The 64,097-nt window shown below is 47.6% G+C and overlaps 1 protein-coding gene across 5 annotated transcripts; it reads right to left on the minus strand.

The window, feature by feature from the left end:
- Positions 1-205: 205 nt before the first annotated feature.
- On the minus strand, positions 206-35,041 carry LOC120404372 (alpha-2-macroglobulin-like protein 1). Of its 5 annotated transcripts, none has more exons than XM_039536776.1 (36): positions 34,847-35,041; positions 33,191-33,374; positions 28,842-29,004; positions 27,249-27,301; positions 25,160-25,180; positions 23,910-24,069; positions 23,556-23,640; positions 22,796-22,919; positions 22,308-22,422; positions 21,655-21,764; positions 21,168-21,335; positions 19,663-19,893; positions 18,677-18,740; positions 18,331-18,476; positions 17,910-18,059; positions 17,530-17,715; positions 16,315-16,411; positions 15,970-16,114; positions 15,304-15,532; positions 14,754-14,880; positions 14,180-14,301; positions 12,893-12,944; positions 12,273-12,356; positions 11,555-11,731; positions 11,235-11,316; positions 10,898-11,054; positions 9,014-9,088; positions 8,623-8,785; positions 7,252-7,466; positions 6,618-6,833; positions 6,187-6,314; positions 5,960-6,050; positions 5,467-5,535; positions 2,986-3,088; positions 1,728-1,769; positions 206-1,066 (listed from the first exon to the last, which is right to left on the minus strand). In XM_039536776.1, the coding sequence occupies exons 1-35, from the start codon at positions 34,909-34,911 to the stop codon at positions 1,729-1,731; spliced, it is 4,398 nt and encodes a 1,465-aa protein (XP_039392710.1). In that variant the 5' UTR covers positions 34,912-35,041; the 3' UTR covers positions 206-1,066; position 1,728. The 5 variants fall into 5 exon arrangements, with proteins under 5 accessions (XP_039392710.1, XP_039392717.1, XP_039392728.1 ...); XM_039536783.1 differs by having other exon boundaries at positions 206-1,054; positions 34,847-34,911; XM_039536794.1 differs by lacking the exon at positions 34,847-35,041 and adding an exon at positions 34,349-34,377.
- Positions 35,042-64,097: the final 29,056 nt, after the last annotated feature.

A 64,097-nucleotide genomic window follows, 5' to 3' on the forward strand; every position in this document is an offset into this window, starting at 1 on the left:
TGAGGAAGAGTCTGACCTCTTGGTATCACTGGCCCAACTGAGAACACCAGAAAAATCGCACCTTGTTCTCAGCAGACTCCAGAGAAGCACCATTATCCCCCCAGGGATTCCACAGCTACAAATGAACCAGCCCAGTCATGTCCTGCAGGAGATCCCACTCCACATCCCCGAACAGGACTGTGGAACAACCTTAGAAGAGGTTTCCCTAGGCCATTGTAGGCTTTATGCAGAGGGCAGTGCAGGCTGGACCAGGATCTGGTCAGTCCTGTGCATACCCACACTGCAGACATGATCCACAACGCTCACAGCCATATACTTCATTGAGTCTCAGTGCCTTCATTTAAGGAGGCAACAAGGTTGCCGCCAATTCTGGGGAGACTGCAGGCAAGGAGGTAAACGAGTGAGCACAGACATATCCTATCACTGGCTGCCCTTACAGGAACAGGATTAGAGTAAGCAATAGACAGACGCCAAAAAGACACCCAAAACTGCAATTTATTATTATTAACTCTCAATATGTAAATCTATTATATGAACATAGCCCCATGCTGAGAGATTGACCCCCTCCTAGCAAACTAACCCTGCACCCATCACAGTGTAATTCTCAGTAGGTATTTCCTAGCCCTCCTACTAGCTCCATCAACCCAGCACCAAAACATTAACTGCCCTGCATTCTCCCTTTGGGTGCATCCCCTAGATTCCTCTTTGTAGCCTCCCACTCCTCTCTCTAGGAGAATGTTAAGGGGGTGGGAGGGTCACCTGGCTCTGAACTGCCCAGGGCTCCTGTGTATTCCCTTGAGATTGCCTTCTGTGTGGCTCTCAGCCCTTCTCCTTTCCTTTCTATACAGAGAGGAATGTAGGTTTCTTCTGTTCACCCTATATTATAACCTCTTCCTCCTCCACCCCTTTACTGGATAGATGAGAGGTTTAATTGATGCATTCTGGTGCTGCATGTGAGCAGTGTAGATAACTTCTGAGCCAAGGGGGAAGAGAGTCTCTAAGTGCAATGGAAGAACCAGGAATTCCTGTGAGTTACACCAGGGACAAGGTGTCTCTGTCTCGTCCCCTGAAAAAGAGGGGGGGAAAGTAAGTTTATACACATTTCCCTAGCGCCTTTCATTCTGAAGGGTCTTAAAGCACTTTACACTCAGGAGCTGAATGCAGCCACTTCTGGGGTGGAATGTGGCAGCTGTTTAGTAACACGGCGAAACAGTTTAGAAGATGAAAGAAGTTGCCTGTTCTTGTAAGTAGTATCATGGGATCTTTTGTTGGCCACAGCCAGTCAGTGTTTCATTTCGTCTCACAGACAGCACTTCCACCAGCACAGCAGCCCTTGGCATCATGCTGGGGCACCAGGGTAGGTACTGACTCGGGAGGAGAGCACCTTCTACTACATCTCCCACACCACTCCCTGTGGCACAGTGCCCTTAGCATCACATTGGGGCATTGGGCTAGGTTCTATCTCAGAGGGGAGAGCACCCCTCCTGAGCTACCCACAGCACCCCCTGCAGCACTGCACCCCCGATCACACACTGGGGTCAGTTGTGACTCAGATAGGAGAGGACCTCCCTACTGAGACATCCATACCACTGCCTGCAGCACAGAGCCCCCCTGGAATTGGGATCAGCACTGACTCAGAGGGAAGTATCTCATTTCTTCACCTCATGCCTATGCTTGTATTAGTTGCACAATAATGGTGCATACTACTCCATGAAAGCCATGCTCACCTCACTGGCATGGATCTGTGTATTCCACTGTTGCCTGCTCATCTGTAACAGAAGAAAACAGACAATTACTTTCAGCACCAGACACAAGCTGAGGGGGAGGGAGGAGAAATTAAGAGAAGCCCAACCCCCAGATGAACTACAACCCTCCCCCAGGTCTCAGAAGGTACAACCATGCTCTGGTTGGCTGAACTTTCCAACGTCTTCAGACTGTACCATTGGTTGAGCAAAGGAAGGAACAGGGGGAGGAGACTTAATAATAGTTTAAAATTAATATAAGCAAATAAATGTTAGTGTGGTGGGGAAATTTTATTGGCATGAATTTGGGATGTTGTCTCAAAAGACTGTTGATTAAATCTTTATCCTGAATGTCACCATGAGGTATCGTCTATGTGCCAGACGTCAGAAAAATCTACTTTAGAAATGGTCAGAGAATTTTTGAAAGTATGACTGGCTCTATTTTTTGTATTCTTCTGCCTGTAAATCAAAGTGTCTTAGTTACCTTGAGTCACATTGTGCAGGGGTGGGGGGAAGAGAAAAAGAAAATACTAAAAACCAAACATGACCTAAAAGAGCTTTTCTCTAGGAGATCTCAGGACCTCCTAGAGCCAAGAATGTACTTGGTTCCATTGAGAAGCTGTGAATCTCCCTTTCCAATAGGGTGTAATGCTTCATTTTTAGTGCTGCTCAGCTGTGATATACTGGACTTTAAAGTGATGACATTTTTGTAGCCGAGAATCAAGTTTTCTGCATTTACTTTTATTTGTAAATTGGAGGGGAATTCCACATGTTGCAGGAGGAGGAAGAACCATTTTGCTGGCAAGGTGATTTTATTTTAGAGGGGGCATTTCAGTGCATATGGAACAAATAAGTAATAATCCTTACAGGTGAATTAAATATTCCTAGTAGAGGTGAAACTACTTCATGTGAGAGACTTTTTGCATTTTGTCACCCATTCAAAACTGGACCCATTCTGCTGAGAAATACACTGATTTTTTGAATACTTTTGCCCTGAAACGGGTCTTTCACAATGGAAAAGAGCTCCTTTCAAGCAAAAGGGTATTTACATTTTCTGTTTTTTGTCGTCCCCCCCTCATTTGCAGGGGGGGGAAAATAGCTGTGTTTTATTGAATTTCTCACACACAAAAATCTGAAAATCAAAAGGGTGTGAAATTACCTGAAATGAAATGGCCAAAATCTGCAAGCAATGTTTCATCGGCAAAACTGCCAGTAATTTGACACAAATCATATCCTAACCCACCTGGCTGGTAGTAATCATAGACTTTGACCACTGCTGGCTTCAGATCCTTCACTGGAATGTCTTGGCTCATGGTGAAGGAGTATGTCTGAGTCTCCTTATTCAGCTGGGAGAGAGAAAGAAAACAAGGTCTGGTTTGGGCATGCACTATGGAAGCTCTCCCACACCCCAACTCTGCCAATGCCCCTCAGTCCTCCCCTGCAGTCCCCCTGCTATTCCAGTCCTGGGCTCCCCACACAGCTCTGCCATTGCCCCTCAGTCCTGCCCTGCCCTGCCCTGCAGCCCTGCCCGCACTGTTCAAATCCTGGGGTCCACACACAGCTTTTGCAGATGAACTTCCTATCGATGCACCTGGAGGGCCCCCTGCTGTTACATTACCAGCAAGACATGAGCAGAGACACGTGTGCTGAATATCAGGGATGTTTTGGTTTTTTTAACTATAGACAGAACTGGCTATTGAGGCAGTGGTAAGATTTTAACCTCAGGATTTCAAGAATGTTTATCTATCTATGAATGTTTGTTAGATACCATGGTATTTATCTGAGCCCTGAGTATGGACTGTAGAAAGAGTGGGATTTGTCCTGAAGTGACAGGCACATTCTCTGCCCTGCTCTTTTATCTAATCATTGCTACTGTGTTGGAGCCCATTGCTCTTATTAGCTCTGGTTCTTTTAAGGATGTTTTCCAGGAAAAGTGAGTCTTCTAGCATGATCTGAAAGCAGAGCTTTTCTGATCCCTGGGGGGGGGGGGGTGTTCCAAAGCCTGGAGGTTATTCTTGAAAAGGCTCTTTCTGGCTCTTGATTGGTCATGGTAAAGGAGGAGCGTAGCTGCCATGGTCATTCCCTGAAGAATGGAAGGATCTTGGCGTAACAAAGCTCTTAAGGGGACAAGACCAAGTCCAGGCAGGATTAGAACCTTGAAATGGATCCTGTAGCAAACAGACCCCCAGCATAATAGACTCTTCAGTTCATCCTGCTCAGAGACAGGCTTGCTCTGTTTCGCACCAGCTCTGGCTTCCTTGAGAAACATTTGTCTAGATTCACGCACAGTGAGTGACATTTTGAAGATGGGTTGGATTATTGGATGCTTCTGAGTGATAGGTAAAGTGCCTTCTCTGAAGGAGGCTCAGCCGTGGGCCAAGCATTTCCCCACCGGCTTTGACCAGATGAGAGACAAAGGAGCAAGTCACAGGTGATGGCACAGTTCTCTCTCAGGTGCCTTCTAGTTTCCTAGACAGAGACACTAACTCAGTTCTGACACAGTGAGAAGGATGCTATACTTGCTTGGCACCGCAGGCTGTCAGGGCCTCACTCCATCTTCTCAGCAAAGCAGGAAAAGGGTTCTTCAGAACTAGAGGCACAATCGCCCTGAGGTGCATGGTTTGACGCAGTGGTGAAGAAGACGCAGCCTGTGTTTATGAAGCAGGTCTAAATCAGCACACTTATCTCAGCCAGGATCTGATGACGGTGATGGTCCCAGAGACGATTTTGTTTACTACAGTCACCATTACAAGTGTTTTCATTAGTCTGCAATCAGTACGATTTGCAGCAGGTTCCCCCAACTCCCCACACTGGCACTCCAGCCACCAGCCTTGGTGTCAATTCATCTAAGAACTGTGATGGCCAATGTGGGCAGCGTGGTAGTGGCAAGGAATATTTGGATGCCAGTGGGCCAATTGTCACAAATGGTATGTAGCCATAGTGTTCTGTCAGATCATTGACCCTTGGTGTGTGTCGGGGGGTAGGGGGAAGGGTTGGAAATATACAGAGCACATTGGGTTTAATAATAGTAATAAGATCATCCCTATGGATCTAAGTGAGAAAGAGTTCCTGACATTATGGAGGTAAAGAGAAGTCCAGGATAAGGCTGTGATGGCTAAGTCTCCAAGATCCGCTTCTGAGCAGAAGATTGGATCCAGTATGTGACCAACTGAATATGTGGAACTGGGGAATGCTTGGAGAATGAGGTTCTGAACCAAAATTGAGGGGAAGGAATGAAATCTCAGAGTTTAGGAGACTCCAGCAGCTGGTGTGACACTCAGTCTCTCTCATACAGTAGGCAGCTATCAGGGGTCTGCAGACCATACCGGAGTTGTCCCAGATTAGCATGCTAAGGGAATGCATACGAACTTCTGATTTAGGGGGGGAACCTTGCTTGAGTCTGAGGCTTGATGCAGATAGTACAGTCATTCCTCCTGCTCCTCGTTTGCCAGTCCTGGGAATATAATGAGCTGGGTAGCCAGCTGGGTAAGCTGAGAGAGTAAAGGGTTGGCAGTGTCTCAGACGCACAGGAGGATAGGACTCTTGTCTGAGATCAGGTCATATCCTCCAGTTTAAAACTCCCATATAAATTTTCCGGGACCCTCAAAACTAACTCAGGTCCACTGGGACCCAATTCTCTCACCTGCTGGTACAAGACCTATAATGTAGGTATTAATTAGTTTGTGTAGAAGCTACAAAGCTACTACCTTGTTCCAGCACTGACCTGGTCCAAGTAGATAGTGAGATCCTCAGCCCCAATCTCCACTCTCTTCACAAATGGCTGCTGCTGGAGCTGGAGACAGGGAACTGCAGAGTTAGAGTCTCACCCCAAACACCCAGCTCATTCTCCCAAGAGAGTCTCACCCATGGAAGACACATTCTAGGGATTGGGGGTGTGTGTGAAAAGTGTCCCCCACCTCTTGACCAGAATCTCCTCCAATAGCCCAGCTCATTCCCAGGGAGTCTCACCCACACAGGAGTGAATGGGAAACAAGCCATAGGGTCGAGGGGGGTGAGTGTTTAAAGGTTTATGAGGTCAGGAAGCAGTAGAAAGTACCTCCAGGAACTGACTTTCACCCCACTGACAGAGCCAGTGGTAAGTGCCCACACTGAGACCATTGTCTACACTGCCTGGCTGTTGGTTGAGCTATCTTCCATGTAACACATGTATCTAGTCACCAGGAACAAAAGTCCAATGGTTATGGGAAGTGACTTACAAAGTAGTTGGTACCCCGGACAGGGTAGAATCCAGACAGGATCTTCACCTTGATAATGACCATGTTGGAGGTGCCACGACTCCCCACATAACTGGAGGTGAAAGGCAGGAGGTCATGTAGGGTACATCCACCTTAACTCTGCCCCATCTTGCTGCTTTTCCTTCTGCCCTCCTACACGTCACCCTGCCCCCTCTATTCCCTTCCTCTCTCTAGCTCTTCACTCTCACCTGATACTGATGTTGAGGGACAGGAAGCGAGGGGGTGTTTGCTTCACACACTTGTCCTCTCCTGCTCTCACACTCAAGGTGAAGGTCTCTGCATTCTTTGAGGGAGGCACATTATACCTCAGAACCGTCTGATGGGAGAGACACATAAATGTACCCAACAAATAGCGTCACACAAGCCTGCAAGAGACTGTATCCTTGGCACTGCCCCTAAGAGGATCCTGAGCTAGCCAGTGCTGGCCCACACTCCTCTGACCTGGTGCCCTGAAGGCGAAAGGATCCATTCCCCACAATCCCTCCAACCTGAGGCTCCATTAGAATCAGTGCATTGGAAGTGAAAGGCTGCATATCCCATTCCCTCATAACCCTGAGCCAGGCAGTGCCCCCTCCCATGGCATCCTCCTGGCCTCTCTCACAAGAGAGCCACCACTCACCTGCACATACACACAGCCTGTGCCAGCTGCTTGTATAGTGTAGTTTCCAGGAATGTCAGGGAGAGGCTGCTGCTGCAGCACCAGTCGGTTGGTGGCCTCCACGTGGAAGGACTGCTGGAAGTTCTTTCCCGATTTCACTGTCACAGAGACATTTCCGGATTTGATGAATGTCACTGCTCCATATCTAGCAAGAGCTTGGAGGGCAACTACAGTGTCCTGGGAAAGGAAAAGCAGTAACGTCACTGAGTGCAGATCACTCCTCAGGGCATTAGCACAGAGATTCCCCACCCCCTCCATCAGAGCTCAAGAACAACAGGATCCTTTCCCCGGGACAACAGTGGGATCTGTTCCTCAGGTAGGGTGACCAGACCACAAGTGTGAAAAATCCAGACAAGGGTGGGGTGGAAGGGTAATAGGAGCCCATATAAGAAAGGCTCAAAAATCAGGACTGTCCCTATAAAAATAGGGACATCTTGTCACCTTAACCTCAGGGCACCAGAAGCTGGATTCTCATAGACAGCCTCTGAGCATAGTAAGAATCTAGCACAGAGATTCAGCCCCCAGCGGACATACCAGCCTGTTGCTCTCCCTGACTAGACATGGTGTCTGGCTCTGAGAACAGCTGGTTTGTTACCTGGGTAGAGGCAAAGCCCCCATAGGCATTCTGCTGCCTGGCCAGCCATGCCACAATGCCAGTGGCAGAAGCAATCTCTTCCTTGGACACTTTTTCTGTAGTGAGCAGAGCCAGTAACCCATAGGCTGTCAACTCCACGTCCACCGACTTGGGCTGGGACCAGCTGTACTCAGTGGGAGGCTGGGCTGGTTTCCTGCTCCAGTGTATCTGCCCTCCTGGGGGAGGAGAAACAAGAACCTGAGGCTCAGAACAGGACTTGCTTGGGTCCAGGACTACAATCCAGGTTGAATTTCATGGTTACATCCCTCCTCATGTGGGACATTGAGGAAAGTCCCTACCCTAAATCTGGGTGGGGAAATCCTCCTCACAGGAATGCTGTTGTGTCAGTGTACTGAGTGATTAAGTGGTCTTCATGATAGAGATACCAGATCACATCACTGCCAAGGTCAGAAGAGAGAGATCATCCATGCTTTCCAGCAGCCAGTGTGATGCAAACAGGTGACATCATGATGCAACATCAGTAAAGCCAGTTGATGGATGGGAATGAGCAGAATTTAACACAATGAGACTAAACTGGGACAAATCAATGAGGGGCAATCATCCCAAACACAGATATTTTCTGGGCACAGAACTAGTTGGCAGGGACAATGGACAGCAAATTAGATACAAGTTTGAAAAGTGACAGGCTTAACAAAAACAAAAAAGCCAGTACAGTTTTGGGGAGCACATTCACATCCTGGAGCAGAAAAGTGATATAGTCTCCCTCCATAGGGGGATTGAATCTAGACTATTACTGCTTTGGGAACCACATTATAGGATAAATATATTGACAAACAAGCAACAGAGATTATCAGGAGGCTGGAGGGAGGGATTTATGAGGAAAGAGCTGAGACCTACATTTTCAAGAGCAGCCACTGATTTTGGGAGTCTCAGCATTTTGATGCCTGACTTGAGACACCTGAAACTTAGAGGCCACTTCCGAAAATGTAGGCTTAAGTCTGTATCACTTAGCTAAGAAATGACAAAGGGGATACAGGGACTTGATAACAGTTGCAGTGCACTAAGGAGGAGAGGAATTACTTAGAGTGGTGCAAGGGGATATGACTGAGGAGGATGGAATGAAAATACGGAAAAAGAAACTGTATTGTAATGTAGAAAGGAAAAAGGTGCATCAGTCTCTCAAGGGAAGGGGCAGAAGCCCCATTGACTGGACAAAATGTTAGAACATGTGCTGCAAGCTAATAGGGCTTTTCCACCAATAATTTTCTTGGTTCTTTGGAAAGCATCCTGGCCCTAAGTGTTGGTGAAATTTGTGTTATAGTCATGGGAGTCCTAGTGCTTAGAGTCAGACAGCTTCTTGCCCCATGGTACCTGACTTGATGGCCTGCTGGTCCAGCTTGGTGAGCAGTAATCGCCTTGTCACAGTGTCTCCAGCCAGCGAGTAGACATATGCCAGCAGTGCTTGGGTGTAGATATCAGTGGCGTTGGAGGAAGCATTTCTGAGGCACTGTAAACTGTTCTTAACCATTGGGTCCTGGAACAGGAAGAAACATGGAGTTCACATAACATAGGAGATGGAGCAGAGAAAAATGGAGACGACTCCACAGTGACCAAATCCTGACATAGTCATAAAGATTGGGTATGTTGTGGCCATAACTATCCACTGTGCATGACAGAGGAACAGCTGGGCCCATGGAAGCATTAGAAATAAGACAAGAGGAGAGGAGTGAGCGAGGACGTGCATAGGCAGCACTATACTCACAGCAAGTGGCTTTCCTGCCTCCAGCAGTGCAGCAGTGATGTAAGCAGCCAGAGAGATGTCATCATTTATCCCACCCTGCAGATCACAGTGAGAGAAAGAGGTTGATGGGGAATGAACTTCCCAAATGGTAGCTGCTACATGGCACCTTGTGATAGAAGGTACCCATGGCCACACCCCACATACTATCGTAATAATCTTTGTACAATGTATGCCTTGTGAGATACCATTTGAAAACTCATAATTCCTGCTCATTATTGTCCTGGTAAAATACATATGGCAACATTGTATGTGAAGTTAAGATTTTCCAGTATGACGTTATTAACCCATGTGCCAAACCACAGCCCTACCGAAGCTGAAGGTTGTTTTTTTGTTTTGGTTTGGTTTTTTTGGGGGGAGGGGGGAAAAGAGGAAACAGGTCTGTCCTAAACAAAGGAATGTGTGATCTGCTTAATTTGCATTTAAGCAATAAACAGAGTCATCAAGCAGGAAGGGGAGAGGAAGCTTAAACAGGTGACAAAAAAAGCAGCATGGAATAGCTTCCCCCCATAGACTTTTTTTATCTGCTGGTACCCAGCTGGAAATGTTTTTCAAAAAGCAGATTGAAATTATAAAAAGGATGGCAAACACCCCAAGACACACACTCCCTTCCTGCCCATTGCATTCACGGCACCTGAAGCAGCAAAGCAAGCATTTGTTGGTTTCTGGGAGAAGGGATCCTGACCTCAGAAGTTTGGTCAGAGAGACTGGTGAGAGAACTTTGTTTTGAATTTAACGTAACAAATTATGTTAGGCACCAGTTGTGTTTCATCTTTATTCTTATAACCATTTTGGACTTATGCCTCATTACTTGTAACTCACTTAAAATCTGTCTCTATGTAATTAATAAACTTGATTTATTGTTTTGTCAAATTCAGTGTGTTTAAATTGAAGTGTTTGGGAAACACCATTTGGGGTGGCAAGTTGTATGCTATTAAAGAAATAAACTGACTTTATATAAACCTTGTATTGCCCAGAAGAGGGCTGGGCAGTACAGGACATACACTTCTGGGGGGAAAGATCTAGGACTGGGGGTGAGCTGGGGTCACCCTGAAATAGAACCTAGTTCAGTAAGAGCCAAGGTGACTGACTGACTCTCTCCCTCTCCCTCCTGGAGGCGGTTGGTGAGCAGTCCAGGCTGGAGGCTACAGCAGCAAGCATAGGTGCTGGAACTAGGGCTGCGTAAGCACCCCCTGGCATGAAGTGGTTTCCATCACTTACAGGGATTACAGTTTGGGTCAATGGCACTCAGCACCCCCATTGTACAAATTGTTCCAGCCCCCTTGGCAGCAAGGCACCTTAAAGGGCACCCCAGGTTACAGGGCCGGGGGTCACGCAGTTACTCATTAGTCTGGAATGTCCCCTTGGTATGTCACACAGCTAACGTGACGTTACCAGAGAGTAAAGTGGGACAAAACATTCTCCTCCATCTGTGAGAGTGAGCCTCAAACATGGGAGAGAGCATTAATGTGCTGGGGTAGGGGAGTTTATTGGAGAGCCCTAGATGGAATAGCCCATTCTCCTCGGCAGTGGGGGAGGAGGTGTAGGGGAAGTGGACTTGGAGAAGGTGGGAACAGATGTGGGGACGGGCTGCTGGTTATTTAGGATCACACCCCTAGCACTAAGAGGGGGATGATCTGGACACAACAGCCATATCACTATAACCTAACTGTGAAGAGATAAGAACAAGAGAGGAGTCACGCCAGTAGACCCTACATTAGAGTCAAGGGTAGGACAACTGGCCTTTCATCAGGGTCCGGGTAGTGTCACTGGGCCACTCCCTCAGAGTTAGTGACAGCCCCACTAGGAGGGATTACTGAAGGAGGGCCAGGCCTTGCTGGCTGTTACCTTCATTGCTGTGTGGAAGAGTTTCCCCACATTGGCATAGCAGCCATTGGGCTGCTGGTTCTCTGCTATCCACTTCAGCGCATCCTCAATGTTCTTGTCATCTATAAAGATGTGCCGCTTGGCTTGTATGAAGCATTTGGTCACAAATGCTGTCAGCCTGGGGGAGAAGAGGGGGGGGAGAGAGAGAGAGACACACACACAGTCAGTGGTGTGCATGCGGAGTGGGATACTGACAGAGTGAGGGCTACAGAGGGGGTGCTGGGTGTTGACAAAGATAGTACCAGCACTGGGGGGAGGCAATTCATTACTGTACTATTCAGAAAGGACAGGTATTCACCATGTGTTGCCTTCTCCATCACTCTCTCCAAAGGCGCTGTAGGAACCATCTCTATGTTTGTATTGAAGTTGCTTCTGGTACCCTGAGCAGGAGAGAAAGATGACTGGAGACATGTCCGAGTCAAAAATCACCCAGGCCTGCCCCTGCCACAGAAACTGACCAGCCATGGAACTGGCTCACTCAGAACCAGGGGAGAGCCAGGGAGCTCACAGTAACTCCCTTGCCCCAATCCATCTGCCCACGATTTGGGCACATCTACTGAGCACGGAGTCTGAGATTGATACCATGGATTAGGGAGAGGAGAAAGAAAACTAACGGACCTTTCTGTAGGAAACCCACAGCTCTTGTCTTCAACTCCTCATTCAGCTGCCCCGTCTTCTCCAGATACTGCAGCACGTAGATGATGGGGGCAAACAGCACCATGTTCTGCTCCCCACAGCCACTGGGCATCTGCACCAGCCGGTCCAGGTTCTGCAGCGCTGTCCCCATGATGTCACCTGGATAAACAGACATGGACAAAAGGTGATCCTCATGAACTGTGCATCTATGTCTGATTAAATATAGTTCCCTCCCACCCCCACATCAGACTGCTCCACACATAACACCGCCTGCCTGACATCTCCCCAATCCCACACTTGCAGCCACCCAACTGTTCACAACTCTCCTGTGCCATCCTGTCTGCATCCTCCTACTCCATGCTTCCTTCTGCATCTGTCTGCACCCACTTACCCTGTACATCCCTTTCTACTGCTTACACCCATCCCACCAGCAGCCACTTATGAACACTCCCATTCATACATTCTCCCCTCACCCATCCAAACCCACAAATTGTACATACCTACTCGTATACAAGCCCTCATTCCTCCATACACTCCTGCTGCAGCATTTGCCCTTCATCAGAACTCTAGCCCCTTCTCCCCCACATACACATGCCACCAACCCATGCAGCCACCAAAACACGTCCAGTCTGCTCACACCCTCATACCATGCTCCCCACCCTGCTCTATACTAAAGTCACTCGCCAGACTGATTCCTCACCCAGCACAGACACTTGGGCCCTGGCTGAATCCAGCACCACGTCCTCAGGGAGCTGCAGGGAGACCGAGTCTGAGGCAGAATTCCCTGACAATTATAAACAGAGAAAGGAGTGAGCCAACACAGGAGGCCGAGTATGAGACCGCACAGCTAGAAACACAATTAGCCACTCTCAGCAGTAATGGATCTCCAAGACACCAAGAGCTCCTGGCATATGGACGAATACCTCCTGCAGCAGCAGGGAGAAAGGGAGGAGAGCAAGTCCTGATGGGTCACGTACTGACTTTCAAGTGTCCATTCCAAGAAGAATGAGGACAGAGACAGTTCTGGTTTTTTTCCACCTCCTCTCAGGGTCTTTGCACCGAGAATCCACTGCAGGAGGCACCGAACGCAGAGGGTAGACACACATTCAGGAAGTACAGGTCCTCATGTATATATTCCAATTGGAAAAATCCCACCCTTCTATTCCCTGCTGGAATCACAGGGCTCAGCAAGACAAAGACCTAACCTCCTGGTAAGTGCTGTCCAGCCAGCATATGTCTATGCATAGATGACACTCTCTCCTCAAACCCAAGAGAATGTGGCCACCATGATCCCTTCCCATGGTCCAATGCAACCCCTACCTTCTGGGCAGAGCAGGGAACTGTGAGACTTCTCCATCAGGACGCCCTCTGGCTGGCAGTAGAAACACAGAGAAACTGATTAAAGACACCATTAAAAAACCCCCAACAAACCACATCCATCCAGTCTTCAGATTCATGCAACCTCATGACTTTGGGCTGCATGCTCAGGGGCATCAAATCACAGAGCAAGAAGAGAGTGGGGCGGAGGCCACTCCTGGACTCCTTAAGTTAACTCTGGGTACTTTAATCTCCTAAGAACTGGATGGGACCTTCACTAGCAGGACCAAGTACTGATTTTTGCCCCAGATCCCTAAGTGGCCCCCTTCAAGGATTGAACTCACAACCCTGGGTTTAGCAGGCCAATGCTCAAACCACTGAGCTATCCCTCCCCCACTTTGGGACTGCAGTGGTCACATTTTGGAACAAGGAGGGAACTGTCCCTTAGTATATGGCTTGGACTTGGAATAATGGGTTCAGTCCTTGTCCTAGACACCTCAGAACCAGAAAGAGGCCAATCAACTGAGGGAATTCAGAAGAGGGCAACAAACAATTAAGGGGCTCTAGATAATTTAATCTTCCCTCTTAATCTAACTGGATCTATATAACTCAGCCAAGGATGGATAGCCACTTTGAGTTTATATCTCTCATAACCATTAACAACACAGAAGAAGAGGAACTGGGGATGAGAGGACAACTAAGAATATAGAACAACACTGAGCACAAGATGCACATTTCTGGCTGGATGCTGAGGAAACATTTCCTAACAGGGAGCGATCTAGTGAGATGGGGAAGGGTCTCCCCCAAGGGATGGGGTGGAACATCCCTTGCTCAGGGATGAACTAGACTGGGCAAAACCCTGGAGAACAGACTGTAGGAAGCCATCCTGCACCGGGCCCAGGGGAATGGAAATGGTGACCTAGTAGAGCTTTCTCCAACTCTGAGGCTGTATCTATACTAGACGTACTACAGTGGGGAGCTCTCCCATCAGCTTAATTACTCCACCTTCCATGAGAGGCCGTAGCGGTGATGGAGAGAGCAGCTCTCCCACCGATACAGCGCTGTCTATGCCAGCACTTAGGTCAGTAGAATCTATGTCACTCGGTGGTGTGGATTATTCACACCCTGAGCAACATAGTTACACCAAAGTTCTAATGTAGACAAGGTCTGAATTCTAGGAGTCTATGAAATTCAGGACAGCAGAATGATGGAACTGCTGGCAAGAGCACTGGTGATGAGATATCACCACACTGTTGTTTCCCGCACTGTTCACTGGATCGGTACGCTCACCCGCACAAGGAGAGGCTTGATCAAGGTGTCACTGCGGCCCTTATTTGGCACTGTCACTTTCCTACCGCCACAGAGCTCTCTGCTGGGCAGTGCCACTGTGGTGACGGTGACGTTCACCTCACCTGGCAATGAAAGAAAGAAAACACACAAAAAACAAGCTCTTCAGAGCTTCCATTTCAAACCTGCCCATCCAGGCAAAACCGTTCAGTGCACAGAAAACTGATGACATCTGTAGTTCTGTGCAAGCCAAAACAATGATGTAAGAGGAGCGTGCTGATACACCTAAGGATTCAAAGTGATCTGTATTTCCCCACTCCAGGCACAGCTTTACACAAACAGCCCTGTGCACTATGAGAACAGGGGTATGGGACCATCATATTCTGAAATATCAGGGATAGCAATGGAGTTCTAGAGGTGGGACAGTGGTCTCCTACAGTATGGCAGGAGGATACTGGATTAGTTAGATGCCTGGTCTAGGTACAACAGCAAGGAAGGAATCTGATTATTTGGCGCAATGGTCTGAGCTGGTACAGCAATTCCTGTGTTCTCTCCCCTTTTTCTCTGCTCTCCTTACCCAGTTTGGTGGCTGTCACGTTCCAGTAATAGGTCCTGGCTTCATCAGCACACAGACAGCTGGTGTATTCACAGCCCTTACATGATTTCACTTGGTACTTCTCTGACTTGGCCAGCGTAATCTGGATCTGCACAACAGACCAGGGAAGGGGTGAGCAGTCAGGGACACGAGTGGAAGATTAGGCAGAGAAGTAGCACAGGAGCAAGGGAGAAAAATGGGTGACATACTTGAGCTTACTTAATTTCTTTTATAGGGAATTTTAGCAACAGGTGAAAAATACTGGATCAGCAGAGCAAGCTTCCCACACACAAACGATCCAATCCCATCAATGTACCTAAGCACCATCCTGGCTTCCTGTTAATGGAGGTAAAACTTGCTCTGGATCTCATGGGATTAGCTCCCATTTCCTGGGGAACGTGTAAGGGTAAAAAATCCACGCGGCTCTCTTGATACCGATTCCGGATCTATTGTGGACAGGGGGAAGGATTTACAGGAACGCAGGTAAAGCCTGACCCGGATGAGGCTAACCAGAGTGTAAATGCTTCCTCACCCTTATGCACTGTTTCAGGTAGTTGAAGACAGTGGCAGTCAGTGTAAACGATTCCCCACGGATCACAGAGTAGGGTAAAGTCAGGTCCACGAAGAAAGGTTTGAAGGCCGTCAACCCCACAGTAGGGGAGATCCCGAAGCCACTGCTCTCCGAGGTACAGAACATGCTGGCTTTCCATTCCGTGATGGTGTCAGGGAGAGTAACTGGGACCTGTTTCTTACCTGAACTTCTGCAGAGAAATCAGATCACAATATGGGGAAGGGAGATCCCCAATGGACAGGAAAAATTCTGACAAATAATGATACTATGATTATTTCCAGTATCTCCCATCCCAGGATATTATAGAGCTTTCTAGGCATTAATCCTCCCAACACCCCCTGGGAGGCAGGGTAGGTTGTTATCCCACATTACAAATGCAGAAACTGATGCCGGGGGGGGTGGGGTGTGACTTGCCCAGGGTTACCCAGTGAGTCAGTACCAGAACCCACATATCCCTTCTTCTAACCCCTAGATCCCACAGCCCTTCCTAAAACCCAGGAGATTTGTTCTCTAAACCAGCCCAGTCTCAAAGGCCCGTGAGGTTTGGTTCAGAGAAGCACCCCCAAACACTGCCTGCACAAAGCCTTGCATTTCTCCCCACCCTCCCTGGGATTAAACATCACTTACTCAATGAGATACAGCTCCCAGATCCAGGTCTCAGGGAAAAATTCACGGACTTGGGACTCACTGGATTTCACCACTGATGGAGGCTGAGATTCCACTGCAGGGACACGTCCTGAATCTTCCATAATAGCAGGTGGCACAGGTGCCCCTGGAAGTCAGACAATACCCGATATGTGGCTGCTTACTCACTGAAAAGGCTGGCACTGGGACAATAGAGAATAGGGGGCAGGAGAGGAACTCAGATGGAGATTAACCCTTTATTCCCAAACAGTAATTACATGGATTAAGAGAGCAGAAAGGAAATGTAATAGACCAGGACAATCAAATAAAAAGGTAAGGAACCTTTACCCATTAGAATATTTTGCTTGTAGTACCAGATGGGATAGGGACGACAATCCTGGGGTCTCTTTATTTTGCCATTTGATAAAATTTTCAGTCCCATCTCCTGTGTTAAATCAGAGATGAAAGAAACAAAATATGAAAAAGGAAGTTTAAAGTTTGCTTAGTGTCTCTCTGCCTGTGTGTCAGTATAAACTATTCAACTGCATCACATGGTCCCCTCTGCTTTCTCTGATCCCCCTCTCGGCACTGGTCTACAATAAGCTAGGACACCTTGGCAGGCACATTGATTTCATGAGCTCCTTAGTCATCTCGCTTGTCCTTGCCTGGGTCAACAGCAGCAAAATTTCTATTAACCAGTTTGGCTGATCAAGACACAGTAGTGCCTTACTCTAGCACAGCCATTGTTGTGTGGTGGAACTAGTGAGGCAACAATCCTATTCCACCCAGGTATAAATCTGGTGATTAAACAAGAGCTGTTGAAACCGGACTCTTGAAAATCTCTGAGTTCAGGGAGTGAAAACTTCCATAATCAGCAACAGCATTTCTTCTGCTAAAAATTATTATACATCATCTTTTTTTGCAACTGGATGTCTCAAAACTCTCTGCATATCGATCTCACCTGCTTTTACTCAGAGACTTTTAGATTCAAAACACAACCTTAAGTGTCACTACACTAACTTCAACATAAATTTAAAATAAATAAATTTTAAATTAATGGAGATATCCTATCTCCTAGAACTAGAAGGGGCCTTGAAAAGTCATTGAGTCCAGCCCCCTACCTTCACTAGCAGGACCAAGTACGGATTTTACCCTAAAACCCTAAGCAGCCCCCTCAAGGATCGAACTCACAACCCTAGGTTTAGCAGGCCAATGCTCAAACCATTGAGCTATCCCTCCCTACCAGCAATACACCAGGGATTATTTGCCCTATACACCTAGGACACAAGATGGCCTGCAGCTCTTTATTACTGCTGATGATGCATGAGAAGGAAAGAACCAGCCCGACTCTCCTTTTATTTCTACATAGAGTAAAACTGTTTTGAAGTCACAAAGACGGAATGACAGGGTGAAGTTTTAATACAGACCACATTCAGAGCAGACCTGCACTTCCAGGTACTGTTTTCTATATAAGTTCTATGAGCCCAGTCTCTCAGAATGGAGGCTACGCATCTTCTCCTCACACTAAGGAGAGGCTGGTGAAGAGTATAAAAAGGCACCCACCTTTAGAAAGCTAAAGAAGTCAGCCCCTTGGTCAAACCAAGGTCTCGGTATGATGGAACGTCTGCTGCGGTCCACTGGCAGAGGGTCGATGACAGGCATTGGAAATGGCCTTGATATATAGCAGTCATCATACTCATCAACTTGATAGGGGTAACCTCCATTTGAGAAATCGAGCATCCCATACACCTGCAGAACCACACATGGATCCAAGGAAACAAACAAAGGGCTGATAGCAAGGACAGAGACACCTGCCATTCGTCCCTCACCCTAGCTCCTACCTCCAACCCCTCCCCCCCCCCAGATGCCCCCATTCACCCCAGCTTCCACCATTTCTCCATTATTCTGCCCTATCCCTCAGCCCATCGCAGTGAGCCACTCACACTGCTGTTGGAGAGCTCCCTCTCTGGCCTCAGGAGCAGGACGCTCTGGTCCACAGCTCGGATGGCACACAGCGAGTTGGGAGCTGCCCTCAGCTGGAGATTCACAGTTGCCCCTGGCAGGTCCTGCTGCTGCGAGAACTCCAGGTTGACCTGGACAGATGGATCCCAAGAGGGGGAGAGCCAGAAACATGGGAGTAAAGAGGCAGGAAAAAAGAAGGTCAAGAAAAAGGGATGAATTAGAGAAAAATGATTCCTCTGTTCAAGGGGAAAGATAAGGGTTTAGTCGTGGCTCCCCCAGTGCCTAAGCTGCATTTTCTATTGGTGCACATGTCACACACTGAAATGGTTTAATCTCTGTGCTACCCACCTCCCCTCTTCCTGCACCTGTGCCAACCCCAGCCTCCTCAGGCCAGAACCTCACCTGATTCTTGAAGCACATGGAGACTGTGAACTGGACTTTGTCGGCAATGACTCCCCCATCAGGGAACATGGCATAAACCACCAAGGAGGGGTTGGGAGCAAAGTGGAAGGTGAAGGTGAGAGGGATGGAGAAAGAGCCCGTTAGCCCTGGGAGGAGAGAGGAAGAAGGGAGATTCTGTCAGTATCTTTAATACAGTCTCCTCCTGCCCATCTCAGCCCCTCCTCAGCCACCCCTCCCCCTTTCAGTCCATTCCATGCTGCCTCCCTCTGGGCTCTGAATTGTCACTAGAGCCCAGCATTGGAAGGGTTTTGCTCCCCCATTTTGGGAGAGGAGGCTGTGGACTTACCACCATTCTTCTTGATATCGACACGTTTCTGACCATCCTCGATGAGCTTCTGCTTCCCCACCACCTAGGGGAGGAGAAGGAGAGAGATCTTAGAAGGTGTTCAGGTCAGGTACCTTCTCCCATCTCCTCCCATGTCCCCCCAAATCTCAAACACCACAGATCAAAGATTACCACCAACCATGGGGAGGTGGAAGTCACATGGGGGATACTAGCCCCTAGGAAAGGGGAGGGTTTCAGAGAGAGGAAGGGAGGCAGGTTGTGGCAGCAGGGAAGGGACTTCCATGTCCAGGGACCAGAGAGAAGAGGCCTCCTGTGGGGACTGTACATTTTGTAGGGAGAGGGAGACTGGGGATGGTTTCTAGCAGTAGGGAGGTGAGCTGCACTGGGCGTGCTGGTTCAGGAATGAACAAGAGGGAAAGGCAGATCATGGGGAAGTAAGTGTCCTAGGGGATTGGGAAAGGCGGGGGTCATATGGGAGGGCATGTCAGATACAGGAAAGGGAATCCAGCACTGCAAGCAGCATATTGGGTAGCAACTGCTTATCTGGGGAGATTGGGAGGGCTTCTAGAAGGAAGGAAGGAAGGTGGGTCCATCAGGAGAAGATGTTTGAGAGGGTCAGGGCAAGATTTGGTGGGGGATCAGGCAAAAGAGGAGTAAACCAGCAGGAAAGAACTGGGTTGTGGCACTTGCTGGGGAATTGCAAAGAAGGTAGGAGGCAGGTTCGCTGTCCTGTCACGGTGAGAGGGAGGGATCACCAGCTAGGAAGGGCTGGGCTGTCTGGAGGAGCTGTGATAGGGCAGGGCAAGAGAAGTTGAAGAAGTAGTATGCTCCTCTTCAGTTCTTCAAGGGTTAAGTCACAGCTGATGAGAGCTACAGCCATTGTGCTCTCAGCACCATGGCATCTCTTACCCCTGTTCCCAAAACCCCCACTTGGCACCTCCCACAATATCTCTGTACCCCAGTCCCTGGCCTGCCTGGGCACTCACATAGAAGGAGAAGAGGATTTCTCTAGCTTTGTCTCCCAGGTCCATTCGGTCAATGCTGTAATCCACCTGGACCATCTGCTTCTGGCCACAGGGCAGCACTCCCTGCAGCCTCTGGATTTTGAGGTAGCTCTTGGTGGTGCTGTAGTATGGCTTCAGGTGAAGGAAAGCATTCAGGTAGTACTGATGGATTCTTGTAGGCTTATCCACCAAATCTGGAAGCCTGAACCTTCCCTGGGAGAGAAATAAAAGGTAATAATTATGACTGCATTTCTCTAGAGCACTGTAAATGTTCTGGACAGCATGTGTGTATATACACACTGCCCTCTGCTGAATGGAATCAGTACAGCTCAAATGTGATTCAGAAGCTGTAATACTGGTACAGCTAACAGATTTTCCTCCAGCTTAAGCACTAGAGGCCAGTGCTCTAGAGCAGAAGGGCCTCTGTGGTGAGAAGGGCCTCCATTCTGTTCTTGGGCATTCATGGATCTGTTACAATCCCACAGTGCTTTACAGCAAGTGGACTGGATTCCAGAGACATGATTGTGTTAGACATGAAAATGGACCATAAGCATCTGAAATGGCATGCATCATCAATATATAATTGTTATAGATAACAAGTGTATGTAATTTATAGATACAAAGTGGCTTATAGCCTGAAGCCAATCATTAATTGCCTGAAGTTAGGAAGAAACCTCCCCTATGGACAGTTAGTGTATAGCTGTCCGGTGCTGGATTTCTTGCTTCCACTAAAGTATCTGGTTCTAGCCATGATCACAAACAGGATACTGGAATAGATGGTGGATCACAGCACTAACCTGGTTTGGAAAGTCCCCTGTTCTCCATGAATCCACTTAGGCACTTAACAGACGTGTGAGATATGCCAATAACAAAACATTTAACAGGGAGCAGACTAGCTTACTGGATGTCTAAAAACATGGATGTCTATCAACAGACAACTGGCTTCAACAGGCGCCATTTAGCCACACTGCTGGCATTTGTTTATCTGTAGATGGGGGTATTGGGCTAACAAGGCCAGTTTTCTGTGCACAGAGGTAGCTCTTATTTGATGAAAATTCAGCAGTATCTTTGATTATGATTAGAGCAGGTGCTTGGGCTGGATGTTAGATGACCATATGGGAATCTTTGAAAAACTGGGCTTTTTTTAAACCTTGGCATCTACTCATCCACTGTTGAAATGTAACTACCTGTGGGACAACATGGCCACAGGAGGGGAAGGGAATAAAGTCTCCTCCACTTGAAACAGCAGATTTTAGGATGGCACAATGTACAGAGTTAAGGGACTCACACCTACCTCAGAGAAACTCTATTATAGGGCAACAGCCCTAGTGATGAGAATTACCCTCAGATCAAGGGCCTGAGAGATACAGAGAAGAGACTTTCTAGGGCCTACTCAAAGGGGAATTGTGTAGAGCCTTGCCAGTGCCCGATGTCTTGGTCAGCTCCTGGATGCAGCGCTGGAATGCACTGTACCTAATTTGACTCACCTCCAGAGAGACCTCACTTCTATTCCAGGCAGCTGTGTCCAAAGTGAAAATAGCCACTCCGGTGCTATCGGTGGTGAGATTTTGGTAGGACTGGGTGTTCCCAGCATTAATAACCAAGAAAACGGGCTGCTTCTTCAGTATGGAGCCTTCTCGGTCCAGGGCTTTGATCTGCAGGGAGAGAATAATGCACACATTCAACCAGCAAAACCTACTCTTGAGGAGAGACTGACAGGAATGGGGAATCTCAATGAGAGACACTCAGTGGGGCTGAGAGCACTCAGAGCAAGCTGGCCCTTTCTAAAGAGAAGGGCAGGGCTGAGGAATAGATAGATGTAACCTCTAGGGAAAATTAAAAATGGGAATTTCTATGAGATAATGCTACAGGCTCCTGTGTTTGTGTCGTCACCTGCTAGAGGCACTATGTAAAGCATTGTACTTTGGCTGCCCTGGACAACCACTCAGAAGCTCCATCCCATGTAGATGTTACCTTCCCGCTGTAGGGGTACCCCGGGTGGTAATAATTGTCTGAATCCTCAAAGCTCATTGACCCAGCCTGTTCAGACATAAACGCAACATGGGTAGCATTTGCCTCCACGCCTATGGGAGAAAGACAAGATGCACAGTGAGCCAATGAACACACAGTGGTTTGCCATACTCTACTACACCAGCTTACAGCAGAAAAGTTTTGGGACCACTCCTCCCATCTAGCCATAAAGCAAGGGTGGAAGGCCATGACCTCCCCCCCGACCTCTTTGCAATCCCCATGTTGATAACGCTTGAATGAGTACCATGGCTAAAGACTCCACTCTGATTGGTAGAACAGTCTCCTGCCTGCCAGTGACCAACCCATTTATTACAAAAGACAATTTCAGGGTCCATCAGTGCCCAGTGGACTAGTCCACCATCCCAACAGTGTATACTTAGTGGGAAGTGGCCCAAGCTAGAGTGGACAGTGGGGCAGGCCAAGCATTTGCCACACATACCACAAAAACTCTAGGTGTTGGGGGTCATCGGTCCATTTCGGAGATCACTCTGGGTCAACATTCCCTTTTTCCACCCTCATCCCCTCCCCAAGGCCTTTATTATAAGGAAGAGTGCACCCCCCCACACACACACACCTTTGCAAATGCTAGGGTTTACCTGTTCCAGCTTCCACCAAAGTGGCTACCACATTTATACTGTGGCTGTACCCAGGGCTGACAAGGCTGAAGAATGCCAAGCCCACAGAGGCTGAGAAACAACCGGTCTTATCAGTCTGGAAAAGAGACAATGAGAATTGATGACAAAATACTCAAGGAACAAGAGGAAAAAGAACAGCCACCCTGTGATCTTGTCAGAGCTCAGAAGCGAAGCAGTGGCAGGCTCTGTCAGAGTGTGGAGGGGAGACATGCTGCAGGGAGTGGAGGAGTGTCTGAGTCAGCAGGAGGCACTATTGTCCCCGAGTCAGTAGTACTAAGCCAAATGCTCCAGTGTGGTGCGAGGGGTACTGGAAGGACCCAGCTGCACAGAAGTGCCCACTGCTCCTGGTTAGAATTTCTCCGTCTCTAGCTCATTCTTTTGCCCTGCTGTTCCTCTTTCCCTAGATGCTCCTACATCTCCATTAGGCCATTTCCCAGTTCCCTCCTCACCTGTCCTGTGACATTTTGGCAGATGTCCGTGGGCTCTGACTCCGTCCTGTCTATGTACCAGGTATATGCTGTCTGACACAAAGAGACTTGGACTTTACCCTGGACAGGCTTTCCGTATGTGTACCTGGCAGAGAAGGGAAACGGGGGGGGGGGGGGGGAAACAAAAACATCTGCCACTTGTGTCCTTAGTCCACTTCTGCCTTCTTCCTTTGCACCATGGTGTATGTGCCTGCTATTCCAGTCCTGGGCTCCCACACAGCTCTGCCAATGCCCCACAGTCCCGCTCTGCAGCCCCCCTGCTATTCCAGTCCTGGGCTCCCACACAGCTCTGCCAATGCCCCTCAGTCCTGCCCTGCAGCCCCCCGGCTATTCCAGCCCTGGGCTCCCACACAGCTCTGCCAATGCCCCTCAGTCCTGCTCTGCAGCCCCCCTGCTAGTCCAGCCCTGGGCTCCCCACATAGCTCTGCTGATATACTCCAATTTAACACACACCCCTGCCCCTTCCTACTGCACTTTAATTGGGGAGGACACTCCATGATTTAAATAACCAACTAAATGATGTTTTGGGGAAGCTGCAGAATGGACAGACTTCCACATGGAAGAAGAGTTGAGAGCCACTGTAAATGCATTCACCTTTTCCCTGAAAATCCTTATTACAACTCAGACCCCCTCAGAAACACAAAGCTAATCCCTTCCATCCACTGAGCTAGATGAGCTGATACATTTTGCCCTCCCATCACAAGAGCCCTGTGAAACGTACTTGCCACAAACTTTCAGTGGAAAAGATGTATCCGATGTGAAGATCTGAGTGGGCTCAGTCACAACCACTTTGAATTTGGGCAGCACTGGAAAGGGAGAAATAGAATGCAAGAAGTTAAGAAAGGAACAGGTTGGTTGGCTGTCACCCAGCTCAGGGAGAGAGGTAGGGCTGTGTGTGGCACTCCCAGAGACAGCATTCTCCTGGAGAGAAGGGGTGGGGGTGTCTTCTCTAAGGCAAGCGTTCGCTTGCAGAGTCTGTGTCAGGGTTGGATTGGGAGAGGGCTTCCCCTGGGACTGCCCGAGAGCGGAGTGCTCCTGCTGCCTCCTGGACTGCATGCTGCTCTCCCCTCCATACCGTACTCCTCCACACTGAAGATGCTGTAGGCCTTCCCATTATCCACGTTGATGGTGTATGTTCCCAGGGGCGGTTCGGCTGCCAGCTGGAAGGACAACTGCACGATGCCTCGCGTTGGTTTCACATTAAGCCACTGGCCAATCCGGTTATTCTCAGGGTCCTGATGCCATGGACAGAAACAGGATTAAAATGCAGCCCATCTTCCCTGTTTTACTCCCCATGCAGCCAAGCCCTTGGGTAGACAGGGGCTGGGAGTGCTACAGAGGCTGGGCCCAGCACCCCTTGAAGGTTGGTGGCAGGGCCGGCTCCAGCTTTTTTGCTGCCCCAAAAGACGAAGCAACAAAAAAAAAGATAAAGCCCCGATTGGCGGCACTTTGGCAGCAGCTCAGTCGCGCTGCTTAATTCTTTGGTGGCGGGTCCTTCGCTCCAAGATGGACTGAGGGATCCGCTGCTGAATTCCCGGACATGCCGCCCCTTTCCATTGGCTGCCCCAAGAACCTGCTTCCTTTGCTAGTGCCTGGAGCTGGCCCTGGTTGGTCGTGCAGAGCACCACCATGCAGGAGACCAGGGTTCCAGGCCTGGTCTCTTGCTTTTCAGGGGCCAGTACAGGCTGTGAGCACTGCAGAGGCTGAACTCTGTGCCCCAGGGGTAGTGCCCTGTACTGCTAGGTGGGAGACCTGGCTCCCATTCCCTGACCTGGCCTCACTCTCCTGGAGCTGGCAGGGGCTAGAATTGCTGCTGTCACTGGGCTCTGGGTGCCCTACAGTTTGCACTGTTCTTTACTGTGCGTGACCTGAGGTTGATCCCCTGTTCTGGTCTCAGGTTCTCCACAGGCTGGTAGGAACTGAGGAAGCTGTGGAGGCGGGGCGAGGCGACCCCAGCAGATTGGTGCTCTGCAGGGTGGGAGAGCAAGGCTCCATTTCCCTAGAGATTAGCAATCTCTGCGGCTGTGCGGGAGACCCTGTTTCATGTCTGTCGGTGCTGGTGGGAAGATGGGAATAGTGAAGGCGTCCAGTCTGGCACCCCCTGCAGGTTACTATTGTGTACTGCTGTGCAGGAGACAATAGTTCCAATGCACGCTTCTCACAGCCGAGAGCTGCAGGAAGAGGGCCAGCTACCCTCCAGGTGGAGGTGGTCAGCACTGCCATGCAGGAGACCTGAGTGAGTCACAGTCTTGATCTCTCATGTGTGTGTGAAGGGAAAGGAATGGAGAACAGAGGCATCTCAGTATGCATATGGGAGCCACTGACCTTCAGCTCCACCAGCAGGTACTGAAAGAGAAAACCAGACAGAATTCCCATTAGTGATCTCTGTACTGTTGCAGGGAACAGAACCTGCTGCACGGGCTGGGACCTCCTCCACCCTGAGAGGTGAAGCCAAATCCATCCCTACTCTTAACTCCATGAGATTGTGCTCAGGGCCTGGGCATTCACAGCAGGAGCATCTGAGTTCTAGCCCCACTGTTGCCATGAAGTTCTGAGTGGCCACAGTGTGCAACATGTGGCACATGTTTTGTTACATTAACAGGAACCTTCAAGCATAGGCACCAATGGGAAAAAAACCCCAAACCTCAAACAAAAAGCACAGTGGGTGCCTGCCAGCCCCCTTCCTCCCAATCAGCTCCTCACCACCGAGTGCCTCCCAGAGGCCCCGCCAATCAGCACCTCCCCCAGCCCCCAAAGTGCCTCCCATGCGCCAGTGATCAGCTGTTCAGTGGTATGCAGGAGGTGCGGGGGGAGGGAAGGAGCAAGGGCAGAGCATGTTCAGAGAAAGGGCAGAACAGGACGGTGGTGGGAAGAAGCCTGGAGCAGTGTGGGGTGCTGGCATATTAGAAAGTCAGTGCCTGTGCCTCCCAGCAATGTGAGCTCAGATCAACCTCTCTTGTTCCTTACAAGGCTTGAAAGTATGCAAATAATGATCCCCACCCCCTTTTCAAAACTTCCAAAGTTGCCTCGACACCTCCCACAGACCTCAGGGGAGGAAGAGTCCCGTTTGGCAGTAACGGAGGAGCCTCGTGTGCCTTCCTCAGCTTGGCTGGCTGCTTTTCCCTGTTTTAATTTTAAGCTAATAGCTCTTGAACAATTTCCTAGGCAGCTTCAGAGAAGGTGGTTGTGTCACAGCTCAGAGCAACTTCCCCTGTTCCCCCTCTATGGTTCAGCAAGGGCACCCACTCTAGGCTTCTGGCTCCCTGGCTGTCACCTCTCTTGGGTGAAGACACACTTCTCTCTTGCTCCTGACCAGGTTGTTTCCAGGCTGAACAGTTCCCTACCTAGACTGTGATATCCCCAGCAAAGTCAGACTGCCTAACCAGGCCTGTTTTACCTTCTCTTTAGAGTGTATCTACTACACAGCTTCTTCTAAGCAAGCACATTTTATACTGAAAGCATTACAGAGAAGACAAAAGAACCTCCCTGCATGTTAATAAACTAACCAGAGCTCACCCCCAACTCCAACAAGGACTCTGGCAGGAGACCAGTCCTTCAAAACCCCACTCCAGGGTTTTCCTGTAGCTTCAAGTTCCTAACACCCTTTGCTCAGCAGAAGAACCCAGCCTTATGGGGGCCATGGTAGGCCAAAGTCCTTCCAATCCTTCCCTAAGGATTGGGGGCCCCCTTGGACAGGAGATCCTGTCTGTGTGCTGGAGCAGAAAGGCGGCCCTGAGACAAATAACCTGAGTTTAAACTATCCCCAATCCTTTCATTGTCTGCTAGTCTCTGCATAATCCAGCTTGAACTAGTACATGTGAGCCTATGCAAGTGGTGGCGCTTTTCTGGAGGGGTGACGGCCTCAATGAATTTGCCTAAGCACCCCCTACTGTTCCCAGCTCCTGGAGGGGCTGTATGTATGTCCATGGGAAGGGTAAATACAATCCATGGCTCACAAGGATACATAAACCAGTGATTTAATACAATAGACCCGTGCCCCCAGATATTAAACTTAAATTCAGGAAGGTTTAACTTAATTCCACAAGATTTATCCAGGATATTACAGGACACCACCATATTTGTCACAATTCAATTTTCTGGAGCAACTCCCCATACCTCAGGGGAACGAGGTGGCCGAGCTGCAGTTGGCAGCTCAGTGCTGGCAGCACTCAGAAGCCACCTGATTCTGTTTGGATCTGGGGGCCAGGGCTGGGTTACAACAGGAAGGGAGTTTAACTAAAGGGGAAAATCCCAGATCCCTTCTGAAAATTCAAACTCTTGCAGCTGCTGAGAGATCCCAGATTGGTACTCCTGAGGGATAAAGCCCTCTGCCCCAGGGCAGAAGCAAAGAAAGGCTCTCCCCACACACTACCTTCTACCTCCCTCTCTCCTCTTCCCCTGCCACATTTCTCACCTTGTCATTCAGTGGGATGAAATTGCTGTTCAAAGTGACAATTCGAAACCTCACTGCAAATGGGAAAAAATAAAATGCCTTTAGACTAATCTTCATGTGAGAATCCAAGTCTATCTCCCCAATCCCAGCTGCATACACAGGTTCAAGGCATCATTTCAGCATGTTCCCTGAAGCCTCTTAGTTTGAGGCATTAAGTATTTGAGGGCTTGACGGGCTTTGAAGACAGGGATGGGGGGAAAAATATGTAGCAAGGAGAAAAAGAACTTAGGAAGTATTTTTGGGAAGTGTGGTGCGGAGGTGGGTCTAGTGCACTGGTTCTCAACCAGGGTCTACAACCAGGTTTCAGGGGGTCCACAAGGATCAAGCTTCAGCCTTGGGTGTCAGGGCTTGGGGGTCAAGCTTCAACCTACGCGATGGAGCTCAAGGAGGTAGTGCCACCTCCACCCTCCCCGACTCAACTCAGCGGGCCACTCAGCCTGTCTGAATTGGAGGGGGGAAAGAGGTGCAACCCAAAATTGCAGCATCACTGCAGATGAGAGCTCTCCCCCTGCCATCAGAAGGGGTTGCCTCACAGCCACTGACTCCATGAGCAGGCAGCAGCTAGACAAGGAGACATCACTCCACTGCCCTGCCACCTCAGCACAGCAGGGAGCACATCCAATGGAAGGCAGAAATCAGTGAGGGTGGTGGTGGGTGTAACCTTGTGTGCTCCTTCCCCCCCCCCCCGCCCCAATCACCTCTGGCTGGGGGTCTACAGGTTTGTCTATTTAAGTTTAGGGGTCCCTGGGTTTAAAAATATATAGTCGAGAACCACTGGTCTGGTGTTTCCACTTTATCTGTTTTACAGGGCTCTGAAGAGATGACGCTGAAAGGCAACAAGTGTTTTCGGTGTGAAATGGGATGAGTTTATTTTGGCTGTGTGGGAGGAGCCTGTGAGACCTTTTAAGAAAAATAATCTGTTTGTCAGGGGTTGTGAAAGAGGAGGGGGGGGAGAAACAAAAGAAAAATACCACACACACCCCTCCCTAAACAGACCATAGCTCTGCCGATAGCTGCACAGCTTCTCAGGGAGCTCACTGGAAAGGAAAAATTCTAGACTAGTTGCACACACCAGCAGATACATTGGCATTGGCTTACTCCCACCCAACATCTGTGAACGAACATCTCCAGACACGTGTACACTTGCAAACTCACATGTGCACACTGGTGCAGAAACTCACACAGCCCTTCAGCTACCATGCACTCATAACACTTGCAGACCTCTGCACACGCCAACCTCTAGGCGTGAATAGATCTGCAGACGTGTACTCACCGGAGGATAAACACTGTTTATATACCAGCTTGTAGACAAATACACTTTAGGTGCATATGACGAGTATGTGTACATCTGCAAACACACATGCACCAAAAGCCACTTGCCCATGCCCACGCACCTGCAAACACAAGTGCATACAAACGCAACATTCTCATCTGCAAGTCACGCTCATTTTCACTAACGCAAAGAAAAAACGCTCACAACTGCACACCCAATGGCACATCTGCATGCACACAAACACAGAGAAAGGAAATCCCTCAGGGCAGATCCCTTCTTACCCAATTGTGCTGGCATATAGAGAGGCTTGTCAGTCTGCACAAAAGTGCTGTTGCTGGTCGTCTGAATCAGGACTTGTTTCTTCTCAGTTATCTTGCTCTTGCCCCCACGTACAGAGAGCTGAATGGTAGCGACTTCCTCAGTGCCCCCTGAAGGAGGTGGGACCTGGGGTACACAGGAAACAACATTAGGAGAGATAGGCACAATCCTTGGAGGAGGAAATTAATGATCCCATTGCCCACTAGTGAGTAATCCCCACAGAGGAGATAAGGAACCGACTTCTGCGGCCATCTGAGTGACTTCTCCTTTAGATGAAGAGGTCTATGTTCTTGGAGCTCCTTCAGCTCCAAGGACACACATGAGAGTGTGACTTATATGGTAGTTGTGACTACTAGGTGCTGCATATGGATTTGTTACATACTGTGAAAGTGTCAAGAAGCTGGTGAAAGTGGGCTCCAGCTCTCTCCCCCAGGTTATTGCTGGGTGAAGAGTATTTATCAACTCAAAGATGTGCTGAGTTAGGGCTTCACCAGTGCCATTAGCTGCACAGATCTGGCCTTTGTCATCCTTCAATGGACAGAACAAGACAATAGTTACCAGCTTGTGGCTCCTTCACCAAGCATCAAAATGAACGCACACCTAGAGCAGTACTAAATACTAGGGCATGTGCTGGGAGCTGCCAGACATGAGGTGCGAAGAGGAGGAAGACACAAAGGAATCTGGGCACTAATAATCAACACAATACCTACTTCATTAAATGCCCCAGACAGCCCGTCTCCACCAACATCATGTGCTGCCTTCCTCCCAGAGACCATTACACTTCAGCTACTCTGCATTAATGAGTGGGGGGGAAATAGGGTGACCAGATGTCCTGATTTTGGGGTCTTTTTCTTATATAGGCTCCTATTACCCCCCACCCCCATCCTGATTTTTCACATTTGCTGTCTGGTCACCCTAGGGGATAAGAGACCAAGAGTAACGGCTTGCTCTTCAGTGATTGGCATAGCACAGAGCACAGTCTTGCACTGCAGCAAACCATACCATTTCTCTCTCTCTCCTTGTATTCATCAGGGGGACAAGGGCAGTTAAAATAGAGCTGACTCAATGGGTACGTGACCATGAGCCCACTGCCCAGCTTTCTTATCATTTACAACCACCCAGAGTTTGTTTATAATAAAACACTTAGCAGAACATATGAATTGCAGTGGGAAGTGTCCAAGGGCTATGACATGTGTGTTGACATTGGCACAACATAGCTTGGGGCAGGAAGAGCTTCTTGCTACAGTGCCACAAAAACCTTTCCCTGGGGGCCTTAATATTACTGAACTTGCTCATTAACACATTAGTGAATGTGTGTGCACACCCGGTCAGTGCATTACTCTGTACAACTAGCAAGGATCCTGCTTGCAGTCTTCTAGAACTGAATTTTGGGGCCTGTCTTTGGGCAACAAGGAGAACATACACACACAAGAAAATAAAAGGGTTTCATTCAGCTTCCCCATACATGAAGTGGGTGTATATCAAGCGGGGTCCACTGGGATCAGTCCTGGGTCTGGATCTCTTAAATATCTTCATCAATGATTTAGATAATGGCATAGAGAGTACACTTAGAGTTTGCAGACAATACCAAGCTGGGAGGGGTTGCACGTGCTTTGGAGGACAGGATTAAAATTCAAAGTGATCTGGACACACTGGAGAAATAGTCTGAAGTACTCAATTTCATAAGGAACAATCAGTTGCACACATACAAAATGGGAAATGACTGCCTAGGAAGGAGTACTGCAGAAAGGGATCTGGAGGCCACACTGGATTACAAGCTAAATAAGAATCAACAGTAACACTGTTGCCAAAAAAAAACCACCCACCAAACATAATTCTGGGATATTAGCAGTACTGTTGTAAGCAAGACACGAGAAAGTAATTCTTCCACTCAACTCCACTCTGATTAGGCCTCAGCTGGAGTATTGTGTCTAGTTCTGGGCACCACATTTCAGGAAAGATGTAGACAACTTAGAGAAAGTCCAGAGAAGAGCAACAAAAATGATTAGAGGTCTAGAAAACATGACCTATGAGAGACGATTGAACAAATCCAATATTTTCAGTCTGGAGAAGAGAAGACTTAGGGGGACATAACAGTTTTCAAGTTCATAAAAGGTTGTAACAAGGAGGTGGGAGAAACATTGTTCTTTGTAACCTCTGAGGACAGGACAAGAGACAATGGGCTTAAATTGCAGCAAGGGCAGTTTAGGTTGGACATCAGCAGGGTAGTTAAGCACTGGAACAAATTCCCTAGGCAGATTGTGGAATCTCCCAGGATGGAGATTTTTAAGAGCAGGTGAGACAGACACTTGTCAGGGATGTTGTAGATAATACTTGGCCCTGCCATGAGTGCAGGGGACTAGACTAGATGACCTCTCGAGGTCTCTTTCAGTTCTACGATTCTATGCTTGTTATGTAAATTAAATTAACAAGACATGGTGTTTTCAGGACCCCTTAGCATACAATTATTCAGCCTAACGAACAGCTGCATATTTATGGTGGTCTTTTCAAGTTGCCACAGAGTTGTGTTCCAGAATCTCAGCCTTCCTTAAAAAAAATTAAGCCTCTAGCCCTCATGGTTGTGAAGAACACCTTCCAAACATGAACTGAGTGTTGGTATGGTAGTGATGTTGCCTGAAACAATAGCTTTCTTAAGGCAAACCCATATAGCTGTGGGACAAATACTATCTTGTGCGACAAGGACAGAGATGGCGCCATACAGTCATCATCCCTCAGGCAATCACGTGTGTTGGTATCTGCCCCTACTCCAGGCACTGGGCATCAGATTGTGGAGCTAGCACTGGCTGAAGTGTTGCCAGCACCCTTCCCATTTACCCAGCATCCCACTACTTTTCCTCCCTCTCCTCCCAGCTTCCCCTGTCACTGCAATGGAGTAAGTGATGAGTGACCAGAATTTACCTGCCTGCTCCTTTCTCTCTGGCTCCTATCCCATCACAGCACACTAGACAAAGATCCAAGAGAGATGGCTCAGAGGTATCAGCACAGGTGAAATGAACACAGGTGTGACAGAATGTACCCTGAATTCACACCCTACACACTATTGTAATAATCTTTGTACAAAGTATGCCTTATAAGGTATTGTTTGAAAACTCAAGTTACTGATCAGTATCGTCCTGATAAAAATATGTGTGGCAACATTGTAGGTTAATGCCATAAGTGGAATCTTATAACGTATTAACACATGTTCCAAACTGAGATTGGCAAACAGGTCTGTCTCAGACAAAGGAATGTGTGCTCTGCTTTATTTACTGCTTAAATGCAAATTGAGTCAAGCAGCAAGGGATGCAAAGGAAGCTCTAACAGGTGGGGGGGAAAAAAGCAGCAAGGAACATCCTTCCCCCCCATAGACTTTGTCTCCTGGTAACCGACTGGAAAGGTTTTTCAAGAAAGAGACTGAAAATTACAAAAAGGAGGGAGAAACACCACGAGCCACCCCCCTCTCTTCCCATTGCTTCACTGCACCCAAAGGGATAAAGGACACAGCTGATGGACTAGGGGGAGTGGTCCTAACCTCACAAGTTTGGTCAGTAAGACTGCTGAAAACAAGGGCGGGGAGCCCAAAACAACACACAACAACCACCTCTGCTTTGATTTTAATGTAGTTTGTTAAGTTAGATAAAATGCAACAGGTGCCTTTCTTGTAACCGTTTCTGACTTTTATGCCTCACTACTTGTACTCACTTAAAATATCTATGTAATTAATAAACTTGTTATATTGTTTTATCTACTCCAGAGGGTTTAAATTGAAGTGTTCGAGAAACTCCATTTGGAGTGGCACATTGTGTGCCTATTGTTCCTTTTAAAGGAAATAACAGACCTAATATAGCTTGTATAGTCCAGGAGAGGGCTGGGCAGTACAGGACATAGATTTCCCCCCAGAAATGTAAGACTGGGGGTGTGTTAGGGTCACCCTGCAGCATCACCCCTTCCTGGGGATCTACAAGGCTGGTGAGAGCCAAAGTGTAACCCAAGTGTGATTGGCAGGCTGCAGTTACACAGAGACACTCAGGGTGTGGCTTGTATAAAGGAAGGCTGTTTCTGAGCGACCCAGGTGGGAGCTACTGCTGCAAAGCACCCAACATTGCAGGGCAGGGTAATGCAGCTGCACAGAAGTCTGAATTGTACTCTGGTATGTCACAACAGGTATTTGAATACCAAGGCATGCCCTTCTATACCAGTCACACCAGTAAACATCTTCACACAGGTGCATTAGCCAAGCCAAGCAGTGAGCAAGCTCCACAAGCGCACTCACATCCAACCCACACTATTTGAAAGTCCCGCAGACACTTACTGGGAAGCTGAAGCATTTGAGCTGTCTCCTCTCCCAGACAAACCTATCCAGCAGCTTGTAGGTCTTGATCTTGGTCTCCAGGGTGATAGTGAGCAGCATGGAGCTCTTCACGTTACTCAAGTCCATGCAGACCTTCTCTGTGGAGGGATAGCTCAGCCGCGCTGGCAGCACAACCACATAGTTCCTTGAGCAGGGAGAGAGAAAGAATCAGAGGGAAGGATTTAACCATGTGTGTTGCTTTTAAAACATTCCCAGGGAATCAAGTTCTCTGATTGAGCAATAAACTGTACCAACCTAGCTGGCTGCTTGTTAACTTAGAGTTGCTTTATGCAGAAGCTTCCTTCCCTGGCAGAGAAGACAGGCTGAGTTTCTCTCCCCCACCATGCTCCCTCAGTTTCTCCTTCCTGGGGATCTACAGGAGGTAGTCAGATACACCACAGCAACACTTTCTGGCAGCCTCCACAGGGAGACACACCCACCCCTCACTGGGGGAAGCTTGGAAAATCTCTACTATCTCTCAAGGGGGATTGACACTGCCTTTGTCAGTTTTGGTTTCTGCTTTCCAAAGAAGCAGCCCTTTACCAGATTCTGTCACCTTCTGTGACATCACAATAGTCTCCCTGGCTACTGGTGGTAATGTTGCACTACATGAATGTCTTATAGAGCTGATGTACCTTGGTTAACTTTCTCTGTGCAACCATCTTCCATTATCTCGGTCCTTCTCAGTGAAGAAACACAAGGACTGGACAGAGGGAGAGATATGGGAAACCAAACACAAAGAAAACCATCTCCAGCTGGGACTCAGTCCTACACCCTGCAATTCTTTGCCTAAGAAGTTACCTGCCCTTTGTGACACCCTAACTATCTCCCTAGCAACAGCCAGTGGTGTCACAAAGGATGATATCTCGTGAAGAGACAGATGGGGAGGTTAGAGGGGCTGGTGTCAATATGAAAATTTCACCTCCACTTTGGAGGTGTAAAGAACAAGGGAAGGGAGAGAAATGCCAGGAATCAAGGAACAAGAGACCCCAGACCTGGTCTTATAACTCAACTGATTTAGTCAGCGAGTCTCCACCCAGCACTGACACCAGACTTCCAACAGCTTTCTCTGTCCCCCCACATGCTGAACCATAAAAAAGCTCCAAGTTCTTCTCTCACCTGCCTCCCCCCATCTTACTCCACTTAGGGGGTCTTGGAAAACCTGCTTTTATTTCTCTGCTCCCTACAGACTCCCTCACAGCATTCACAACTGCACCTCCAGTCACTTGTTCCTTCCTCCAACAAACTGTCCCTCCTCCACCTACCCATTCTCCCCCTCCAACCAAGTACCATACCTGATCCCTCATATCTAACCAATTGCCTGCTTCCCTGACTGTGTCAATTGATATTCCCTCTTTCCCATCTGCCAACCATTATCATCATACCCACCCCTACCCATCACCCTCAAAAATTTGTCCCAACCTCCTTACTCCTACTTCTCATCTCCTCCCCAACAATCTGCCCCCTCAATCTACCCTGGGCATTTCTAATGCCTCTAGCCACCAAAGTGCCCTCCACTTCCCACCACAGCAACTTGCTTCTTCCTCCCAACCCCTTGCCCTCTTCCTCTCCACAGTCAAAGAGCTGGAGCCAATCCCTAACCCCACAGTGACTTACGGGACAGGGTCATCCATGACAGCAGATTGGAGGAGTAGGGCCAGGGTGCTGAGAAGAAGCCACATCTCCTGCCACAAGCGACACCCCAAAGTGAGCTACCTGGAAGCCTCTGAGTAGGATTCAAGTTGAGGGTGGGGGAGAGAGAGGAACAGAGTTTAAGCTGCTTTCTCTCTGGCTCTCAGTTTATGTGGTACCGGCCTTATATCCTCATTCTGTCAGAGGTGTGACTCTAAAGAAGACTTCTTGCCTAGTCACATATGGAAGACAATCCACCAATCAAGGGCTGGAGAAGGGAGGGTGGGGAGTTCAGATTTAACCTGTGAAAGGAGCTTATTCTGGACTGGAATGGAGATGAACGAGTTCTGGAAAGCTGGAAAAACCACTTAAACTCAGGCCTTTTCTCTCTGAATTTGCCAGAACTAAAGAGTATATACATTATGTGTATAAGTACAGTATGCACAGTGTGTGTGAGTGAAAAAGAGCTCATATGTACTGTGACAGACCCAGACCAGTGGGGTACAGGAGTCTGGTAGAGTGCAAATATATTGGTCACTGGTTGAGTAGTTTTCTGTTCCCTGAGTGACCAGAGCAGGGGCTGCACTAAAGTAATCAGGAACCTGCTAGAACCAATTAAGGCAGACAGGCTGATTAGAACACCTGCAGCCAATCAAGGCAGGCTAATCTGGGCACCTGGGTTTAAAAAGGAGCTCACTTCAGTTTGTGGTGGGCATGTGAGGAGCTGGGAGTGAGAGACTTAAGGAGCTGAGAGGGAGTGGGAGTGGGAGTGGGAGTGGGAGTACTGCTGGAGGACCAAGAAGTACAAGCTTTATCAGACATCAGGAGGAAGGTTCTCTGGTGAGGCTAAAGAAGGTATTTGGAGCAGGCCATGGGGAAGTAGCCCAGGGAGTTGTAGCTGTCATGCAGCTGTTACAGGAGCACTATAGACAGCTGTGATCCACAGGGTCCTGGGCTGGAACCTGGAGTAGAGGGTGGGCCTGGATTTCCCTCCCAACTCCTGATCAGACACAGGAGGAGTTGACCCAGACTGTGGGTTCCACCAGAGGGGAAGATCACTGAGGTGAGCAAATCTGCCAGTAAGTGCAGGACCCACCAAGGTAGAGGAGGAACTTTGTCACAGTACATAGAGTAACACTGGCTGCAGAGAACTAGTTAAGTTCCCACTCCTAATCAACATATAAAAAAAATACACAAGTTTGTCAATGCAGCAAATACTCCCTGCACTAGAGGATTAAAAATTAAATACATGAGCCACCCAATGTAACATCACTCCCAGATTATAGCTTCCTAAGCAGTGAGGCAAACAACCTTGCCTCAAACCAAACAATGCTGAAGGTATTTAACCAACACCTAAAGCAACAATATATGAATCACCTGAAAGAACAAATTAAGAACAGTTAAAAAGCCAGATTGCTACAGAGCCCTGCAGAGAATTATCATACCAGGGTTGTATTTACACTAGCAAACTTTATAGCCAGAATTCACCTCTTGTGCAGCTCAACCAATAGGAACAACAGCTGCCAACACCTGTAGCATAGGCAGGACTCAGACAGTTTTGCCCCCTGTCGTCTAACACTGTTCTGAGCAGACATACAGTTGAGCTCTGTCTAGATGCCATATATCCACCTTCTGTCTGTAGAATGGAAGCTGTAATGTCATTGCCATTACTGGTGGAGCTGCACTGGTAGAGAGTTATGAGTATGTTTGCTAGTATAGACAAGACTTAGCAGACTGCCTGTAGCTCCTGTATGGCCCATCCAGCTGACAGCTAGGACCCTCTGCTTAGGAAGTACACAGCTGGCAGAAACTAGGCAAAGATACTAGCGCTCCTAAGGGACTGTATTAAAGCACATTTGGAGTTTCTAGGCCAAACCATTTTTGAGATAAGATGGGACATCAACTCTGTTGGAAAATAGCTATACAGTGAGATCATCCCAATATTAGGAGTCTAGTATCTCCCAAACACCTTAACTGATTTCCCTCAGACTTTCAAGGGGAAAAGATCAATCCCAGCCTAAGCTCATAATTGTGGCAAGTGGATCACAATTCTGGTGTGGGTGCACTTATAAGGTTGTAGGGAGAAAGACTAATGGAAATGTTGCCTCTGCTTTACCTCTGTGGTAGCAACTAGCATCTCTTCATAATACGTGTGTACTGTATGGTAAGTGTGAGAAAGTGCTACGTGCCTGCTTTAAAATTAACCTGCATACCTTTATGAGCAAGGAAAGGATAATATAATGGAGGAGGACAGGATTATGTACAAAGTATCTAGTTCTCAAGCAGCTGACAGATGACAAATCTAGCCAAGGGAAAGTACCAAATGGAATGGCTCAGTTCAAATGAGAGAAATTGCAAAAGAATTTGCATAGAGATGACATGTGCAACTGAGAAATCCTTCCATTGTTCTGAGTAACGTGTTTCTGCAACTGATCTACAGAATAGAATATATGGACTTCTTTGCTTATTTAAGTTGAGGAGATAAAAATCAAATGATATTTTTATTGCTGTATTCAGGTTAAATCACCTGCATCCAGTGCATCGGCATGAAAGTTTGCTGCAATAATCTGAGCTGTTTGCATCCCTTAGTTTGTGTACTTTCAATATGTTTTTATATCCGATCACACAGTTTCTTATGTTCTTTGGCCCAGTCACCGGGAAGCTTCTCTTTCAATGCAGTTTGCTCACATCTAATGAACTCAATGAGACATGTGAATGGCTTCCAAAATTAAATCCCTACCCCTAAGCCTTGGGCATCCTATGTCAGCAAAAACTTCTTTTCCTCCTCTCATCATGATGGGGCCCAAGTAAAGGTTTTAGAGGAAGGGGAGGGGTCCTTGTGCGACATTGAGATGTGGCAGCTTGCCAACATTCTCACTGCACATTCCAGCCAAGAGGAAGTCACAGTCCTCAAAGTAAAGCTGAAAATTCATGCACCACACCTGCTGCTGAATAACACTCAATTATAGCTGGGTTCCTGCACTCCAGAGAGGTAAAATATGCAAGGGAGACAAGTGGATCCAGTTCATGGGTTCAGTTGTTACTGTTGTAAAGTACAACTGTTCTGAAAGCCACCAACGCCTCTCATGAGGTCCTGACACACTAGCCCAGTATGTGCAATGATCTCCCCTCCTTCAGTGTCTTGGCTTGTCCGTTCTTCTTCCTTCAGTCTCCCTCTCTGTCCTTTCTTGAGCCAGAAATCAAAGGTTGACTCTCTTGATCCTTACAGCTAAAGTGCTCATCAGAAACTTGGCCTGCCTCAGTGCAACAGCCTCCCTTCTGAACCACTGCCCCAAAATGAAGGGTTTCATTTCCCACGCTCAGAACCGCCTGAGCAATCCGTCCCCTCAACATGGGCCCCGACTCAAACTGCTGTACTAGTGGTGAAAATCATCCCTCTCTATGTACATTGTTTGATTTTCCCTCACAGATTAGTATCTTCTGAAATTCTTAGCACAGTCTGCAAAAATACCAGGAAGGTCTGATTTAAGTGATTTCCTTTGTTTCAATTTGGGTGCATGGATTTGGCATTCAGATTCCTAGAAAATTAGAGTTGCTTATGAAGTCACACATCCTTTCTGTCCCAGGAGTCCTATGAAGGATTGTTTCCCTGTTCACCAGGGCTATGTTCAGTCCTAGTTTTATAATTTAAGCAGTAGTGTTTCCACCATGTCCCTTGCAAAGACTATTCCACAATGTAATATTAAGCTGTGGCAGTTCTACATCAGGCTCTCAGGTCTGGAAAGTGCAGTTCAGGATCAAGGGACACTGGCAGAGCTGTGTGGAGAGCCCAGGACTGGGATATAGGGGGCTACAAGGTAGGACTAAGGGGCATTGGCAGAGCTGTGTGGGGAGCCCAGAACTGGAATAGCAGGGGGGTTGCAGGGCAGGACTGAGGGGCACAGGCAGAGCTGTGGGGGGAGAATCTATAAAGCAATATTATTGCCTCTCAGCTGAGCTATCAGTATCTTACTTTAACAAGAAATGTATGTTATGCAAGAAGGGGAGATAGGGAAATTCTCAAGTATCTGAAAGCTGTTAACTTCGGGGAGGGAGAGGAAATGTTTAGGGTGGAGGACTAGGTGAAACTGAGGAAAGGGGGGAAATTTCAGGGTGGATCTCAGGATATCCTTGCTCACAGGAAGATTGCTTAGCTGTATTAGGCAGTAGCATCCTCCCCCCACAGGAGAAGCTCCATAGTTTGGGACATGTAAAACAAGGACTAGATGAAGCCCTGGAGCAGAGTGTAGGGAACAAACCTGCACTGGCCAGGAGAGAAAGAAGTGGAGGAAGGAGAAGTGGTGACCTAATTCATTTTTACCAGCTCTATAATTACTGAGCATGTCACTTCTACCTCTAGAGAGACAAGGTGGGCGAGGTAATATCTTTTATTAAACTAACTTCCGTTGGTGAAAGAGACCAGCTTTCAAGCCACACAGAGCTCCTCTTCAGTGCACAGCCTTGAGGAGGTTATGGAGAAATGACGGATCATGAGGAGCACTTTGAGGGCCAAATCTAGAAGAGACACCATGGCTGCTTATGGCAGGCCTGACTCTCAAAAAACAGTGATAAGGGAAAATCTGATAGGTGCAAAACCCTTGGCAGCACAAGATTTGCAAACCTGTTATTTTGCATTCTGAAAGACAGAATCTAGACTGAGTTCTTGAACTATTTTTGCTTTAACGCCTCACCTCCTCCCTTCACTTATAAAATATTTTTCTTCCTAAATGGAAGTCTCTGCTCTTCATTAGGGGTATAGAACCCCCCAGGCCTCACAAAAGCTACACTGGTGCAAGTGGATGCCTTTGCCATTATTCTGCCATTAGAATTTATCTCGCCCTGCTCCATTTTTCACCCTCCTTTTTCCAGTAGAATTTCTCTCTCTCTCAGGGCAGGTCTACACTAAGGGCGGGGGTCGAACTAGGGTACGCAAGTTCAGCTACGTGAATAGCGTAGCTGAACGCGAAGTATCCTAGTTCGAACTACTTACCTGTCCAGACGTCGTGGGATCGAAGTCCACGGCTCCAAGGTCGACTCCACCACCGCCGTTTGCAGTGGTGGAGTACCGGAGTCGACCGGAGCGCGCGGGGAGTTTGAACTATCGCGTCTTGATTAGACGCGATAGTTCGAATTCCGAGAAGTCGAACTCACCGCGTCAACCCGGCAGGTATGTGTAGACTAGCCCTAACTCTGCTTCATACTTCAGTCCTGACTTTCCAAACAGTTTCCCTTTCTGCTCCTTTTCTCACAGTTGCTCCTAAGCAGAACATGAGCACAATAAAATAACAATTAAAGACAAATTTTTAAACCCACAGGGTTCAAGCATATGGGGCGACTCTAGGCACCAGCAAACCAAGCACCTGCTTGGGGCAGCCCATTTGCAGGGGCGGCATGGGAGCTGAGAACCATCAGGGGGCTCTGGGAGCTGTAGTTCCTTGGTTAGCTCCCTGCCTATAGAGCCAGCCCTGGAGCAGGGAAAGAACTACACTTCCAAGCATTCCCTTGGTCACTACCAACTGGAAAGGAAGGCGGGGGACCTCATGCGGCAGCGTGCTGAGTGCTGTGAATGGCAGGGAGACCATATTTTAACATTAAAAAAACAGGACACTCCAGGGGGAGGGAAGCCCCAGCCTGCCACCATCCACTCCCTGCCACCCACAGAAACCTGAACCCATCCAACCCCCCCCCCCGCTCCCTGTCCCCTGATCACCCCCTCCCGGGACCCCTGCCCCTAACTGCCCCCCAAGACCTCACTCCCTATCTAAGCGCCACTGCTCCTTGTCCCCTGATTGCTCCCTCCCGAGACCCCTGCCCCTAACTCCCCCCCAGGACCCCATCCCCACCTGTCCCCTGACAAACCCCTGGGACTCCCATGCCTATCCAACCGCTGCCTGTCCCCTGACTGCCCCCTTGAGCTCTGACCCATCTAACCCGCCCTTCTCCCTGTCCCTTGACTGCCCCCTGGAACTCCCTATCCCTTCTCCAACCCCCCAGCCCCCTTACCGAGCCACTCAGACCAGCGTGTCTGGCTCCGCGCAGCTCCAGACACGCTGCTGCATACATGCTGTCGTGCTCCCCCACAGAGCCCACAGCCGCTCCCCCGCCCCCCCACACACACACACACCCAGCACCTGCCTTCCAGATTTAAACACCTCAAAATTCAGGAGTGCTCAAGCTCAGTTTGGGCAGCTGTTACTTCATTTCTCCCAAATCAAATATACTGATCCACTGTAACTTGCTATAGAAAAAGTAGGATAAAATTGAGCAAGAAATGCTTCTCAGTGGTTTTTAGGACTGGAATTGCTATTTTCAACAGCTATTGCCTTTTTGTTTGTTTGTTTGTTTGTTTGTTTGTTTGTTTAAAAGGAAGACAATGATATTGCATTGTCAAATTCCCCATAGAAAGAAAGAGTGGACCAAAAAGCACCTCAATTTTTCCTCATTTATGGAGGACAGTCTTATAATATGCATCCAGATATCCTCCAGTCACACAAGCTGAAAATTGTTCCACTTTACTGCAGCTCTGTAACCATATGGGAACCAATCCTGTCTGTTTTGTGCACATCCAAAATTCCTGCTGAATGACCCTCCCTGGGAGCGAGTTACCAGTGACCCAGGGCTGCAGTGGTAGGAGGGTGCAGGTGGTGCGGGGGAGGGAGGATAGCCCAGGGCTGGGGTGGCAGGAGGTGTGTGTGTGAGAGCACTGGGGGGGGGGACGGGAGGAGCCCAGCGCTGGGGTGGCAGGGGTGGGGAGGACACTGGTGGGGAACGGGGAAGCCTAGCGCTGGGGCGGCAGGGGGTGTGGATGGGGAGGGAGAGCCCAGGGCTGGGGCAACATGAGGGTGTGGGGGGGGAGCCCCGGGCTGGGACGGGGGGGCAGCCACATTTTTTTTTTGCTTGGGGCGGCAAAAAACCTAGAGCCGGCCCTGTCAAGCATGTTAGCCAATGCATATAGGTTATATACACGCACACACAAACCATATTAATAGGCATTATGCAGATGGTACTAATATAATGTGTGTGTGTGTGTGCGCGCGCTGGCTAAACATGATAAATTGCACTATGCTTATTCTTGCTCATTTATGCTAAGACATATACCCCACAACGCCCAGGGACAAGTATAGGTCAGCAGCTTTGCTTAGGCATGGGAATAAGCAAGTGTAGACAAGCCCTTAGGAAAATACAGAAGCTGTCAAAGGCTAGATGGATGAGTGTTATGAAACAAAGGTACAAGGTGGTAAGGAAATAATGTACAGTGTATAAATGCTTTGTATTAAGGAGTATCTTCATGCCTTTTAACATTTCAAATTTAATATTCAAAACAAAAGATGGGAAAGTACAGGGAGGCACCAAAGACAAAACTGGCACAGGCTGGCTAGTTAAACTTTAAGTGACATGAAAATTGCTCTGTTACTTGTAAACTGCCATTAGATAAAAAATGGCTAATTTAATGGGCCATTTGAGAAGCACACCTTCTGTGTAAGGTGAACAAAATACGCTGCATTTCCTGGAAAGGATTGTTGACGTATTAACGCCTTCTTTCCTGTACTGTATTGCTTTATCCTTAGACATTACATTTGGCTGAGCTTGGTTATTTGGTCTCTTGAACATTCTTAACAATGAACTGCAACTATAGTCAATTAGTTGGCTATACCTTTTCATCAATAAGTGGGTTCGCAATTAGGCAAAAACTCGCTCGACATAGATACAGCCAGACTAAAGATACACAAATCAAAGCTGTGCCATTAACCTTGAGGGCTGAGGTGACAGTTATAGGTAGCTTGTTTTCACACCCCAACGATTTCCTTGCTTGGGTGATGCAATGCTACATCTGTTACCTCTCCCTGGGCTGGATTGCATAATAAGGTTATCAGTACCTGGAGGGAGACTTAACCTCTGTGATGAGGGAGCTGGTCAAACTAGAGGAATCAACTGACTAACAGGTTGGTTTGGTTTTCAGAGATGGCAGCTGGAGCATCATCCTAGTTTAACTGGTTTTACTATCTCCAGCAGACAAGAGCTCACACAGCTCAAGATGTTTTGATCCTCCTAGATCTCCCCAGGAAATGCCAGAGGGAAACTGTTTTCTCTTGAGTTACCCAAAGAAATCTGAAAGTTAATCCAAGGATGGCCTAACACAGATGGGACAGAAGGGAGGTTGGTAAATGCTTCCTGTGAGAATAATCCTTCCCCTCAGTACTGCCCTGAAGTGCCACTGTGGAATACCCAGTGGAGATAAGCCAGAGAACAGCTAGACTGGTGGTATTGCTTTAGATTATCTCTGGCAGTCAGCTTCCCTCGAGCTATAAGTCATTAGCCATTTGCTCAAGAAATCACATCCGGATTTCGATTATCTCATCTTCCTATCACTAACTTCTTCTTTTGGAGAAAGTTATTGAAAAGTTGGGGCAAGACATCTTGAGTACTGTCTGAAGGCTTCAGTCAGAATTTCATTGTGGGCATCTGTAAACCAGCAGGCAAACACCAATCTGAAAGGTAGAATAAAGTTCCCAACAACCATCTAATCCAAAGTCCTTTTTCAGGGCTGGCTTTAATTTAAAACAAGAATTCCAAAACCAAAGTAAGTAAATTCCAAACAACCACCCAGGGCTTTCCCAACATCTGCCCACTGGGAGGGTCAGGATACTCACTTCCTGGCTAGTATAGCCACACGCTTCCATGGCCCTATGTCTCTCCTATTTGCTATCTGCCTAAAAGGCAGGAAGCCTATTAACTGGTTTGCTGAAGGTCACATGACTAGAAGCAAGCATTTGACCTGCAACTACAACCCCCTATTTTAAATTGCTCAAGAGACACACTGGGGTGTGCTCACATGCTCTGAGGTCCTGTCCTCTTTTATATGATGGCAGAGAGGTTGCATTGGTCTCTGGCTGCTGAGCTGCAGATTGGCTTTCTTTGCCAATTTGATCTAAGTACCTATCTGGCCTCCATTACTGTATTTATCTAAGTTTCTCACAATCTTTCATGTATTTATCCTTGTGACACCCCTCAGAGACAGGGCAGTGCTATTATTCTATTGCACAGATGGGGAACTGAGGGCCAGTGCCTGATGACCATGGTGCATGCTGGAAGTATGTGTAACCCCCAAGGAGATGACCTAGATTCCTGGAGCTCTGTCTGCTGGCAGCTCAGCGAGGAGGAGCCAAGGCAAACTCAGAGTCTGCCCGGAAACCAATAGGGAGTGAGATGCCCCTCCTAGGGAGTTCAGAAGAGCGGAGAAGCCATTTTGGAGGGGCTGGAGCCAGCCAGGGCCAGGGCAGGACTGGCTGTGTGGGGAGCTGGGGAGTCCCAGGCCTGCAAGCAGGGTTCCCTCTGAGAACTGGCCTTTAGGGACCTGACAGCAGATCCCTCAGCTGGGTTTTCCTTCCCCACGGATGTTTCCCAATTGGTAGCGTTTGCTGAGAAATTTCCCCAGCCAGGCTGGGTTCACCTCCAGCTCCCCTGGTGAGACCAGTCCCCACATGGTCAGCTCTGCTAGTCCAGGGCTGCTGCCTGCGGAGTCAGTGACTGGAGGCTGGGCGAGGAGGCTACAGTTTGGATATTAGTGTAGTTGTATAACCTACACCTTGAGCCCTGCACCCCTTTGTGATGAGGGAAGATCCTGGCACCAATGCAGCCTGATTCCTGCTTGAGGAGGATCCCTGTCAGCAGACAGCCCCTCTGCAGTGACTGAGGAGTGCAGAGTCATCTTCAAACCTGAAGATCATTCATGGAGTTTGTGAGTGCACCAGCTTTTAGTTAGTTAGTCAGGGAATTTGTTTTGGGGACCCCCTACTCCCTGAACTGTGTCCTCAAGCCAGGAAGTGAGGGTTTGAGGATTTTATAACCTGCTGCTTATTACACCTGTGGAGGGATTCGCCACCTCCTCCCACTTGTGGGTTTTATGGGCTGTACTGAACCCAGTCAGCCACACTGCTAAACCACTGCAGAGAATTTTATAGGTCATCAAGGGCCCCAGCAAAGCACGCGTACCAACAGGACACTAATTTTTCACTTGTTAAATCAAGTCACGGGTATTTTCAGTGTGGGCACCGGTGACCCTAAAAATAGTATTTCATCCTGTTTTTGTTGCCTGTTTAATATAATTGTGTTGAATATATTTTAGGTGTTGTGTTATTTCTTGGAAGTCTCCAACTATCTGGCAAGTAAGTGGGAATTACTCTATAGTTAGAATTTTCCTCCCAAGCTGCCCTGGTGACCTGCCAGGAAGGAGCGAGGGGGGTGGAGGCACTGCCAAATAATTTCATTGCAAAAAAGAAAAGAAACTCACCCTGCTGAGTGGATGGCGGGATCCAAAAGAACCCAGACCTGTCCATCAGAACCTGTAAGCGGATTGGCATTAAAGGAGGTAACCAGGTGGAGAGGGGCGCTACATATGCAAAATGGACACCTAGATAAGACTTGAACTCCTGTAGACCTCAGTTGCACAGAACTAGTTTGTGTACCGGGGACTCTGAAATATATTGGCTAAGGCAGCATGACCATGTCTCCATCTAGTTGCTGGTTCCTGTGCAGATAAATCAGAGCATGGTCCAGTAAGTTATGGTAGAGACAAAAAGCACTCAGGTACTATAGAAGTGGGTGCATTTCAAACACCTGGAAACCAATTCTTCACCTCCTGCACAGAATAAGAGTTCAAAGATTCCCCCTACAGTTTCATTTGGGAGCTGTTCTTCACTTCCTTCCCTGTGTTGCTTATCATCATTCGGGTAGAGTGACTCTCTTGATCTATGCCTCAGAAATAGCTGCATTTTAGGGATGAGTGTGATCCCTGGACAGTAGAGTTGGTCATATACTGCAGAAAAAAGTCCACAGGTATTCACTCAAATTTAAACCACCAATTTGGTTTTGTCGTGGCTAGGGCTGTTTGGTGTTTGCTTGCCAGGGAAGTCAGAGCAAGTGAGTTTATTTGCCTGAGTGCTTGCAGAAAGCTTGCACAGTGGAATATGCACATCAGAAGTGCCAAGGTTGCATCATAACTTCTTTTTAAAGGGGGCTCTTTCTAAGTCCTCTAAAATCAACATGCTTAGTCAGATTTCTTGAAATTTATTGAGCCTCAGGAGGGTGCAGGGTAGGGTTAATGAGCCAAATTTGAAGACATCTCATCTAGAGGGTTGCAGAAATATAAGGCCTGAAAAAAATAGCCATTAAAAAAAAAAGTTTACCTAGCTTTTTGTAACTGTTGTTCTTCGAGATGTGTAGCTCATGTCGATTCTATTCTAGGTGTGTGCACCCCCATGTGCACAATCGTCGGAGATTTTTGCCTTAGTGGTATCCGTAGGGCCGGCTGTGGTGCCCCCTTGAGTGCCATGCTCATGTGCTGGTATATTAGGTACCGCCAACCTTACGCCCTCTCAATTCCTTCTTGTCAGCAACTCTGACAAAGGGGCAGGAGGGCAGGTAATGGAATGCACATGAGCAACACATCTCGGAGAACAACAGTCACGAAAAGGTAGGAAACCGTTTTTTCTTCGTCAAGTGCTTGCTCATGTCGATTCCATTCTAGGTGACTCACAAGCAATATCCTCGGAGGTGGGATTACAGCTCATGGTCTTGCAGCTTGCAGCTCTGCTCTACTGAAGCCAGCATCGTCCCAGGCCTGCTGGGTTAAGTGCATAATGGGACATGAACGTCTGGACAGACAACCGGGTGGCCGCCCTACAGATGTTCTGGACACTTGGGTTAGGAAAGCTGCTGAAGAGGCTTGCGCCCTGGTTGAATGGGTGGTTACGATCACTGGAGGAGGCACCGTTGCCTGATTGTAGCAGCAGCGAATGCAGGCAGTGATCCAAGAAGAAATTCTTTGAGCAGACACAGGACAACCTTTCATCCTGTCAGCCACTGCGACGAACAATTGCGTCAACTTGCAGAATGTCTTGGTCCTTTCAGTGTAGAAAGCTAGCACCCTCCTGACATCTAGGGAACGCAACCTGCGCTCCTCCTCCAACTTATGCGGCTTTGGAAAAAAGACAGGTAAGTAAACGTCCTGGCCTGTATGAAACTACAAGACCACCTTGGGCAGGAAAGCCGGGTGTGGCCGCAGCTGGACCTTGTCTTTGTAAAACACCATACAGGGCAGTTCTGAGGTAAGGGCCCTAATCTCAGAGAGCCTGTGGACAGATGTTATTGCAACCAAGAATGTGACCTTCCAAGAAAGGAGGAGGAGAGAGCAGGAAGCCAGAGGCTCGAACGGGGGTCCCGCAAGCCATGACAGTGCAAGATTCATGTCCCACAGAGGGTTGGGGTCCCTGACGTGTGAGTAGAGGCCCTTGAGGACCCTGGCAGTCATATCTTGGGAGAAAACTGACCTACCCTCAAACGGCAGATGGAAGGCTGAGATAGCGGCCAGGGGGACCTTAACAGATGAAAGGGACAGGCCTTTGAGCTTGAGATGCAGAAGGTAGTCCAAGATTAACTGCAGTGAGGCCCGCTTGGGCCCAATGCCTTTATCCGAGATCCAACAGGCAAACCTCTTCCATTTGGCCAGGTAGATCTCTCTGGTGGAGGACTTTCTGCTGCCCAACAGGACCTGTTGGACACTGGCCAAGCACTCCTGCCCTTACACATTTAACCATGCAGCAGCCAAGCTGTCAGGTGTAGCACCGCCAGGTTCGGGTGCAGACGACTGCTGTGGCTTTGGAGCGGTAGTTGTAACACAGCAGCCACCGAGAGGTCCAGCAATGTGCTGAACCAGTGCTGGCGCAGCCAAGCCAGCACTATGAGGATCCCCTTCACCCTGTCCTGCTTGGTCTTCATGAGGATTCTGTGAATTAACAGCACTGGAGAGAAGACATACAACAGACGCCCTGACAACGGGAGCAGAAAATCATCCAACAGGGAGCCTCTGTCAATCCCCCAGATCAAGCAGAAAACTTAGCATTTCCTGTTTTCCCTAGATGCAAACAGGTCCACACGGGGAGTCCCCCACCTCTGGAAGATGATGCTGACCACTTCCGGATAGAGGGACCACTCGTGGTGAAATGAGAAGGTCCTGCTGAGGTGATCTGCCAAAGCGTTCCTAGCCCTGGGGAGGTGCGCAGCTATGAGATGGAAGTCGTGTTGTACACAGAAGTCCCAGAGCCTGAGGGCTTCTTGGCAAAGGGCAGACAATGTTGCTCCACCTTGCTTGTTGATATAGAACATAGCCGCTGTATTGTCCATCAGGACTTGAACCACCCTGCTTCTTATGTGAAGTAGGAAGGCTTGTCAGGCCAGGCAAACTACTCTGAGCTCCCCGACGTTGATGTGTAGGGAGCAATTGTGACTTGACCAACCGTCTGCATGCTGAGATTGCCCAGGTGGGCTCCCCATCCCAAGTCTGAGGCATTGGAGATGAGGGTCACTGATGGGGATGGAGCGGCGAAGGGAACTCCCTCCAACACCAATGCAGGATTCTGCAACCATGTGATTTACCACCTTAGACATGGCAGATATGACTGCCAGATCCATCTTCACATTGATAGTTATGTGCAGGGTATCATGGCTCCAACGTTTGGGTTTCCAAGAGAGGTTCAGAATACAGTAGAGGGACTCCCCATTTGATGGTCATAAGCTTTTCCTGGAGACCATGACTGACTCCCTGTGTATGTTGAAGGACTCCAGGGCTACCTTATGCTCCTTGAACATCTATGAGCAAGAAGCATTATAGTAGATCAGACTGCCCAGAGGTTACACTTGGCTCAGTTCTCAGGATACCGTAGACCAGCAGAACCCCCCCAGAAAGAGACATAGGTTTCTGTGGAAGAGGTCTGCTCAGCTGCCCTTCATGTTCAATCAGGTGTCATCTAAACAGTAGTTCTGATGGGTTTGATGAGGGTTTGAATCTACCTGTTCCTCTGCATTTATAGCTGCACCCGTTAGCTTACCTCCCTCCCTTTGGGGACCTTCTTGTCCATTTCCACCAGGTGTGAGAATGGATCACCATAGACCAGTGTGTCTGGGAGGGCATAATATCAGGCTACAGTATCCATTTCCTGTCACTCCCTCCCTTCACCCCCCCCCTTCTCTGTCTCATAAGCTTCTACTGATGCAAGAGGTGGGCTCTCCTTCAGCTAGGAGCAATAAAACCGGTTCCTTCCCCTTCAAGGGGCAGGGCATTCTACTCAAAATACTACCCAGTACCAAAGAAGGATGGAGGTTGAAGCTGGTCTTAGATCTAAGACAGCTGAACAAGTTTGTGAAGCCTCAAAAGTTCAGGGTGGTGACTTTGGCAACTCATTCCTTCACTAGAGGAAGGGAATTGATTTTTGTCCATTATCCAACAAGTCACCTACTTAACTTACCCTCCACAACTATGGACTGGAATTGCTCCCTGGAGTCATGTGACAGCTGTTCAATAAAGGCTGTGAGCTTGTTGTAATTAGTAAAGTTGCATTTGGCCATGATTGCCTGATTTGCGATCCAGGACTGCAGATGAGTAAGACTTTCATTCAAAGAGATCCAGCTGCTTTTGGTCCTTGTCATAGGGGATAATTCTCCAAAAGTGCTGCCTACCCTGTTCATTCACAGCATCCACCACTATGGAGTTAGATAGGGGATGGGAAAATAAGAAGTCGGCATATTTAAGGGTCACATAGTACTTCTTATCTGCCCTTTTACATGTTGGTGGAATAGTGGCTGACATCTGCCATACTATCTTAGCCAAATCCAGGAGCATCTCATTATTAGGTAGCACCACTCTGGAGGGTGTCGCTGACTGCAAAATGTCTAGCAGCTTGTGATGAAGATCTTTAACCTCCTTCAGAGGAATCTGCAGTGTCAGTTACCCTTCTCATGAGGTCCTGAAACTGTCTGAAGCCATCGGCCATGAAAGGTGGTGGAAGGATAGCTGCCTCAACCAGCAATGACAATGAAATGAGAGTCTCAGGGATGACTTCCTCATCTGCCCTTGCCTCCTGCTTTTGAAACATCTCCTCCTGCCACGGATGGGTAGAGGGAGAGTGTGAAACCCTGGTCTCCCTCAGGGACAGTACTGCTGGTCTGTTGAATTGCTGTCAGTAGACAGCCTACTATGGGTCCCAATATGGCCATAAGGAAGTGGAGGTAGCATACTGATCCACAAGGTCCTGCCTGTGTGAAGGTTGATTCACAAAGAGGTATGTAGAAGAACCCCTCACAGAAATTGAGAAGACTGATTGGGAGTCTCTTCTTTTTCCTCCACATCCTCTCATAGTGGGGGCATAGGCGCCAACTCTGTGGGTGTTCCAGGGCTGGAGCACCCACGGGGAAAAATTAGTGGGTGCTCTGCATGCACCAGCAGCCAAGTTCCCCGCCTCACCCCACCTCACCTCACCACCTCTTACTCCCCTGAGCGTGCTGCCTCCCAGTTCCTCTGCCTACCTCCTAGCGCTTGCAGCCACCAAACAGCTATAGCAAGCTCTGGGGGGAAGGAGGGAGGAGCGGGAACGTAGCGTGCTCAGGGGAGGAGGCGGGGCTGGGGTGGGGATTTGGAGAAGGAGTCAAATAGAGGCAGGGAAGGGGCAGAGTTGGGGCGGGAACTTTGGAGAAGGGGTTTGAATGGGGGCCGGGCATGGATGGAATCGTGGCGGGGCTGGGGGCAGTAGAGGGTCGAGCACCCACCAGCGCCATTAGAAGTCGGTGCCTATGGGTTTGGGAGCAGCCAATGAGGACAGAGAAGAGTCCTATGCCACAGAATGGCCACACAGAGACCAAGGTCTCAGTATCAAGAGAGCAATGGGGATTCTGGTTCATCTGACACCAAGAGGTCCCTCAAGTATCAGAACTCCTGCGGTACCGGAAAGGACCACAGTACCGTCTCCATAGCTGAGGTTGCTGGAACTGGAGCTGACGGTACCAGTGATGATGGGCGTACTGGAGGCTTTATAGACATCAGGTGCTGATGCTCGCTCAGTACTGAGGGTACTGCTAGTACTGGGACCCCCAGCTGAACTGCTTGCATTGGGTTAAGGAGCGCAATGACATCAATGGCTAAGCAGAGTGCTGTGGTGCCAATGGCAGGGTTGAGCTTGATGGTACCTTGTGCTTACTCTCCTTACTGGTGAAGGGTACAGATGCCCTGTTGGAGCAGTACTTCCTTTCCTTAGAGTTCTGGGGCTGTCAAGGCTGATTCCCCACTCAGGCACTTCGAGTGCAGAAAGTGGGGGCCTGCAAGGATTCTAAAAATTAATACAGGCCACTCCAGGCTGCTATTAAACTCCCAAGGTTACAGCTTCTCTCTGACCTTGGCTTGGTAAACGCTGCCACCACCCAAATGCAAAAAATCCCCTTGGACCCAAGAAGGAGCACTTGGGAATTCCTCCCTGTGGGGTACCCTCAAGCCGTTTCACCCCCACCCACACCCCCCGAGGAAGAGCTGAGAAAGAAAACAAAGGAAATTAGCTGTTGCCACCAGCTAATCAAACAACATGCACAAACCTCTTAGGACACAAAAATCCAAATCCTGTTCTTAAAAAAAGGTACATTTTATTAAAAACAAAAGCGAGAAAATACATCTGGAACTTAGGCTTTTGCTAGATTTTAAGAGCAATTCCAAAAATTAAGCACCCCAAATAGCTTTCTTGGGGGTTCAGCTTTAAAGGTTACAAGCAAACAAAAGCATCAGAGGTTAGCACAGAGGAGATCCACAAGCCAAAATAAAGAAATAAACCTGATCACGTTTATCTAAATATTCCCTATCCAAATGATTTCTTCTAGGTATGGAAGATACTTTTTCATACCTGGTTCAAACCTTACACAGCATTCCTGCTTATAGCATTGCTGCTCCGTGTCCCTGCAGCCCAGAGAATGACAGACAAAGGGAAGTTTTTCCCAATTTTAAAAAGTTCTAGCCTTCCCATTGGCTCTTATGGTGAAGTACCCACTCCCTTTTTTTTCCTTTTTCTTTTTTGTACATATGCAGGGAGGTAAAGCAAGCAGAAAACAGCTACCAAGAGGAATTGTACAGCTAACTGGCTTGTTGGGTGTCCATAAAAGGGAGCTATTCCCCCTTCATTTATCACAGGGGCTTCACAGGCTTGCCAGTACCAGAGGAAGAGTGCTTGGCCCCAACAGTACCCTTGGAGACAGAGGACCTTGACAGGGACCTGGTCTTTTTCAGAACTGGCTCCTTAGAGATAGATCCATGCTCCTCTTTTGGGGAGTCTTCCCAGTATGTTCCAAAGACTTCCCTTTCTTAGGGGAAGGATGCCCTGACATTTACTGGGCACTGGATCTGTCCAGAGACAGATGTACACGGGAGAGGATGTCTCCTGACCTGCTCAGAGGGTGGTTGCCGGGAGCATTCCATAGCCAACAGTCTGAGCTTTATCTCCCTGGTCTTCCTAGCCCTGGACTTATGGACCAAACAGAAGGAACACTTCTGGGAGATGTGGAACTCCCCTAGGCAATGGACACACTTGTACTGTCTGTTGCTTACCAGTATAGCCTCCTGGCAAGAGAGGCAACATTTGAAGCCTGGCAAACCAGGCATACCCTGCGAGGAGAAGACAAGTTTCCCAGGGGAAAAGGGAGGGAAAACAGTCCTCTCACTTATTACTAAACACTAACTGGTAACCTACAACTACACACTAACTTTGAAGGAAGAGAAAAGGCTGAGTATGCTCTAGGCCAGGGATCAACAACCTTTGTCATGCGGCCCATCAGGGAAATCTGGTTTGTTTACCTGCAGCGTCCGCAGGTTCAGCCCATCGCAGCTCCCATTGGCCGTGGTTTGCCATTCCAGGCCAATGGGGGCTGTAGGAAGTGGCATGGACTGAGGGATATGCTGGCCACCGCTTCCTGCAGCCCCCATTGGCCTGGAAGAGCGAACCACGGCCAGTGGGAGCTGCAATTGGCCAAACCTGCAGACGCTGCAGGTAAACAAACCATCCTGGCCAGCCAATGGATTTTCCTGATGGGCTATGTGCCAAAGGTTGCCAATCCCTGGATAGGTGGACATGGGCTTCCATGTTGGGCTAAGGCAGTAGAAAAGGAACTAAGGGTGGTTTGCCTGCGCTCCCCTCTTTAGCCTTGGTATCTGCCACAAGGAGGAATAGAGTGCACACAAGGGCTGGACACTGTTAGCTAGATATCTCTGATCGAGGGCTTGAGAGGCGCATGTGCACCTGACGTGGCGCACCCACAGGGACAAAACCAAAGAACAACAAACCATTTGCCAATAGAACTGTAGAGGCAGTTACTTTGCTGCCTCCTCCACTGGCTGCTCCTCCTTGTTTTTCCCACACGCCAGTAGGCTACGTGCACGGCTCTTGGTGCATGGCATTGAGAGGAGTTTCTTGGCGGCACTAGCGAGCATGTCCTTTCATGGACTAGCTGAGTGCCACAGAAGCAGGAAAACTATGCCTGAGCCTGCAGCCCTGGACATAGAGGGGTTCCCATGACTGGATGGCATTACAGACTACCACAGGGGCAGGGAATGAAATGCAGGTGGCTTCAAGGAGACACCTGTTGCTTTACCAGGATAATTGGATTTATATTATGCTGTAAGGATGGAGTGAGGCTCATGCAGATTTCCTTATCCCTGCTGTTCCTTTTCTTTGCTTCAACATGCTTCCTGACTAGCCTGGGCTTACCTGCCCCAAACAGCCTTTTTATCCCATTGCTCTTTGGACATGCCCCTCTCATAGAGCGGGTCTTGCTCTGCTTCTTTCTCTGTTCATGTAATACTTTCCTTCTCTCCACATGCTCGTATAGACTACCTGTTGTTCACAGAGTCCTCTTTGCAGTTCCCATCATCTCAACCAGTCATCTCTGTATCTCCAGCCTTAACTCTGCCCCCTTGTTCAGGTGCTTTATGATACAATCTTTAAATACAAGATCACATCCTATTTCTCAAGTAACACTGTATCCCAGACTTTTTTTTTTTTTTTTTTACAATTAGAGATATAAATTTCTGCTTTCTACCCCCACTCATTTCAGCTGCAGGACTGTTAGGAGGAGGAGGAGGGAGTCAAAATAATTTATTTTTAAATACTTTATGCTCAAAGATTACAGACCTGTCTTTGCTTCAGTTTTCCAGGGAACAAAAAAATCATCTTTGGGCAGCGATCAAGCCTGGAAAATTTTTCTGCCCACAAGTTATTAAGTTCTGGAAACCACGGAACATTCCCTTCTGTCTAACGTATTTATATGGTCTCTCCCTGCCTTACTGTAATATCTGAGCACGTCAATCTTTTAATGTATTTATCCTCTCTGCACCCATGGGAGGAAGGAGGACTACGGGAAGAACTGTGGCACAGAGAGACTAAATGACTCACCAAAGGTCACACAGGAAGTGTGCGGCAACGCAGGGAATTGATCCTGAATATCCAGTGTCCCAGCCTGGCACTGACTATCCTTCCTCTTCCTCTCATGTGGGAGGTTTTCTTCCAAAAGCTGTACAAGCCAGGATGGCCTACACTAAGCCCTGAAGAAGTAATTGGATTAAGCTGCAATATTTTACAAGCCTACAGTGCTACAAATAGCTACTTTATTCCAATAGAAAGGGGAGAGTCCCAATTTTTCAGTGGGACACTAAGGCGAGATCTACATTGGAAACTTTTGCCAGTAACATAACATTGCGTAGGGATAAGGTTCTTCATGACATTTTATATTAGCAAAAAGCCCTAGTCTAGACACAGTTGTACAGGCAAAACAGTCCTTTTGCAACATAGCTTATTTAATTCAGGGAACTGATCTAAGCTATATGGGCGAAGGCACTCTTTTAGCAGTATAAGCGGTGCTTGTATTAGGGGAATTTGCCAGTATAGCTATACCTTCTAGTGTAGACATACCCTAAGTACTTGCTTCTAGTGCTGGAGTCATAAGATACTGGACCTTAAAACTACAGCATTATTAGGTGTCAAAAAGCTAATTTAGAGTTGCCTACAATTTTCAGTTATAATTTTCCTCTCCTTCTGATTGTTGTACAGTTGGATTTGAAATACATGGCTGAAAAGCACTATATAATACAGGGGTGGGCAAACATTTTGGCCTGAGGGCCACATCTGGGTTCCGAAACTGTATGAAAGGCTGGGTAGGGAAGCCTGGCCCCCGCCCCCTATCAATCCCCTCCCACTTCCTGCCCCCTGACTGCCCCCCTCAGAACCCCGACCCATCCAACCCCCCCCGCTCCTTGTCCCCTGACTGCCCCACCCCCTATCCACAGCCCCGCTCCCTGACAGGCCCCCCCGGGACTCCCATGCCTATCCCCATCCCCTGTTCCTATGGTGGCACGCGGCTGCTGGGGAGGGGCCGGGGGCTAGCCTCTGCAGCCAGGAGCTCAAGGGCTGGGCAAGAGGGTCCTGTGGGCCGGATGTGGCCAGCAGGTTGCAGTTTGCCCACCTCTGATATAATAGCTAAGTATTATTGCTACTTGAGGGCAAAAATAAAAAAAAACAGGAGAAAAAAATGTTAAACTCCCCACAACCATTTTGAAAACTGATTTATGTAGCATATCCAGAATATAAGGCCTTACAGTGGAATGCACTAGGCATCTTAACTATAGGCAGTGCTACCTGCCCCTGTAGGTAGCCGCTAAGAGAAAAGGCTTTAATAAAAATATAATTTTAGCTCCTGGTGCACATATCTAACTTTACTCACATGTGTAGTCCCAATGGAACTATTCATGTGAGTGAAGTTACATGCCTGCAGGATCAGGACCTATATATATATGTATTGTAACATTCAAATCAGACAACCTTATAATTTAGTTCATTCTATATTTTAACTTAGACTTGCAATGACATACATTTTCAAATTATTCTCAACCTGATTTCCACCAATGATTCAAAACAAAATAAACAAACAAGTGATTTAAATCACTCCACCCTGCCTGGTTGTGACTAAAATATACATGTTAAATAACACTTCTTCTTGCCACCTATGTTTGTAGGGACACTGATATCAAAGTCACTTTAGAACGGATATCATTTTGGTTAATTAAAAATAAAGCACTTTACACATCTAGTTTCACTAACCCTCTCTCTCCCCTCCAACCCACAAAAAAAAAAACAGATTCAATATGTCACAAACCAACATCTTTGCCTATGTTATTAATATCACTCAGATTATTATGGTGAAAGAATTTTAAACAAATATCTTTAATGGCATTTCTCTCAGTCTGGAAAATGAAAATTCAATGAAATCCGTTTCATTGGTTTACAGCCAGGTTTACTTAGCATTTCTCTGTGCTACAATGTTTAGCTAGCTCACCCTGCTGGGATTTTTTGTTTGTTTTTAATCACTAGAAAACTTTCTAATGGATTTGGGGGGTTTCTTAGTTTTGGACTTCAAGTTTTGATTGATTTAAAGGCCTTTCTAGAAAACAAAACAAAAATGTGTGTTCATATGAGATACCAAAGACCCCCCCTCCTTTTTTTTAATTCCATATTTAGGCCTCAAATTACAGTTTTTAAAATGTCTCCTTCACAAGAATAAGGAAGCAACAGCTTCAGAAAATGCCTGAATGAGGAAAAACAGATTTTATTAGATACCAGCAGGGGGAGACCAAGCCTCAGAAAAACAATCATCTTTTCATTGTGGTGAAGCTATTTGGACAAAATCCTCCATAGTGTAACAGCACTGGAATCAACTGACTTACTCCAGGGATAAATTTAGCCCATTGAGATGTGGCAGTCTGAGTCTTGTTTCTATCCCATATGCTATATTAAACACAATGACAATAGTACAGATGAAGGCACAGGTTTTCAGAATGACCTCTGATTTGGGGTACCTCTGCTTTTGAATGTCTAACCTGGGATAGCCTTAGGCCTGATTTCCAGAGGCGGTAAGCATCCTTTGTGCCAACTGATATTAATGGATACTCAGCATCTCCAACAAAATCATGTTGTGGGTGTCTCGAGTTGGGGACCCACAATTAGAAACAACAGTAGAAAATGGGTTCACTTGTTTCAGCTCTGCAGACATGGTGCAAATACTAGTTAAAGTGACAGCAAGTGCTTTTAATAAACTTTATCTGGGGGAATAACTATGGTGCTTTCAGGAAGGGAAGATAAGTAAATCTTATTACACCTCCATCCTAACCAGCAGTGATCCCTGCCTAAGTGCTGGGGAGGAAAGATTCACACAGCCATAAAGCAGCAGGTAATTGGGGGGGGGGGGGGGATGTTTCCTTGTCTGGAAGGCAGGGGCTGGTTTTTGAACAGCAGGGAAGTTTGGTGATAAGGAGACCCCCACCGTTAATGACTAGCTGAGGAAGGTGTGGATGAGGAGAGGATTCTAAAAATGAGGATGGGAATAATGGAAGAGTGAGACTTGCTGTGGGCAGGAATCTCATCTCTTTCTGCTGATCAAAAGTTTCCCCCACTCCATATTAGCACCCCTTGCTTCCAAAACCCTCCTAACCAGCCTGCTTCACTGAGTCACTGCCTGCGGAACTGCTCTGGCTCCTAAGGGTGACATCTATTCAATGGCACTTACCAAAACCTGTAATTAAAAGACAGCTAAACTCCTTCAGGCAACTGAAGCAAAACACACACACACACACACACCCCAGTGTGAAGGGAAATTACGACCGCCCCAATTCCACATGAACAAAACAATGCGCCAGTGTGTTGAGTTCAAAGAGGCACAGAATACAGAGAGGTTAAACATGAGCCACTCAGGCTAAGGGAAAGAAATGGAAATATAATTAAAAAGAGATGGCTGGGGTGATGTAATTTTGTAGAGTTTGGCTGCTTGTAAAATAGACTCAACTCTCTCTCCAGGCACACTAGAGAATCCAGGGGCCTAATCCTATGAGGTGCTAAGGACTTTCATTTCCCTTTTAAGACATCAGGCATTGAGAGCTTACAGCATCTTGCAGGATCGACTCCCTCTCGCCCAGGGAAGCATCCAGAAAATCTGTTCCCAACCCAGCTGCAAGCTCCCCTGTCGCAAACTGCTCTCCTGTCCCAGCTGGGCAAGAAAAGGCTTCAATCCCACAGGGGGAGAATAGAGCAGCAGTTCTCAACAAGAGCCCAGGACCCCCTGGGGGCCACAAGCAGGTTTCAGGGGGTCCACCAAAATAAACCAGAGAGGGGCCAGTATTAGATTCACTGGGTCCCAGGGCAGAAAGCCAAAGCATGAGCCCCACCACCTGGGACTGAAGTCTGAGCACTTTAGCTTCATGGGACCCCCTATGGCATGGGGCCCTGGGCAGCTGCCCTGCTTGCTACCCCCTAACGCCAGCCCTGGTTTTAATCTACTGGATCTGCAGAAAGACAGTTGTTATGGCACAGGTGGGCTGTGGAATTTTTATAGCATGTTGGGGGGGGGCACTCAAAAAGAGGTTCAGAACCCCTGGAGGAGAGAAACATGTACAGAGCTGGTGTGGATGTTTGTGGGGTGAGTTAGGAGAGCAATAAACAGAAAGTTCCCTCTTAAACAGGAAGGGAATGTGACGTGCCCCAACACACATTGGCATAAAGCAGGAGATGTCTGCATTCCCCAGGGACTCAAGCTCTCATCCCCTCAGGCTCCTTATGCTCTTAAGACAGACTTGTAAAAAACTTGATCTGTAAAATGAGGATTGTGACCCCTTGGTGCCAACTGGCAGAGGGCACAGGGGGAGCACAGGGATTTATGGGGATCCCCTAGGTCAGATATACACATAATAGCTCACCAAAGGTTGGCATGTGAGGTCTCTGCTCATTAGAAGGTGACATACCCCTGAAATGTTCCTTTCAGGCAGGAGGTAACAGACAACTATCTCCCTGTCAAGCCATTTGGGTATTGTGTATTGTCTGCCTCACACTGTCTGCCTGTTTGCATACAGAGCCACATATGAATTAGGAGATTGCAAAATCTACAAGAAAAGAAATCTACAAGATGAAACAAACAGCAGGGAGCATCCTGTCTATGAATAAAGAGAAGGAATTGTCTATCTTGCGGTGTAAGAAAACACACGGACTCCTTCAACTGGGAGGCAATCTCACCACATATTTGCCTCATGAAACAGTATCACAGCCAACTTGTCTGCAAAACACTGCAAGGATTTTGGGTAAGCAATATTCTATGAGATATGAGAGTATCTTGTTAATTAACTCTAGGCGCTACAATGTGCATTAGGACTGTTTTACTTGTAACCATTTGTTTCCAATACTTCCAGTAGCTACTACTTGAATCTCTATCTTTGTTAAATAAACTCATACTTGATTTCACTGAAAACATATCCAAGTGCTGCATGTTAAGTAGAGTGGTGATGTGAGGTGTAATTGGTGAGCTGGGGTGTATTGTTCCTTTGGAAGCAGCAAATCACTGAATACGGAGTGTCTAGGAGGAGACCAGGGGCTGGGCACTACAGGGAGATGCTCAAAGGGCTCATGTGTTGGTGTGTGCCCATCACTAACCTGTAGAGTGACAGTGGGGCCTATGACGCCTAGAGCGGAGTGCTTGTGGTGCCTGTGGCTGGTGGAGTTGGGAGCTGACCTGTGGCAGGCACAGACAAGGCTTCCTCCTGTTATAGGCAGGTAGTAGTGAGGTGCCTCACAACCCTGAATGCCACCAGGAAGCATCAGGGGTAATGCTGACCTACATTCCAAGGTCAGAGAGTGTGAGCTACTTCACTGCTTTAGAGATCCTCAGCTCGAAGGTGCTACTGAAGGTCAAATTACGTGGCTTCTTTGAGGAGACTGACAGGGAACAAATTCAAGTCATTTGGAAGAGTGAGATCATTACATAATACAGAGCCAGCTCTGCTCAGGGCTGGAGTATGACCACCACCAAAGACTAATGACTGTCACTCCCCTTGACCAGGTGTGCATCAGGGGAAGGTGTAGTGGCAGGTCTTTTTCTTGCAGCTATGCCCATTTATTGCAAACATCAGGGAGTGCAGGAACAGAAAAAGTGATTGATCTTCTGCACAGTGTGTGTGTGGCAGGCAGAGCTCCTCATAGGACTCTAACCTGCCTTTAAAAATACCACTTTGCCTCTCTCCCTTGGTTTCCTACAGATAGCAAAGTGCTTCACAAACCCTGGGGAGTTAAGGGTCACAGAACCATGGGAGGGGCACATCCATAGTTTCTCCATCTATAAAATTGCAAGACTGAGGCACAGGATGTCATGTGACTTGCCTCAGCTCACATAGTAAGTCAGTGGCAAGGCCAGGAAAAGAACAGAGATCCAAGTCTTGTGGCACTCCCCTCTAGCCACTAGACCACTATGCCTTTCCTAAACACACACCTGATCTATTCTCTAGAATATTAACAAGCAAACCTTCCAAAGGGCTGAGAGGTTTGGTTCACAGGATCATTGTTTTTCCCTGCAACAGAGCAACTAACATCACCGAAGGGAGAGTGGGGCAGAACTGGCAGCAGGCATCTCTCCTAGTCAAACCTGTTACAGAGCATTGCAAGAAGACGAACCCAGCAGAAAAATTAGTTGTAAAGAAATCGAACTGCATCAAAGAGCAACAGCAGTGGAACAAAGTAGGGAGTGACCATAATTGCTCCTCCTGAAGGAAGTTCTACTTAGCACCTTTCATAGCTCAATATGATCAACTAGACACTCACAAGGTCAGTATTATCCCCACGTTACAGCAGAGGAAACAAAGGCAGGGTGTTAAGAGACTTGGCCAAGATTTCATAAGGCAGCTGCAGATCATGAAAAACAACACTGCTATCCTGACTCCATAATCCCTGTTCTAACAGACAATACTGCCTCATGGTATCTATCAAAACAGACAAAAATAGGGCAGCCAAGGTGTTGGGGGGGGGAGTGACCCGGAAAAGCAGCCAAGGTGACAGAGCAAAAGGTGCTGGAGGAAAAGCGATCCAGAGAAACAAAGGGCAGTGTCAAAGCACAACTGTCTGCACATCTCATACACAGCTGGGAAAGCAGGCCAGCCAAATCAAGAGGTTTTCCAAAGCTTGTGCTAACAAGGTCACCCACTCCACTCCATTACGCTAAGAAGTTTTGTTTATAACAATGGCTCCACTAAAGGAGAATGTGCTGTGCAGATTCAGGAGTGCGGCAGAACTGTTTATACCAGGGCTTCTCAAATATCATAGCATGGGCCACAGTGTGTAGTTCCCTCACCAACCAAGGGAAGAACACAAAGGAACACAAGTAAGATGGGGCAGATGACACTCATTTATACTAACACAGTGTAGCTGAGTGGCTCTTGTACTGCAGCTGACCAGTTCCTTGTGGGAGTTGGCAGAATGAAAATTTGAGAACCAAGTAGAAAGGAAAGGGTGGAGAGATCACAAGGGAATCTCTCCCTGTTAGGAAGCCATGGTCTCTCTCTTTTCTCAGCATTGATGCAGTGTTCTAACCTCCCTCGCTTCACTTCACTCCATTTTGGCAGTGGACCTAGACAGCTCCATTTCACTTTACTAGCTGCTCACTGCTGCTGCATTTGGGCTTCACATTCCTACAAGGGAATGCTTAATGTCTAAACAACAAACCTGGTTTTCACTAGAAAAAGGACAACAGGCCTTTTGGGGAATTCATTTGAATATCAAAGAGTGGCTGTCAATAGCCAGTGAATAAATATGAATAAGCCACTGTGATTTGGAAAGGGTGGGGAGGCTGGCAGCTGAAACAAGACTGCAGAGAGCAAGTAAGGCTAGGGGGTAGGAGCAGGAAAAGAATGGGGAAAGTCCCAGAGAAATCCAAAGGAAGCTGCATAGCCACTATGGTGGCGGCCATCCTTGCTATTGGTATTTGAGAGTGTTGTATTGGTTCCTACACAAACAGCTGCAGCTTGCTGATACTGGTATCGTGACTCTGCATAATATTAATCACATTCCTAGCTTCCACTGACATTTAACACACAAAGGCCTTGGCTACGCTTGCAAATTTGCAGCACTGCAGCAGGGTGTGAAAACACACCCTCTCCAGCGCTGCAAATTGCGGCGCTGCAAAGTGCCAGTGTGGTCAAAGCCCCAACGCTGGGAGCGCGGCTCCCAGCGCTGTCCGTTATTCCCCACAGGGAGGTGGAGTACGGCGCTTTGACTACACTTAGCGCTTCAAAGCACTGCCGTGGCAGCGCTTTGAAGTGCAAGTGTAGCCAAAGCCAAAGACCAAGAATAAGAGGCACAAATAACCCCAGAAATCAAAGTTCTACAGCAGCAGGGTGTGATTATTATAGCGAGGTGTGTGCAGAAGCCACTGTCTCAAGGGAAAAAAATCATCTTGATATGTATTGCAAAAAGTTTTTTGGTTAAGTCAGAGAGCTGGCTACAGATTTCACTACATAGATTCCTTATTAATACATCTTGACTCCTCCCCTCAAGGCAAACATGAGAGAAAAGATTCTCATCCCACCCCTCCAAAAAAAAAAAAAGTTCATTCACTGAGTTGAAACTGGTCAGTACTTGGGGGGGGATATCTAAGGCAGTGGTTTTCAACCTTTTTTCATTTGCAGACCCCTAAAAATTTTCAAATAAAAGTGCAGACCCCTTTGGAAATCTTAGACCACAAGTTGAAAACCACTGATCTAAGGGATAGCCACACAATGAAGTGGGTTACTGATTCAATAAGGGGCACTCTTTCCAAAATTAGTGTAAAGTGGTAATTCTGGTGCTGGGGCACTGCACAGTTGGAGCAGCCATTGTTGGATGAATCATAAAACACAGCCCTTGACTCAGAGATCCTATGATATTTTTTTCTAGAAACTTGTCTTCACTAGAAAAATGGTGTATTCTTCCCACAAGTCAGCTAGTACATGTACATGATCTTACCTTAATGTTAAAGGCCCAAGCATATTGATAACCCTACTGTATATAATTTAACACTGATTCTATTTGTGCACAAATCTGCTAATAATTTTTTTAATTGTTTAGTCGTGTAATGCCCTGATAATACAAAATCCTGTGAATGGACATTCAGTAGATATAATCAGCAAATGAAACAGACTATTTTTGGGACAGAATGAGTGATCAACAGATCTCAAAGTACTTCACATGGGCTGTCAAGTGTAATGACTAGGGCTGTCAAGCACTTAATAAAATTAACCACGATTAATCATGCGATTAATCCTGCCATTAAATAGAATACCATTTTTGTGTTTTCTAAATTTTCAAATATATTGATTTCAATTACAATTAGATTTATTTTGATTACAAATACTTTCACTGTAAAAAAACAAAAGAAATAGTATTTTTCAATTCACCTACTACAAGAACTGTAGTGCAATCTCTTTATCATGAAAGTGGAACTTACAAATGTAGAATTACGTACAATAAAAATGTGCATTCAAAAATAAAACAATGTCAAACTTTAGAGCTTACAAGTCCTTGTTCAGCCAATTGCTCAGACAAACAAGTTTGCTTACATTTGCAGAAGATAATACTGCCTGCTTCTTGTTTACAATGTCACTTGAAAGTAAGAACAGGCGTTTGCATGGCACTGTTGTAAGCCAGCGTCGCAAGATATTTTCATGTCAGATGCGCTAAAGATTTGTATGTCCCTTGATGCTTCAACCACTATTCCAGCATGCATCCATGCTGATGACGGGTTCTGCTCAGTAACAATCCAAAGTAGTGCGGACCGACACATGTTAATTTTCATTATCTGAGTCAGATACGTCCAGCAGATGGATGATTTTCTTTTTTGGTGGTTCGGGTTCTGTTGTTTCTGTATCGGAGTGTTGCTCTTTTAAGACTTCTGAAAGCATGCGCCACACCTTGTCCCTCTGATTTTGGAAGGCACTTCAGATTCTTAAACCTTGGGTAGAGTGCTGTAGCTATCTTTAGAAATTTCACATTAGTACCTTCACATTGATACCTGTCAGATCTGCAGTGAAAGTGTTCTGAAAATGAACATGTGCTGGGTCATCATCTGAGACTGCTATAACATGAAATACATGGCAGAATGCAGGTAAAATAGAGCAAGGGATATACAATTCCCCCCCAAGGAATTCAGTCACAAATTTAATTCATGCATTATTTTTTTAACGAGCATCATCAGCATGAAAGCATGTCCTCTAGAACAATGGCCAAAGCATGAAGAGGCATGTGAATCTTTAGCGCATCTGGCAAGTAAATATCTTGCAACACCAGCTACAACAGTGCCATGCAAATGCCTGTGCTCACTTTCAGGTGACGTAATTAAGAAGTGGGCAGCATTATCTCCCATAAACATAAAAAAAATTGTTTCTCTTAGTGATTGGCTGAACAAGAAGTAGGATTGAGTGGATTTGTAGGCTCTAAAGTGTTACATAACTGCACTCAAACAAAACAGTGTAACAAAAAACCCTAAACTTGTAAGTTGCACTTTCATGATAAAGAGATTGCACTACAGTACTTGTATG

The sequence above is a fragment of the Mauremys reevesii genome, linkage group 1 (assembly GCF_016161935.1).
Source record: "Mauremys reevesii isolate NIE-2019 linkage group 1, ASM1616193v1, whole genome shotgun sequence".
Classification (NCBI taxonomy): Eukaryota; Metazoa; Chordata; order Testudines; family Geoemydidae; genus Mauremys; species Mauremys reevesii.

Excerpts from the sequence above, each read along its gene's own strand:
- LOC120404372 (XM_039536776.1), bottom strand. The coding sequence starts at position 34,911 with ATGTGGCTTCTTCTCAGCACCCTGGCCCTACTCCTCCAATCTGCTGTC. Across the intron at positions 11,055-11,234 it reads GATGGAGAAGGCAACACATG|GCTGACAGCATTTGTGACCA; the intron begins GTGAATACCTGT and ends CTTCTCCCCCAG. Across the intron at positions 8,786-9,013 it reads AGGCAGGAAAGCCACTTGCT|GACCCAATGGTTAAGAACAG; the intron begins GTGAGTATAGTG and ends TTCCTGTTCCAG.